This window comes from Rana temporaria, chromosome 7, assembly GCF_905171775.1.
Source record: "Rana temporaria chromosome 7, aRanTem1.1, whole genome shotgun sequence".
NCBI lineage: Eukaryota > Metazoa > Chordata > Amphibia > Anura > Ranidae > Rana > Rana temporaria.
The window spans coordinates 66,390,016-66,462,104 of record NC_053495.1 but is presented as its reverse complement, the minus strand read 5'-3'; the positions used below and the strand labels follow the sequence as shown (position 1 = coordinate 66,462,104).

Sequence of the window (72,089 nt, the reverse complement as noted above, 5' to 3'; positions counted from 1 at the left end):
TCTGATCGTATATATTCATAGTATCATATAGGGTGTGATGTATGCGTTCTGCTAGTTTGATGGACAACATACAATCCATAATTTGAGCCCATGGCACCGTGGCGGAACGCCAGTTGAGAGCTATCGCCCAGTGTATTGATGTGAGCAAGGTGTGTATTAGCCTGGTGTGGGCTATAGGAATGTCAGGAATAGGATAAAAAAGGAGACACATTTTGGGTGAGAGTTCTATTCTTCTACCAGTTATCTGTTCTATTTTGATACTGACTTGTTGCCATGTATTTTTGAGGTGTGTACATTCCCAGAAGGTGTGAATAAGGGAACCCTGTACAGGGCCGCCTCTAAAGCATAGGGGAGAGGTTGCAGGATAGAATTTATTAATTCTGTCAGGGGTGAGGTACCATCTATATTGGAGTTTAATAGCAGATTCCCTAATAGAGGCTGTCTTAGTGCATTTCCGTAGGTTGTTTTTTTTTTTTTTTTTTTATCAGAAAAGTGTTTATTTTGAAAAAGAAAAACAGTAGCAGTACAGAATACCAGGCATGTACCGTACATACAAGTGACCAAAAGGAAACAAGGCCATTCAGGGTACATATTTAGTTGAACACCAAGCCAAGAAGCAATACATAATCTTAGTACAGTACTAAAGCGATTTTTCCATACTTCCGGTATTCCACCTCGTGGCACATTAAACATAAGAGAAATATAAAGACTAAATAATAATAAAAAATGGAGAGAAAAGAAAAAGAAAAAAAAAAAATTGGGAAGGAAAAACAATAAGGGGGGGGGGGGGGGAACCAGCCCAGCCTGATGCCGAAGGTATCACGTTTGTTAGACCATACATCCCATTAGCTGCTCGATCAATAGTCTGGAGAGATGATCCCATCCCACCATTACATTTAACTAGGTCCTCAACCAAGTAACAGCCTATCAAGTACCAACTGTTGAGGGGCCACTTCCGGGGAACCCAGCCATCCCTGCCATATGTTGTCAAATTTTTGTGGCGCCTTTCTATGCAAATAGGTGTTCTTCTCCCTTATAAGGATCCTATTGACCTCCTGTATCCACTGTCGGCTCGACGGAACCCGGGCAGACAACCAGTATCTCGCTATAAGCTTCCGTGCCAAATACAGTAGTCTAAGCAAGGCAGTGTAGACAGGAGGCAGGTACAGGTCCTCATCTACACCCCCCAGCAAACACACCAGTGGGCTTACCGGCAGTTGGACCTGATAGGTAGAATTAATGATCTTAACCACAGCGTTCCAGTACCTCACTAGCTTGGGGCACCTCCACAGCATGTGGATGAGGTCACCCGGGTGGGCCTGGCATTTGGGACATATGGGTGTATCACGCCTACCCCAACGATGCAATTGCACTGGAGTCCGATAGACTCTATGAAGAATAAACAAATGTGACAGTCTTTGGGCCGCTGAGACTGAAACCAAAGGACCTGTACTCAGTATTTGCTCCCATTGCTCCCCATCTATGGGCCCTATGTCACTCTCCCATTTCCCTCTGCATGGAAGAACATCAGGTGCTTGTATGGGTGCCAGTAGCTGTAGGTATGCCCTGGAAATAAACCCCTTTTTCTCAGTGTCATCAAAGACTGAGCCTAAGAAACGAGACTCTTCCCGTCGCAACATGGAACAATGACCCTGGGATCTAATCGCATGTGCCAGCCTAATGTATTGATATTGTGACCCGACCAATAAGGGGAACTCCTCCTTCAATCTTTCAAATGATTTCAGGGCCGCCCCATCAAAGATTTGACTTAAGTATTGAATGCCCGCTGCCTCCCATCTGGAGCAGTCCTGAATTTTAACTAACTCGGTATAAAATCTGTTCCGCCAAATGGGTGTACTAGGTAGGAAGCCCGTGATCCCCATCCTTCTCCTAACAGCATTCCACACTTTCTTTAAGAGGCAAATCGTAGGGCACGTATCCGGGGCCCCAGGGAAACCCATCTCCATGTGAGACATCGCAGAGTATGAAGTGGTCGGGTCAATGAGCAAGGCCCTTGAAGGGTCCGTCACTGCTGGCTGGTTCCAACCTGCAAAGTGCTGTAATTGGGCTGCATAGAAATACGTCTGAGCATGGGGAACCGCCATTCCTCCCTGATCCTTAGGGTATTGTAAAGTGAGGAGTTTTATTCTGGCCACCCGATTGTTCCAGATAAGGGATCGGAATTGGGAGTCTATGCGTTGGAACCAACATTTCGGGATCCACACCGGGGCATTATGCAAGATATACAACAACTGTGGGGCCCAGACCATCTTAATCAGGTTTACCCGTCCTGTTACTGTCAGGTGTAACTTACACCAGGCAGAACATTTAGTTTTGAATTTATGCAGTAAAGGTTTAAGATTTAGGGACACATAGTCTGTTGGGTCTTTAGTCACTGTAATTCCTAGGTATTTAAAGGAGTCTACTATTTGAATTCTGGACGCTATCCCCGGTAATTCCGAAGGCAAGTCATCGAGTGGGAGGAGCACCGACTTATGCCAGTTAATGGCAAAGCCAGATAGATCCCCAAAACGCTCAATGAGTTGCATCACGGCAAGCAGGGACCCCTCCGTGTCCCCCAAATAGAGCAGTGCATCGTCCGCATACAAGGACAGTCTGGTCTCTCCATGCCTGCGCCGAAACCCCACTATGTCGGGGGACGTGCGTATTCTAGCGGCCAAGGGTTCCAATGCTAGGGCAAAAAGCAGGGGCGACAAAGGGCACCCCTGCCTAGTGCCCCGGAACAAAGGGAAGGCCTCCGACATTTCGTCATTTATCCTAATTCTCGCTGACGGGGCTGCATACAAAAGTTTTACCCATTTGATAAAGTCCTCCCCCAGGCCAAATCTGTTCAACACCGACCAGAGATATCTCCACTCGACGCTGTCGAAAGCTTTGGCAGCGTCGAGCGAGAGAATCGCCCTATGCCCCGGATTCTCCACCGGCAACTGCAGGTTCAGGAAGAGTCTCCTAATGTTCAGTGCCGTGGAGCGAGCAGGGATAAAGCCTGACTGGTCCACATGGACCAGCCTAGCTATCACCGTGGAGAGCCTTGTTGCCAGAACTCGTGCCAGAATTTTAACATCTGAGTTTAATAACGATATAGGCCTGTACGAGTCAGGTTGCAAAGGGTCCTTGCCTGGCTTAGGAAGTACCACCACCACAGCTTCTCCCATAGAGGTCGGTAATCGACCCATCTTAAAGGATTCATTGAGTACCTCTAACAGCCCTGGTAATAGCGTTCCTCCATACCTTTTATATGTTTCTACGGGTAACCCATCCGCACCAGGTGCTTTACTGTTTGCCATTTGTGACACAGCCAGTGACAGTTCCTCTAATTTAAGTGGAGCGTTCAGCATCAACACTTCCTGGGCCGAGGCCTTAGGTAAGGTACATTGGTCCAGAAAACTGGAGACCGCTTCCTCGGTGGGATCCACTTTGGATGTATATACCTCTTTAAAGAAGTCTGTAAACACCGAGGCAACATGAGCCTGATCACAGACTGTGTCCCCAAGCGGCGTTTGGATGGCGGCTATATGTGTTTTACCCTGCTGTGCTCTTGCAATCACCGCCAGAAGGTGCCCTGTATTCTCCCCCTCATTAAAATAGGTTTGTTGGATAAAAAAACGTTTGTTTTCGGCTGCATTTAATGTGACTTGTTGATATAACGTTTGGGCCTCCAACCACTTCCTTTCTGTAATATCTGAGGGGTCTTGAATGTATTGTATTTCTGCTTCTCCAGCCATATTCATAACTGTATTTTCCCATTCCTTGGTTTTAGTCTTAATATTGGATATCTGTCTGATAATAAGCCCCCTCATGTGAGCCTTCAGGGCGTCCCATACCACCGTGAGGTTAGCGGTGTCCTTATTGACTGAGAGGAAATCGGAGATTTCGCCAGAAATCGGGTCAGGGGCGGGGAATAGTTCATACCAAAATGGATTTACTTTCCACAATCTAGATTGTGTTTGTTGAGTAAACCTGACACCTATTACCAAGGGGGAATGGTCTGAGATGTTCCTGGGGACATACAGCACTGAATCTGTCTTATCTTGTGCCCCTACATTCCCCAAGCAGAGGTCAATACGTGACAGGCAATGGTAGGTGGCTGAGTAACATGAGTACACCCGTACCTCAGGATTCCTCTCCCTCCAAATGTCCCGTAGGCCCAACTCATTGATCAATTTAGCAAATGGAGTCATACCCCCCACAGCAGCCCCACTCACCGTCCGGGGCGAGAATCTATCTAGACACCTGTTGAGCACATTATTGAAGTCGCCCAGTACCCATAGTGGAACATTAGAATGCAGGGCCATAAACTGAGAAAGCTTAACTAAGCACTCGGGCGTGTATGGAGGGGGTATGTAGATATTAGCAATGATACAACAAACCCCCATTACCTTACAGAGCAAAAACACATATCGACCCTGATCATCAATAACTGACTGTATCAACACAAAGGGAGTAGTATTGGCAATTAAAATGCTAACACCTCTGGAATATGCAGTATGAGTGGAGTGAAACTGGATTTGGTAGGAGCCTCTTTTAAGAGCAGCTAGGGTGTCCGGCTGCAGGTGAGTTTCCTGCAAGCAAACAACCGCCGCCGCATGTTTCTTTAAAGCAGTAAACAGAGCTACTCTCTTCACTCCGTCACTCAGCCCACGCACGTTCCAAGAGACAAAATTCAATACAGATGCCATAATCTAAAATAATAGCATTAATGAGTATGGGGCGTGTCAAATACATGTATTGTAACAATGTAATATATGGCCCGAGGCTCAGAGGCATCCTCCGTACGTGCCACAAAGTCTTATGTCCAGTCCATTTCCGTAGGTTGTTTGTCATGCTGTCCCACTGTTCAGTGGAGAAGGATTCATCTAGATCTGATTCCCATTGCTGCATTTGGTGTGTTTTGTCTGGTAAGTTGTGTTCGTTTAGGGTTCTATAAATTCTAGATATCAAGCCCCTATCTCGGGGTGAAGTAAGACAAATTCGTTCAAAGATCGTGAAGGGGGTTTGGAGGGAGAGAGAGAAGTTTTTTTGATAGAATAGTTTGATATTATTGTAGTCTGAGAGTTCAGTATCTTTAAGTTTATATTCTGTTTGCAGATCTAAGAATGTGCGAAAAGTATTATTTTTAGTGAAAGCTTTTAGGTTAGATAGATTGAGGAGTTTCCAAATAGAATATTGATTGGAGTGTAGGTCGGGGGGGGGGGTAAATAGAGGGTCCCCTATGAAGGAAGCTAGGGGAGGGATCTCTGAGGAGATGTTAAACTTATGTTTATGTCTGTGCCATAATAGTAGGTCTTGATGTACTACTTTATTAAGTTGACCCATTCTTTGAGTTTTAATAGATTTGGACCATAGGAGGCCTTGGAGGTGGAACAGTAGGACAGATTGTTCCTCAAATTCTAGCCAAGGGATATGATTGGAAGGTGCATACCATTGTGCGAGTTGTGTATATCTGGCAGAAAGGTAGTATAGCCATAAGTTGGGCACACTCAACCCTCCCTTCGATTGAGGTCTATACATCAGTGCATATCCAAATCTAGATTTTTTATTTTGCCATATGAACTTGTTTATATCTCTTTGTATAGAATCCAAGGCACTTTTAGGGACCGGGATAGGGAGTGCTCTAAAGAAGAAAAGTAGTTTTGGAAGTATAACCATCTTGGTGGCAACAATCCTACCCATAAAGGACACATGGAATGCTGACCATGATTTAAGTAAATCTCTGATGTTTTGAAGTAATCTAGGGTAGTTTTTGTGGTAAAGGGGCTTGTAGGATGGGGTGATATGGATGCCTAAATATCAGAAGGAATCTGAACTCCATTGAAAGGAAAATTTCTCCTTTAATCTGGCAGTCAGATCAGGGGGGCAGTTAACTGGGAGGGCAGAACATTTAGATAAATTTATGCCTAACCCTGAGAGGTCATGAAACGTATCTAAAGTCTTGATTAGGTTCGGTAGCGAAAGTAAAAGGTCAGTGAGAAACAGGAGGACGTCGTCTGCGTAGAGACTTCGTTTAAAATCTTTCAAACCTTTTGTGTAATCTTTGATGTTGGTATTACTACGGATGGCGCAAGCAAGGGGCTCAATAGCAAGAGCGAACAGAAGAGGGGATAAGGGCAGCCCTGTCTTGTGCCCTTGCTTAATGGGAAAAATTATGGCCGGGGAGCTTAATACGAATATGTGGATCGTGGTATAATGCTTTAAATCCGTGTAGAAATTCATCTCCTATACCATATCTAGGGAGTAGCGAGTCTAAGTAAGACCAACTGACGCTATCAAAAGCTTTATGAATATCTAAACTAAGTAGTAGTGTTGATCTTGCATAAAGGTTGGAGTCTTGGATGATGTTCGATGCTAATCTTATATTATCAGTGATCTGCCTGTCTGGAATAAAACCTGTTTGGTCTGGGTGGATAAGGGGTGAGATGACTGAGGCCAATCTGTCTGCTAGTATTTTACCAAAAATGTTTAGGTCGTTGTCTATTACTGAGATCGGGCGAAAATTCTGTGGGGATGAGTGGTCTTTGTTTGGTTTGGGTAGAAGAGACATATTTGCTAGGAGCATTTCAGAAGGGAATTGATTGCCTTGTAGAACGTGGTTAAATAGTTTCACAAGGTGTGGAATTAATACTGAGGCAAACTTTTTGTAGTATGATGAAGAAAAACCGTCGGGGCCTGGGGCTGTGGAGGTCTTTAGAGAACCTATAATCTTGATTAACTCTAATTCTGTGCAGGGTGCATTCAATGCCTCCCTCTGTTGCGTTGATAAAGTGGGAAGTGGGATTTCATCTAGCCATTGCAACGAGGATTGTTTTGGCGTTTTTTGTGGAGATGATAGAAGCTTCTTATAAAATTTCAAAAAAACCTCCATGACTCCTTTAGGATGAGTGATTAAGTGGCCTGCAGAATTTCTTAGTTTGTAGGTGTGGGGAGGTTTCGTGGATTGGTTCAGTTTTCTGGCAAACATAGTGGATGTAGAATTGCTATGTAATAAGAATCTTGCTTTTGACCATCTAAGTGCTTTTTCTGTATCTGAGGTTAGTAGAGTGTCTAGGGCTGCACGTTTTTCTTGGATTTGTTTAAGTATATCACTGGAAGGGGATTTATTGTGTTTATGATATAATTTGTCCAGGTCTCTAGTTAGTGTTTTTATATCGGTCAGCTTAATCCTGTTTTTAGTGGAAGCCATCCTGATTAGATGGCCCCTCATGACCGCCTTGTGTGCCATCCAAAGATACGTGGGAAGAATATCTGGGGAAGAGTTAAGTGTAAAGTATTCTTCCATGTTGGAAGTTAGCTTTTGGGTGTTCAGATGGTCTACTCTACTACTCTACTCTACTCAGCTACTCTAAATATAGCACTTGTAAAAAAAAGTGTCCTTTAAAAATATTTTTGAAATGTTGGCAACTATGCACTAAGGCACTGCCCAAGGGCACCGGGTCAGAAAGGGGCCCCATGAGAGGCTCCTGAGATCCTGTGATAATAAAGCGGTAGTAAACTTCACTAACATTACTACTATTTAGAGGCCCTGAGGTAGGTTATGCCACAATGTACAAGAATGCACAGCATATTAGCACATTAGGGTACACTTAAATTGTCAGACTGAGCCCTCCAGTGCTTCGATCTGTGATCTGTCCGGTGGGTCCAGGGCGCTTCCATCTTCACCTAGTCTTCCTTCGGTCACTTGCCTTGGCTGGGCTGCGTTGATGTCATTCCCATGCATGCTATGTGCTTCCTCTCTCTCTCTCTCATCCCCCCCTTTCTCTCTCATCCTTCTTCCCTTACCCCTCACCCCTCTCTCATCCTCTCTCTCTCACCCCCCCCTTTCTCTCTCATCCTCCCTCCCTTACCCCTCACCCCTCTCTCATCCTAGCTCTCTCTCTGTAATTAAATTTATTATAACAAAAAATTGTTTGTATATTTATGTATTTATTATTTATAAAAGGCCCACCAAAATCCTCAGCACCAGGCCCATGATGTTCTTAATTTGGCCCAGGCAGGGAGGAGAGACAGAGTAATAAGACACAGCGGATGACAGAGGCACATAAGCTGACCACGATGTCAGGGCTCAGCAGCCATGATAAACCGTGATCAGTTTACGGGGGGGTGGGGGTCATAACCAGGCAGAATCAGCCAGGTATTTTAGGTAATACAAGGGGGAAAATTACACAGCACAAGCACTGTGCTGTATAACATGCTTTAACCCCTTAAGGTCCGCCCCAAGTAGATATACTGCAGGACGGCAGCCCTCCTGTGTAAAATTACGTATAGGGTCTTGTGAGATCCTGCACAGGGTCTTGGGAGTGCGTGCAAGGCGCAGGCAACCCATTACCACTGTGATTGGACACAGCAGGAGCCAATCAGCGCGTCCGGCAGACATGATGTTTCCCGGACCCCACCGATCGTTCTATGGAGAGGCAGAATGGCTGTCTGCCTATGTAAACAAGGCAGACTGTCATTCTGTGAGAGGGGAAGATGGAGATCTTGGGCCAGATTCACGTACCTGGGCGCATCTTTGTGCGGGCGTAGCATATCCTATTTACGCTACGCCGCCGCAACTTAGACAGGCAAGTGCAGTATTCACAAAGCACTTGCTCTGTAAGTTGCGGCGGCGGCGTAGCGTAAATTGGCCGGCGTAAGCCCGCCTAATTCAAAGTAGGCTTGTAGGGGGCGTGTTGTATGGAAATGAATCGTGATCTCACGTAAATGACGCGCTTAACGAACGGCGCATGCATGCGCATGCTCAGTATCACGTCGAATTTTCTCCCTAAGTTACGCCGGCTCAATGCTTAGTCGACATGAACGTAACCTATGCCCATCCCCATTCACGTACGACTTAGGCAAACAACGTAAAATACGACGCTGTTCCGACATTTCCGACGTCCATACCTTAACATGACTTTCCCCTGCTTTATGAGGGGTAAAGTTACGCCGGTCGTACGCCTTACGTAAACAGCGTATATTAATACGCCGGGCTCAAGTACTTTGTGAATCGGCGTATCTAGCTCATTTGCATATTTATAATGGGAACGCCGAATGCGTCCAGCGTAACTATGCTCCCACGATACGCCGGCGTAGGCAAGTTACGTCGGACGGCTGAAGCCATGTTTTTGGATGTATCTCGCTTTGTGAATCGGCGTAAAGATGCGACGGCGCACATTTGAAATTACGGCGGCGTATCTGGAGATACGCCGGCGTACATCGTTTATGAATCTGGCCCCTTATGTTTATGCTAAGCAGGAACATGATCTCTGTCTTCCTCCAGTCAAAGCACCTCCCCCACAGTTATTAAGCACTCCCTAGAAGCACACTTAACCCTTTGATAGCCTCTGATGTTAACCTCTTCCCTGCCAGTGTCATTAGTACAGTGACAGTGTATATTTTTAGCACTGATCACTGTATTAGTGTCACTGGTCCCCAAAAAAGTGTCCGATTTGTCCGCCGCAATATCGCAGTCCCGCTAAAAATCACTGATCGCTGCCATTACTAGTAAAAATAAAATAAAAACTAAAAAAATTCCATAAATATATCCCCTATTTTGTAGACACTATGGCCCGGATTCACAAAGCACTTACGCCGACGTATCTCGAGATACGCCGCGTAAGTGTAAGTATGCGCCGTCGTATCTATGCGCCGTGCCCATAAAGTGAGATACGCCTGAAAATAGGCTTCATCCGACCGACGTAACTTTCCTACGCCGGCGTATCGTGGGCGCATATTTACGCTGGGCGCATTTGCCGCTCCCATTGATATGCAAATGAGGGAGATGCGTTGATTGACGAACGTAGTTGCACCCAGCGCATAATATACGTGGTTTGCGTAAGTCGTACATCCGGCGTAAAGTTATTCCCCATATAGGAGGCACAACTCAGGTATGGACCAGGGAACCAGGGAACACAAGCCGTCGTATCTTTTGTCGTTTACGTTGTACGTGAATATGACTAGGCGTAGGTTACGTTCACGTCGTAGGCAGTGATTCGACGTATCTTAAGCAGTTGTTTCGACATGATTCTGAGCATGCGCACTGGGATGCGGCCACGGGACGGCGCATGCGCCGTTTATTTTAAGTACTTCTTACTCCGCCATGCATCGGGTCACGCCTCATTAGCATGGCTCACGCCCACTTCCACCTACGCTGGCTTACGCCAAGGAAACCCAGCGTATCTTTAAGAGCGAGTGGGAGCAAGTGCTTTGTGAATCCAGTGCTTGCCTCTGTGCGCTGCGTCGGCATAGCGTATATTAGATACGCTACGGCGGCATAAATATGCGCCAATGTATGTGAATCCGGGCCTATAACTTTTGCTCAAACTGATCAATATACGCTTATTGCGATTTTTACCACCACTATGTAGTACATATTGGTGATGAATAAATTAGATTTTTTACATTTTTATTGGGTATGTTTTATAGCATAAAGTAAAAAAATATTGTTTTTTTTTCAAAATTGTCACAATTTTTTTTGATACCACCAAAAGAAAGCTCTATTTGTGGGGAAAAAAAAAGGACACAAATTTTACTGGAGTTTGTGGTTTGGATTTGAATGTAATGGTATGTCATAACATGGTGCTGTAGCATGTAAATCTGATCTCCTGACAAATTAAATTTTAGTTTTAAATATCATGATATAAAATAATGGATGTGGGGGCCTTTTGGTGGGCGTGATTTTTCTTTTGGGGGGGGGGGGGCAGCATTTGATTTTTGGACCCAGGCAGCACAATGTCTTAGGCCAGCCTTGGTCACATCCATGCCCATTTGGTTTCTTCCCAGCGGACACAGGTGGCCCTCTGTCAGTTTTTTTTTTTTATCTTTATTTAACCACTTCCCTACCCGCCCATAGTCATATGACATCCACAGATGGGATCTCCCATCCTGGGTGGCCGTCATATGACGTCCTGGGCTTCCCGGCCATCTAGGGGACGTGCGGCATCGCTCGGCACCCGCGATTGCCTGCAATCACAGCAGGACCATGGATCTGTGTGTGTAAACACACAGATCCACGTCCTGTCAGAGGCGAGGAGACCGATGTGTGTTCCCAGTACAGAGGAACACACATCGATCTCCTCCCCTTGTGAGTCCCCTCCTCCTACAGTTAGAATCACACACTAGGGAACGTATCAACCCCTTCAGCGCCCCCTAGTGTTAACCCCTTACCTGCCAGTCACATTTATACAGTAATTAGTGCAGTTTTATAGCACTAACCGCTGTATAAATGTGAATGGTCCCAAAAATGTGTCAAAAGTGTCCGATATGTCCGTCGCAATGTCACGGTCACAATAAAAATCGCAGATCGCCGCCATTACTATTAAAAAAAGAAGAAAAAGAAAATGCAATAAATCTATCCCCTATTTTGTAGACGCTATAACTTTTGCGCAAACCAATCAATATATGCTTATTGCGATTTATTTATTTTTACCAAAAATATGTAGAAGAATACAGATCGGCTTAACTGAGGAAAAAAATATTTTTTTTTGTAGATTTTTTTGTGGATAGTAAAAAATATTGCATTCTTTTCAAAATTGTCGCTCTATTTTTGTTTAGAACGCAAAAAATAAAAACTGCAGAGGTGATCAAATACCACCAAAAGAAAACTCTATTTGTGGGGAAAAAAGGACGTAAATTTTGTTTGGGAGCCATATCGCATGATTGTCAATTGTGCAATTGTCAATTAAAGCGATACAGTGCCGAATCACAAAAAGTGCTCTGGCAAGGAAGGGGGTAAATTCTTCTGGGGCTGAAGTGGTTAAAGTGGATGTAAACCCACTGTCATCAAATTTATATCATTTATACTGCTGTAATCTATAATGCTATACATGCCTTCTGCATGTAGCTATATATTTTAAATGTCTCACCTGTCAGAAGCCCCGCAAAATTGCAGAATCTGTGGGCGTTTTTTTTCCCCGGCGCTCGGTGGGCGGAGTCGTGACGTCACATGACTCCTCCACCCACCACTACACTCCCACGGCCAGCTAGCGTTGCGAGGATGAGCCTCGCACCTGTTGAGACTGGCGTGCATGTGCAGGAGTGACATCGCGTTCTGTGAAGAAGCAGAGCGCGCTCATGGCCCCTGTCACTTCTGCACACATGTGTATGTCCAGGGACAGTCGGGGATGATCGGTGCAGCATGGACAGCTGTGAACACCGCGATTCCCCATGCATGGTTTTCATCAGCCGCTTCTCCTTCTCTCCCTCCCGCGGCTTTCACTTGAAAAGCCATGTATGGGGGATTGCAGTGTTCACAGCTGTCCCTGCTACACAGATCATCCCTGACTGTCCTCCGAGTCTGCCTCCTCCATCGCCCCCTTATTGTCCTCCTCCCAACAAGCATGGCTTCTGTGCATGTTCTGTGCATTCCGCCCCCCTCCACCCGCTCAACAACCTGGATTAAAGGGTGTCCCGCGGCAGCACCAGGAACCCCCCCCGCTGAACACAACTTGGATTATAGGTGTCCCGTGGCAGCACCCCCCCCCCTAAACAACTTTGATGGAAGATATGCCCTCCACCCCCCCTCTTCCTCGCAGCTGATGGCTTCCCTCTCCCGCGGGCTGGGAGGGGGGGGGGGGGGGTGGTGATAATCTGTCAGGATGGAGAGCGGAGAAAGGGGCCAATTACCGGCCCCTTTCTTTTCTGAATGTGTTACTCTGCTCAGTTTATGAATGGAGGGGAGATGCTGTCTTCTCTCCATTCATCTTCTGTGCAGAGAAAAGGACTGGGGAATCAATGTCCTCTGTCCCTTTCTCTGTCTCAAATGGGAGATGCCAGTGGTCTCTGTTTAGACCCCTGACATGTCACCAATGCCCCCAACAGGGCTGATAAAAAAAAAATCCAAAATTGTAAAAAAATATGAAATTGAAAAAATAAAACAATTGACACCACACCCCCCCCCAATACCGTCACGTTCAAGAGTCCCAAGACCACTGACACCAACCATTACCCCACTGACACTACCCTATTGACATTGTCCACTGACACAGACTACTACCCCACTGACACCGACCACTACCCCACTGACATTGTCCACTGACACCGACTACTACCCCACTGACACCGTCCACTGACACGACCACTTCCCCACTGACACCATCCACTGACACCGACCACTACCCCACTCACACCATCCACTGACACCTACCACTACCCCACTGACACTACCCTATTGACATCGGCCACTGACACCGACTACTACCCCACTGACACTGTCCACTGAGTGGATCTTGGGTGGGAGTTCCCACACTTTTTTCCCCAGGACTTGACCCATTCGTAGCGCTAAAAGTTATTCACTCACTCACTCAGACATTGTCCCGATGCTCGGCTGTAGAGATTGGGAAATGTCTCCCTGAATGTGGTTAGCGCCGTGCAGACTTCCTGGAGGGCTCTGCACGTGGACTGTGCGAACACGCCGGAGCTCATCCCTACTCAACACCATCACAGCGTCTCCCCGCAGGGATGTAGTCCCAAGGGATGGGGAGAGCACGCTGACTAACCCCCAGCCAGAATGGGTCGGATGATGGGGGCAAGCTTACTGAGGAACAGGAAGTGAAAAATTCAGACAAAGAAAAAAAAAACATTTAGAAGGGAAATCGAAGGAAAATGTAAATGAACCAACAATTCACTAGCTTAAAGGAACCTATTTAGAAAATAAAAAACAAACCTTTACAACCCCTTTAAGTTAAATAATCGATATATTTTATAAAATATCAAGTGGATCAATCAACCTTAGTTAAAAATAACCCTCTCTCTCCCAGCGCTCATAGATGTGCACGTTATTCCAAATATTTTAAATACACAAAAAGCAACTACTATAAACCAATATAGAATATTCTACAACATTAGCAGCGCTGCTAATGTTGTAGAATATTCTATATAGCGATTTTAGAGTTATTTTAGAGCATATTGTTTTTGAAATGGATACATTTTATTGGCACATTTAAAGTGGATGTAAACCCACTCTCATCCTTTCTAAACTATTTCCATAGTGGTTATCTATAAGGATATACATGCCTCCTGCCTCCAGGAAGTAGTCGGCCTTTCATTCCACAGAGACAGTCCTGACCACTTCCTCCCACTGGTGACATCATTTCCACTTCTGGTTCAAGCTGACTACTTCCTGGTTTTCCTGAATGTACAGCTATTCAGCACAACATCACACCAGAACCTTTCCCAGGTACCCGGATCATGCGAGAAGCCTGTGGGATGCAGTAGAACTGCCAGGACTACATACTTATGATGAGCATGACTCCCACTTATATCTTGTAAGCAGGGCCGCTGTTAGAAATCATGGGGCCCCGTACAGCCTACCTGATGGGGCCCCCTTTGACCCCGCCCTTGCCACCGCCTCTGACCCTGCCTCAAAAGTTGCGTTTTCGTTTTAAAATGGCGTGGTTAAAGGGGAGTGGTTGAGGGGCTGTAAAAACACAGCTCAGCTGTGTGTATTTACCCCCCCCCCCCCCCCCCCCACAAAACACAAGTGTGCAGTAGCATCTTACAGTTCCTTGTGATCTTTAGGCCCCATACACAGGTGTATTTTTCTGGAAAAAGGCTGCTGCCAAGAGAAGGGGCATTCTTAAAATCTCCTGTGTGCATGAAGCCTTATAGCATTCGGATATTCATTCACACAGCACACAAGGTGCACATGCTGGTGTGTGCTGACTTTGCTGTGGCTGTGCTATAATCTGTGACACACAATACACCCATAAAGTAACAAAGTCAGCACACAACAGCATGTGACACACTGTGATAGAGCCATAGAGCACCTTGTGTGCTGTGTGAATGATTATCATAAGGCACTGTGAGGATATAGATGATTCTGCTGAGATTACAGTGAAAACTTCACTCACTGTGTGCTGCCCGATGGATACCGCGCTACCCTCCGCCGCCGCTAGGATTCGTTTCGCCGTTCTCTCCCTGTCAGCTCTCTCATATAAGTCCTTGAAAGAGCAGAGCAGGTAAATCACTGTATGGATCACTCCGCCAAGCACCAGGGAAGAGCGGCCGGATCTATAGAGCATGTGGCTGGGCACAGGTTTGTGTACCTCCGCCCCGAAAATGGAAAAATAGTCCCTCCCAGTGCCCACCTCCTGAGCCCCTCTGTTCACCTAAAGGGGCCCAGGAAAATATATGTATACACTCCCTAAGCCAGTAGGATGTCAATGTCATTTATTCAGCACTATTTTTGGGGTTTGAATGAAATGCACTATAAAGCTGTCCGGGCCCCCCTGATGAGCTGATAGGGCCGGGGCCCGGTACAACAGGGCTGGCTGTACTGCCCTATCAGCGGCCCTGCTTGTAAGTGTTTTTAATCTTTTGCAATTAATGATACTGTTTTAATACTACACTTGGAGTGGCGTCTTCCCCCCCCCCCCGTTTCTTTTATATGTTTTGCAGAGGATGGCTGCCTCTTTTTAAATCACCCCCTACCGTGGTTCAACTTTGTTTTTACCTAAAAATTGAATAATCAAATGTACATTATTACAAACTAAGGGCATTGCCTCCTGGAGATACCCAATTTACCAGGGGGGCATATTTAAGAGCCACGCTGGGATTGTGGGGGGGGGGGAGGGGGGTGGTTGGCTGAATGAGCTACCCAATACAGGCATGCTGTGGGTCTGCACAGTGTACTGTACCTCTGAATGGCCAGCCAAAGGATGCAAACTGACTACACAATCATAGATGAGCTTCTGTACTTTGTGTGGTCGGTTTAGAGCAAGAATGAATGTGACAGGCAGAATCAACCAGTAGCTTCAGGTGGAAGATGTACATAGAAATGGTAGAGGCTATGATATATAAAATGCACATATGTAAACACACGGATCGCTGAGTCAGCTGCCAGACCAGGCATCTGGGTTGATCCTGACCATATGGACTGTATCGTTTCAGAGCCTGGACTGTCTCTGTGATGTCAGCTGAAAATCATGTCAGAGGAGGGCTCTGGTGACCTACAGGGGAAGTACAGAAAATATAGCATTGGCTATACTTCGCCTTTAAAGCGGCACTTTGCTAGAAGTGAAGTCTGCCACCTAGATGGCTCCCCTCCCCCTATGCCCGTACACTCATACTATGGTGCATGCTTTGATGTACACTATTGTGAAAACATTTTAGGCAGGTGTGAAAAAATGCTGTAAATTAACCGGTTAACGCCCGCCGCATGTATATGTACGTCCACAGAATGGCACGTACAGGCATATGGGCGTACATGTACGTCCCTGCCTTTCCCGGTGTCGGGGGTCTGAACGGCCCCCCCCCCCTTCTGGTACATGCGGCAGTCGGAAACCCGCGGGGAGCGATCCGGGACGAGGGCGTTTCTAGCCGCCCCCTCGCTATCGCTCCCCGGAGCTGAAGAACGGGGAGAGCCGTATGTAAACACGGCTTCCCCGTGGCGGCTGCATCGATCGAGTCATCCCTTTAATAGGGAGACTCGATCGATGACGTCAGACCTACAGCCACACCCCCTACAGTTGTAAACACACACTAGGTGAACCCTAACTCCTTCAGTGCCCCCTGTGGTCAACTCCCAAACTGCAACTGTCATTTTCACAATAAACACTGCAATTGAAAGGCATTTTTTGCTGTGAAAATGACAATGGTCCCAAAAATGTGTCAAAATTGTCCGAAGTGTCCGCCATAATGTCGCAGTCATGAAAAAAATCGCTGATCGCCGACATTAGTAGTAAAAAAAAAAATAATAATAAAACTATCCCCTATTTTGTAAACGCTATAAATTTTGCGCAAACCAATCGATAAACGCTTATTGCGATTTTTTTTTTTTTTACCAAAAATAGGTAGAAGAATACGTATCGGCCTAAACTGAGGGAAAAAAATGTATATATGTTTTTGGGGGATATTTATTATAGCAAAAGGTAAAAAATATTGCATTTTTTTTTCAAAATTGTCGCTCTATTTTTGTTTATAGCGCAAAAAATAAAAACCGCAGATGTGATCAAATACCACCAAAAGAAAGCTCTATTTGTGGAAAAAAAAGGACGTCAATTTTGTTTGGGAGCCACGTCGCACGACTGCACAATTGTCTGTTAAAGCGACGCAGTGCCGAATCGCAAAACCTGGCCTGGGCATTTAGCTGCTTAAAGCGGTGGTTCACCCTTAGAGGGCACTTTTTAGCCTTAGATTCCTGCTCATTTTTACTAGGGGAATCGGCTATTTGTTTTAAAATATGAGCATTACTTACCCGTTTACGAGATGCATCCTCTCCGTCGCTTCCGGGTATGGGCTGCGGGAATGGGCCTTCCTTCTTGATTGACAGTCTTCCGAGAGGCTTCCGACGGTCGCATCCATCGCGTCACGATTTTCCGAAAGAAGCCGAACGTCGGTGCGCAGGCGCAGTATAGAGCCACACCGACGTTCGGCTTCTTTCGGCTACGAGTGACGCGATGGATGCGACCGTCGGAAGCCTCTCGGAAGACTGTCAATCAAGAAGGAACGCCCGCTCCCGAAGACCCATACCCGTAAGCGACGGAAGAAGATGCATCTCGAAAACGGGTAAGTACGGATCATATTTTAATACAAATAGCCGATTCCCCTAGACCGAACGAGCAGGAATCTAAGGGGAAAAGGGGAAATATTTAATAAATGGGCGAACTCCCGCTTTAAGTGGTTAAGAATGCTTTCAGAAATAGAAGTGTGAATAGTTAATTTTTTTTATAAATTAACAAAATTAAAAGTGAATGAACAGAGGAGAAATCCAAATCAAACTCTGGTCTGGAACAATGGATGTTTATTTCAGGTCATCTGTACACTGTAACATGCATCTCAGGACAGTACATCTTATCAGCTCCTTTACATGTGCTCTCTCTAAAATGGCTACTATGCCCCTTGTCATCACTCCTGGGTGGAGCCAGCCTTAAAGTGCCAGTACATGGGGAACCCTTCAGGTATAACACCTTCCATCCATCCCAACAAAAAAACAAAACAATAACAGGCACAAAACATTAACTGATAACTGTCCAATAACAGTCCTCCAAACACAGGAGAATTACAGGACTTCTCCCACATCCAGATGGAAGACCAAGCTTCCAGGGACAGTTGCGGGGTTAATATGTCATCGGATCACTTCCGTCGGCCCCGTCGAAAGTCTCGTAACCGCTCTTGCAACTGAAACCGGTCAGGAGGGCGACAGTGTCGTTGAGGCCGGGCATCCAGCGATTCGGGACCGGAGGAAACAGGGCCGGAATGGGCATCGGCGGGGCCAAGAAGGGATCCACCAGCTCAGAGGGTAAACAGACCTCCGGACCAGAGCTGGAGGGCTCTGTTGGAGCTGAGTTCAAAAGTTCAGAGTCCCCCCAATCTTCAGTCTCCGTGCATCCTGATTCGCTGGGAGCAGATCCTTGAGACACTGGTGGTTCAGCCGGCATCAGGGATTCGGGCAGTTGAGAACGAGGATGCAGTTGGTCCGCATGACGTCTGCAAATGGAACCATCTTCCAGGCAGACCTTGTACATCTTGGGTCACAAAATATCTGCAATGACAGCAGGAAGCCAACGGGTGTTGGAAGCCCCATAAGATCGGGCCCATACCTTTTGTTGGGCATTGTATCGGGGGAGCTCATTGTGTTGACCATCTTGTCTTGGGACTGCGGTACATGTTCCTGGACTGTTTGAGGGCAGAGCATATCCAAAACAGTCCATGGCTGCCGACCCAGAAGGAGTCCCGCTGGCGTTTTCCCAGTGGTTGCATGTGGTGTGTTTCTGTAAGCAGAAAGGAAGGTGTCCAGGTGCTGGGGTGTCAAGGAGTGTTGTTTACTTACAGCCACTGTAGCTTTGAAATAGCGTTTAAAAGTCTGCACAAACCGCTCTGCTGGACCATTTGTAGCTGGGTGGCAAGGTGCGGTCAACTTGTGCTTGATGTTGTGGGCAGTCAGGAAATGCTAAACCTCCTGACGGGTGAATTATGCACCGTTGTCTGTGATGATTTCTCGTTGCCTTAATCGTTGGCTGAGTAACAGGAATGACCTCAGGCCACTTTGAATGGGCATCCACTATGATCAAGAAGGTGTGTCCTCTGATCGGGCCTGCAAAGTCCAAGTGTAGGCGAAACCAAGGAACCGTGGGCCAAGCCCAGGGCTGGACGCACCCCCGAGGAGGGTCTCTTGCCGTTTGTGCACATCCAGCACAAGCATTTACATATGTTGTGATATCTGAGTCTAGGTTTGGCCACCACACATAGCCTCTGTCCTTTTGTTTCATACGTGTGCCCCCGGGATGATCAGTATGTAGCAAGTCCAGAATGTGTCTCTGGAGGGTCTTTGGAATGATCACTCGGTCTTCCCATAAAACACAGTTGCCAGCCACAGTTAAAGAGGATGTCTGCTGAAAAAAAAAATTATTAAAAGTCAGCAGCTACAAATACTGCAGCTGCTGACTTTTAATATCGGCACACTTGCCTGTCCTGGAGTTCAGCGACGTCCGCAGCAGAGGACGAGCGATCGCTCATCACTCTGCTGCCCCCTTGCCATCCTCGGTGAGGGAACCAGGAAGTGAAGCGCTCCGACTTCACTGCCCGGTTCCCTACGGCGCATGCGCAAGTTGCGCTGCGCCTGCTGATTGGCTTCCGCTGTGCTCTGGGAGCTGAGTGTTCCCAAAGCACAACGGGGGGAGGACAGGAGGTGACGTCCTGCCCGCAGACTGTGGCTGGAAGTGGGTGCAAATACCTGTCTTTAGACAGGTATCTGCACCCCCCTGAAAGGTGTCAAATGTGACACCGAAGGGGGGGAGGGTTCCGATCAGCGGGAGTTCCACTTTAGGGTGGAGCTCTGCTTTAATTCCATACACCTACGGAAATAAGGTTCATACTCCTGTGTGACAGTTGCAGGCCAACCGGACCGTACCCAGGAGAGTATTGTTTTCAGAAAGGTATCCTTGGTTGTATGGGCTGCTATCTCCCCAGAAGACAAGAAGGACAGGCTGGTGTAACGACAACTCTTGACAGGTGGAGTAGAGTCCATGGACCTCCCTGTCAGTCGGGACATAGCGTCCGTATGAGCATTGGCATCATGACCAAGATACTGAATTTTGTAGCTGTATGCCCCCAAGAATAGGGCATATCGTTGGAGGCGGGCCGCAGTAGTCTGGGAGATGCCTTTGTCAGGGCTAAAGATCTGAAGGAGTGGTTTATGGTCCGTCAGTATGGTGAATTCCCTACCATACAGGTAAAGATGAAACTTCTTAATTGCCCATATCAGCGCAAGAGCCTCTTTGTCAATGTGTGAGTAATTGCTTTCTGCTTTTGTCAAAGACCTGGAGGCAAATGCCACTGGTTTTTCTAACCCATCTGGTAAGATGTGGAATAGTATGAATTGGCATTTTGCTAAGTTCACTTTCAGACCCTGTTCTTGGAGTCTCGCCAACACAAGCTCCACATTCTGCTTGTGTTCCTGGTCGGTCCGTCCCGTGATGAGCATGTCATTTAGCAGGCACTGCCTGAAAGGAATGTCCGCCAAAATCTCGTCCATTTTTCGTTGCCAAATGGCTGGGGCGGAGGCTCCCCCAAACACCATCCGATTATATTCATACAGTCCTTTGTGGGTGTTGATGGTCAGAAACTTGAAGGGCTCTCTAGCTGGCATGGGTGGAGGGCTGCACTGGCCGGTCGGGGGGTTGGATTTGGAACGAAAAGCCTATGGTGCATGTGCCCCTGGAGTGGCAGTCCAGGGGTATCTGAGAATCACTGTGAGTGAGGGTCACTTTGATTTAAAGATACCACGGTCACTGCACCAACAACGCGTTTTTTTTAGCACCTGCCTCCTGGGCTGGGCCTTTTGGCTAGGACCGGAGGAATTTTTTATTCCTGGCCGGAGGGCCTGGTCATTGTATAATACAATGACCACTTCTTTCACTCCCCTCTCCACTATCCCTTTCCCCCACTTTATTTAATTCATTAGCCTATGTTTGTCACGTTTTTTTCTTTTTTTGTTTGTGCACGTTATTTGTTCACTGTGTGATTAGTAGGGTGCCGTCCTCGGGCCAGCCCTGAACGTCGCCGTTCAAAAAACACGGAGCATGCGCAGAACGTTCGGCGCGGGAACGCGCCTAATTTAAATGGTACACGCCCCATTTGAATTAGGCGGGCTTGCGCCAAAGGCATTTACGTTACACCGCCGCAAGTTTACAGGCAAGTGCTTTGTGAATCAAGCACTTGCGCTGAAAACTTGCGGCGGTGTAACGTATCTAAACGAGATACGTTACGCCGCAGCACAGGTACCTGAATCTGGCCCTATGTAGGGAGATTTGCTTCATCTCTGTGTATCATCTGAGGCTGTTCACGTCACTGAATGTATGGAGGATTTACATTCATTTTAAGATAAAAAGCCTCATGTGTGCATTTGGCTCCCGCTGCTGTCAAAGTCAGTTAGCCAATCAGGAGAGAAGGGCGAACCACAGCTCTGTGAATGGATACACGGAGCTGCAGCCTGGGTGCCAGCTGTTGGGCCACTCAACAGGAGGGATGGGCAAGGGACACAGAAGAGGGACCTGAGAATTGGAGGATCAGGGCTGCTCTGTGCAAATTCCTTGGAAAAGAGCAGATAAGTACACGGAGGGGCGGCACCAGCTCACCGAGGTACATGGATAAGGAGGACATGGGGCTGGGAGGTAGCATCATTGTAAGCAAGAGAACGGCCCCTTAGCAGATGACCCGCCTCCTCCACTCAGTGGCCCTGTTCCAACGGCACCTGTGTGCAGGGGAGGGGACTGGTCTGCCCCCAAAACATACTGGCACCCTCATGCGAGCCCACTGCCCAAGAAGGAGCCGCACAGGCCCCCCAGAAGCATGGGTGGGATCATAGTTGCGACTCCTGTGACCCCCTGACACTACGCCCATGGGTAAGTCTACCGTGTTTATTATTTTTACATAAAAATAAATGAGACTTTACAATCACTTTAACTGATTGGTTTTTCTGCCTATCTGCTCCAGATGTAGTACAGATCAGATTAGTAGTTCCATATTAATAAGAGTAGACTGTCCTCCCTTCCTATTATACACAGAGCTCAGCACTTATCACATGCAGCCCAGAGGATGCACAGCTCAGCATTCTCATGATCCTCAATGACATGTAAACATAGACGGTGTCATGGAAGGCTCGCTCGTCATCTGACACCAATCGCCCCTTTAAAGGCAGGCCACGGAATGACATCACTGTTCCCATCATGTGACAGTCCGGCCCCGCCTCCACCATGACGTCAGTGCATGACTGTGTTTTTATGAATGAAAGGAATCCGTGAGTGAGTAATTCCAGGAAACTGTAACATTACAACTCAGCAGATCTGAGCGCTCGGTGCGGCCAGCGGCACCCGCCATCCCCCCTGGGCCCCCCTACAGCCAGCAAAGCAGGTAAGGGGCCCCTCGGCGCCCATGTGCGTGCCCTTCCTCACCCTGGGTGGGACCGCGATCACTCTGACAACAAGGAAATCGTGCTCAGAGCGCGGATCGCCCGACTGGAGGGAGGGAACGGGGAAGATCTCTCGGCGGAGGACACCTGGTGTACGATCGCAATTGTTATCACAGCCTAAGGGATCGCTGCCACCTGCCCGGGAACGGAGCTGGGCTGTGTGTGGTCTGGGGGTGATCAGAGGGCCCCCCCGGGGGGGAACTTCCTCCTCCGGACTGTGCGATCCGTGTGTGTACATGGGGGGGAGGGGTGTCCATACTCGGTGCTGATTTCTCCCAGATGAAGTCATGTTGTTGGTTTCCTCTCCGAGCGGAGAGTGTGTAACATTCCTTACGTAACATCGCCGCTGTGCCCTGGGTGTTGTCTGCGTACAACTGGAAGTGACAGGAGGGAGGAGGAAGGAGAGGGCTCTATGGTGTGTGTACATGGAGGGCACCACTATGGTGTGTGTATATACATGGAGGGCACCACTATGGTGTGTGTGTATATACATGGAGGGCACCACTATGGTGTGTGTGTATCTACATGGAGGGCACCACTATGGTGTGTGTGTGTATATACATGGAGGGCACCACCATGGTGTGTGTATACATGGAGGGCACCACTATGGTGTGTGTGTGTGTATACATGGAGGGCACCACTATGGTGTGTGTGTATCTACATGGAGGGCACCGCTATGGTGTGTGTGTGTATACATGGAGGGCACCACTATGGTGTATGTGTATACATGGAGGGCACCACTGTGGTGTGTGTATCTACATGGAGGGCACCACTATGGTGTGTGTATCTACATGGAGGGCACCACTATGGTGTGTGTGTGTATCTACATGGAGGGCACCACTATGGTGTGTGTGTGTGTATACATGGAGGGCACCACTATGGTGTGTGTGTGTATACATGGAGGGCACCACTATGGTGTGTATCTACATGGAGGGCACCACTATGGTGTGTATCTACATGGAGGGCACCCACTATGGTGTGTGTGTGTGTGTGTGTGTGTGTGTGTGTGTGTGTGTATCTACATGGAGGGCACCCACTATGGTGTGTGTGTGTGTGTGTGTGTGTATCTACATGGAGGGCACCCACTATGGTGTGTGTGTGTGTGTGTATCTACATGGAGGGCACCCACTATGGTGTGTGTGTGTGTATACATGGAGGGCACCACTATGGTGTGTGTTTGTGTGTGTGTGTATTTACATGGAGGGCACCACTATGGTGTGTGTGTATACATGGAGGGCACCACTATGGTGTGTGTGTGTGTGTGTGTGTGTGTGTGTGTATTTACTTACATGGAGGGCACCACTATGGTGTGTGTGTGTGTGTGTGTGTGTGTGTGTATTTATATGGAGGGCACCACTATGGTGTGTGTGTGTGTGTGTGTGTGTATATACATGGAGGGCACCACTATGGTGTGTGTGTGTGTGTGTGTGTGTGTATTTACATGGAGGGCACCACTATGGTGTGTGTGTATACATGGAGGGCACCACTATGGTGTGTATCTACATGGAGGGCACTACTATGGTCTGTATAGAGTCCTGTGTACACGACACATGGAGGGCTCTTCGGGGCACCACTCTGGTCTGTGTACCGTCCTGTGTACACGACACATGAAGGGCTCTCTGGGTGCCACTCTGGTCTGTGTACACAGCACATGGAGGGCTCTATGGGCACCACTATAGTCTGTGTACACAACACATGGAGGGCTCTTCGGGCACCACTCTGGACTGTGTACACAACACATGACAGGCTTTCTGGGGCACCACTATGGTCTGTATACAGTCTTGTGTACACGGCACATGGAGGGCTCTCCTGGCACCACTCTGGTCTGTGTAAACAGCACATGGTGGACTCTCTGGGGCACCACTCTGGTCTGTGTACACGGCACATGGAGGGAACTATGGGCACCACTATATTCTGTATACAGTCCTGTGTACACGACACACGGTGAGCTCTCGGGGCACAACTCTGATCTGTGTACACGGCACATGGAGGGCTCTATGGGCACCACTCTGGTCTGTGTGCACGCCACATGGAGGGCTCTCTGGGAACCACTGTAGTCTGTATACAGTCCTATGTACACAGCACATGGAGGGCTTTCCGATAGAGCTGCACAATTCTGGAAAAAAATAGAATAACATTTTTTTTTTTGCTTAGATTAAAGATCACGATTCTCTCACAATTCTCGTCGTAATATCTTTTACATTATACAAAAAAAAAAGGGCTAGCTTTACTGTTTATTTTTATTTAAATTTTTTTTAAATTCATTGAAGTGTAATTTTTTTTCCCCCAAAAAATTGCATTTGTAAGAACACTGCGCAAATACAATGTGACATAAAATATTGCAACGACCGTAATTTTATTCTCTAGGGTCTCTGCTAAAAATATACAGTGTGTGTGTGTGTGTGTGTGTGTGTGTGTGTGTGTGTGTGTGTGTGTGTGTGTGTATATATATACTGTTTGGGGGTTCTAAGTGATTTTCTAGCAGAAAATATGTATTGTAACGTGTAAGCAACAAGTGTCAGAAAAAGGTTTAGTCTTTAATTGGTAAACTGACCTCATTTACAGACCGAAGTTCATCCCTTTGATCTAAAACGACAAAATGTTACAATGTTTTCTGTAAAAAAAAAAAAGAAAATGTTACAATAGTTCCTTTTTCACAGCGCTGAGGAATGTTGATAAACATTTTGTGGATGTTTTTGGTTTTGTTTTGTTTTTGACAGCTGTGAGTGAGCAGAGGCTCTGCACTTGTTACATGAATTTTCGAAAGATATCTCCCATGTGACTTTGTTGCAGCGATAGAAATTGCACAATTTTAAATTGGTACAGTGCCTTGCGAAAGTATTCGGCCCCCTTGAACTTTGCGACCTTTTGCCACATTTCAGGCTTCAAACATAAAGATGTAAAACTGTAATTGTTTTTGAAGAATCAACAACAAGTGGGACACAATCATGACAATTCACGTCCTGATCTTGAAACATTCCTACAATGCACATATACTGCAGGAATACATAAAATGATTTAAAATAAACCGCGTATCCACCAATTCAACACAACGCGTTTCAACTTTTACAACATCTTCATCAGGGGAAGCAATCAAAGATATGGACGTGTTCAAATGTCCAGATCGGCAGGAAATGGCTCAGTGGTGCAGACCACATGGGTCTCAACCCAACCCAGACCCACAACCCACCAACCCAACCCACAAAACATCAATGGCTATCAAGGAGAAGGCAACAGAGGCAACTTGCTCACATTCACTAATTTAGGAGTGAGAGGCCACACAATATGTGTCTGAAGCTGGATAGTATGCAATCGCAGCAAGAGGGAAGCAACCTCCTAAAAAGCCATCCAGCATGGGTTGGTTATATGGACTCCACTGGCACCAGTCCGGGCACCACTATGGTCGGCACGCAGTTATGTGTACACGGCACATGGAGGGCTCTCTGGGCTCCAGTTCCAGGCACTGCTTGTAGATATGGAATGATCAGGACTCTGTATTTTGTATTTTTCGTGTGCAGAGTTCATGTCTGCCCCCCCTCTTATATAAAGCACCCATTACTGAGCCATGTGCTACAACATTGTGTCCCATGAATGAGGCCGGACACTGCTAAAAAGGAGCAATACTTGTTTTGGGGACCCCTTCACACTGGTGTGTTGTAAAATGCAATGTGTTTTTTTTTATTTTTTTTTTTTTATTATGCGTGGTTAAAACTTAAAGGGGTTGTAAAGGTATAATTTATTTTTTATTTTTTCCTAAATAGCTTCCTTTACCTTAGTGCAGTCCTCCTTCACTTACCTCATCCTCCGATTTTTGCTTTTAAATGTCCTTATTTCTTCTGAGAAATCCTCACTTCCTGTTTTTCTGTCTGTAACTCCACACAGGCTTTCTCCCTGGTGTGGAGTGTCTTGCTCGCCCCCTTCCTTGGACTACAGGAGAGTCAGGACGCTCTCTACGTTGCAGATAAAGGAGCTGACACTCCACACCAGGGAGAAAGCCTTGCATTACTGTGTGGAGTTACAGACAGAAGAACAGGAGGTGAGGATTTCTCAGAAGAAATAAGGACATTTAAAAGCAAAATGGAAGGATGAGGTAAGTGAAGGAGGACTGCACTAAGGTAAAGGAAGCTATTTAGGGAAAAAAAATATTGTACCTTTACAACCCCTTTAATGCAAACATAATGCCTTGGTGCCGTTCACACTACCGCGACTTGGGATCTGACTTGTGTCTCCCCAAGTTGCGCGACATGAGAAATTACATTAAAGTGAATGAGAGCCGTCTTAAAGCGGAGGTTCACCTGAAATCTTTTTTTTTTTTTTTTTTAAAGCCAGCAGCTACAAATACAGCAGCTGCTGACTTTTAAAAAATGGACGCTTACCTGTCCAGGTTGCCCACGACATCCGCAGGCTGAAGCTCGGCTCTCGGCTTCCCCCGCCGCCATCCTCGGTGAGGGAATTGGGAAGTGAAGCGCTGCGGCTTCACTGCCTGGTTCCCTACTGCGTATGCGCGAGTCGCACTGCGCCATTCCCACTGGTCCCCGCTGTGTTCTGGGAGCCGAGTGTTTCCCAGAACACAAAAGGGGGGGGTGACGCGGAGGGGTTGGACTCCCGCAGGAGTCTATACCAGGAAGTGGTGCAAATACCTGTTTTATACAGGTATCTGCACCCCCTCCCCCCCTGAAAGGTGTCAAATGTGACACCGGAGGGGGGGAGGGTTCCGAAAAGAGGAGGTTCACTTTTGGGTGAACCTCTGCTTTAATGCACAGTTCTGAAGTCGCTCCGACTTCAGAAAAGGTTCCTGTACTACTTAAAGGCGTACCCATTGATTTAAATGGAAGTTGCCTCCAAAGTCAAACCAGTGTCTTAAAGCGGGGGTTCACCCTAAAAAAAAATTCTAACATTACATTGAGCTCACTTCCGACATTGACAGTATGCTGATCTTTTTTTTTTTTTTTTTTTTTTGCCGTACATACCGTTGTATCGTTTTTTTTTTTTTTTTTATTCCCCCCCCCCCCGGCTTCCGGGTAGTGAATCCCGCGGGAGTGGGCGTTCCTATGCACAGGCTAAGTGATTGACGTATGACAAAAGCTTCCCCCCGGCGCATACGGCCGCGTCACGAGTTGCCGAAAGAAGCCGGACTGCGAGTCGGCTCTATACGGCACCTGCGCACTGACGTTCGGCTTTTTTCGGTGACGCGGCCGTATGCGCCCGGGGGGGGAAGCTTTTGTCATACGTCAATCACTTAGCCTGTGCATAGGAACGCCCACTCCCGCGGGATTCACTACCCGGAAGCCGGGGGGGGGGGGGGGGGGAACGATACAACGGTATGTATGGCACAAAAAAAAAAGATTAGCATACTATCAATGTCGGAAGTGAGCTCAATGTAATGTTAGAATTTTTTTTTAGGGTGAACCCCCGCTTTAACTGAAGCAACTTTACAAGAAGAGAAAATGGTTTTCTCAGGCAAACGCCTCCCTCCCACAGAGCTGATTATTGTTTGATTGGACACTGGCAAATTTGCCTGTCCTGGAGGCGACTCGAAGTTGCCTTGCAAAGTTATGCCGACTTTCATGTCGCTGTAGTGTGAACCGGCATGACCTCCAGGCCTATTTCTGTCCCTTTTGTTTACATGTAAAAATCTGTATTTCTTGCAAGAAAATTACTTGAAACCCCCAAACATACCGTAATATATATTTTTTAAAGCGGAGGCCCTATAGAATAAAATGGCGGGTGTTTTTTTTTATGTCACACGGTATTTGCGCAGGAGTTTTTCAAACGCAATTGTTTTAATGCAAAAAAAATTCATAACTCAATTTGTTGGTTGAATATAAAAGATGATGTTACACCGAGTAAATAGATACCAACCATGTCATGCTTTAAAATTGCACACGCCCGTGCTATGGCGAGAAACAATGTACATTTTACTATCCATAATTTTTTTTTTTAAGTATTTACAGATTACCACTTTAGATTTACAGAGGAGATCTGGTGCTAGCATCTAAAGATGCAGCAATCGTTATTTTTCAAAAACGCAGCATGCTGCATAAAACGCAGAGCACAGATGTGAACAGTTAGGATTTAAAAGGACTATTTTTCAATCTCGTTTGTATTAAAGTGGTTGTAAACCCTTACATATACCCAGTGAAGTGACTGGCCTCAGGTGATTCACAGAAATCAAACCAATCCTTCTACTTAAGTTGTACCTGTTTATCTGATGTATTCTCTACTCTACATTTGTTTTAAAGTCTAGAATTTTTAGAGCTTGTCTAAACTGCGAGAAGGAAAAAAAAAGGGAGAGCTAAAATTGCACACTGCAGAGCTCAGTGAGAAAAGCTCTGAGAGCTGATTGGAGGGAAGAGACACGCCCCCTTCACACAGCACATGAAAAAAAGTGCTGCGGTTGTCAATTATCTGGGGATCCCTCTTCTGTCACCTCCATATTATTATTTTTTTTTTTTATTATTTTTTTTGGTTCCAGGAAGACTTGTCAGAAGTGATTCAAGCTGGTAGCAGAGAAACTAAGCAGCAGACAGAAATGACATTAGTGCTCTGGTTTAAAGCTGAGGTTCACCCTAAAAATCATCTATATACCATTATATCCAGCATACTGCTGACATCTACAGAATGCTGGTATTTTTTATTTTTTTTCGCTGTACTTACCGTCTTATAGTTCTTTTCACCCGGCTCCGAGTTCTCACTCCCGCGGGGAGTAGGCGTTCCTATGAAGAGGCGTAGATGATTGACGTGCGGGTAAGGCGCGTCTAGCGATTTGAAAATAGACGAACTAGGACTCGGTGCTATACGGCGCCTGTGCCTGCCGTGTAGAGCTGACTGCGCAGGCGCCGTATAAAGCCGAGTTGGTCTATTTTGGGAATGCGTGACGCGCCTTACCCGCACGTCAATCATCTACGCATCTTCATAGGAACGCCTATTCCCCGGGGCAGTGAGAACCCGGAAGCCGGGTGAAAAGAACTATAGAAAGGTATGTACAGCGGAAAAAAAAAAAAATACCAGCATACTGTAGATGTTGGCAGTATGCTGGATGTAACGGTATATAATTGTTTTAGGGTGAACCTCCGCTTTAAGGCATGATAAGGGATATGCTTTGTTTAGATTTCATGTCTGAGGCGGTGGCAATCGGGTCCCGCGGGCGCGGTCACGGAGCCCAGGACCGGGTTGTGAGCATGCCACCCACGGCTGGGCATCTTAAAGGAGACGTACAGGTTATGTGAATATGCCCAGCCGTGCCGCTCTGCCGACGTATATCGGCGTGAGGCGGTCCTTAAGTGGTTAACAGACAAAACTTTCCAGCAAAAGTGACAGTTAAAGGATTGAGACAACCCATTTAACACTGACTGGAGTGCTTACAAGACCCATTGCTATAACTGCTTGAAAAAGTGTTGGCGTGAGTCCAACTTTAATTAGTTAGTTAGTCAAGTCTATCTGAAGCTTCTAGTGCAGCTAATGCTGACCAATCACTGTTAGGCCCCTTTCACACTGACACATTTTTCAGGTGGTTCAGCGCTAAAAATAGCGCTGCTATACCGCCTGAAAAAATCGTGCCCTCCAGACTTCAATGTGAAAGCCCGAAGGCTTTCATACTGAAGCGGTGTGCTAGCTGGACCGCTCCAAAAGTCCTGCTAGCCACATCTTTGGAGCGGTATAGGAGCGGGGTGTTTACCGCTCCTATACCACTCCTTCCCATTGAAATCAATGGGAAACAGCGGTAATACCGCCCGCAATGCGCCTTTACAGAGGCGCATAGCGGGCGTTATTAACCCTTTTTCGTCCGCTAGCGGGGGTTAAAACCGCATCGCTAGCGGCCGAATATGTCGGTAAATGCGACAGTATAGCGGCGCTAAAAATCGACACTATACCGTCACCGCGCCTCCACTGCCCCGTGTGAAAGGGGCATTAGTATTTTTTTGTTGGGGGGGGGGGGGGTGAATAAATAAAACTATTCTTTCATCTGCATAAACAAAGTGGATGGAGGAATCCCTTCCCCCAACCACACATCAGTACTTTGTAGTCTGACAGGGGTACCTGCAGCTCTCAGGGAAACACTGGTCAGAGGCTGCAGCTGATTGGATGCACCCGCTGATCAACGGAATTTTTTTCAACATGTCCCTTTGACAGAAGATCAACTTCTGTCAAGTGGGGATTGCCACACACTAATCGACATTCAGCCATTATCAATTTTCGATCCACTCTCTCCATACTAACAATGCTGTTGCCCTAAGGTATCTCCATTGCTCCTCCATCCAGAGTGGAGACATCCTAAGTTGCAGTGTTTTGTAGCATGAAGCTTAGGCCTAGTTCTCACTAGTGCAATAGACTTCAAGGGGAGCCCCTCAAAACGTCTGAAAAGGAGTGTTCTTTCTATAAAGAGCAGCCCTAGGTGTCAAATTGCTTAAATATGCTGCATGCTCACCTCAATGTACCAAGAGCTGTAGAATCGTAATTATTGGAAGGGGTTCCCCCAGGACCCCAAAGTTATTTCAAGGGTTCTTCTATGCTAAAAAGGTTGTAGACTGTAAAATGCTGCAGGGTAAGTAAATATGGATTAACAATAATAATTGATGTCCTCTACTATCCACTTGGTATTGCAGTCTGTGTCTAAAAATAATAAACCATACAAAGGGAAATACCCGACACTAAAAAGAAACAGAAATATTGTTGTCGCGCACTGTAGTGCAGTAGAGCTAGCATTTACAAGTCAGCAAAAATACCAAGTGTGAAGCAAGGCTCCGAAGGTTCTCCTTTAGAAAGTTCAAGCTCAGCACTATTTTGTCTGCTGTGTAGCAGTGACCTGTCAAGTCAATCACTAACATAGTAACCCATTGTCAAACTTTTTTTTTTTTCTTTCTTGGATCATAGTTTGAAGTTTGTTTAATGATAGGTTTCAGAAAATCAAGATTTCTTTCTTAAAGCGGATCTCCACCCTCATTTAAACTATAGCTCCATATTACTACCGCTCCTAACTAATCGTGAATCAGCGATTTTTTTTTTTTTTTTCATTAGCAAATATGTACCTTAATTACGAGCCTTGCTTCCGGTCTGACCCCCCCCCCCCCCTCGGGTTTTCGACGGGTTTTTCTGCCGTTTCCTGCGCCGCACTGTGCCTGCTGGGAGCCAGTGTCAGAGCTCTCTAATTGTAATATTCTCCTCTGTTATCAAGCATCGCGCGACTTCATTTTGCAGGAAGTGACGCGGATGTAAACAAAGGAAGGGACGGGCGTTTTAAACTTCTCCATTCATTAGAGCACAGATACTGTTACTGATACGCCGCCAGGGAACATTCGCCAGTGCGCATGCACGAGATCGAGCGGTGGATGCTGGGACAGCATCCACCACAAATAGGAAGTAGCTCCTTGTTGGAATCGAGCGCCCAAAGCCAAGATGGCCACGGGATGCAAACGAGAATAAAAGTTTTTCTTATGGATGAAATGACAGCGGAGGGCCGGTCGGACACCGGAAACGTGAGTTTAGCACAGCAGTGCTAATACACATTTGAATAGGCAGTAAAAAAAAAAAAACGATTAAGCAGTGGGAGATCCGCTTTAAGTTTGTCTTGTTTAGGTTTTTACAAGAAGAGAACCTACCTTGTGTGTAGGGTGTGTGGTTTTTTTTTTTTTTTTTTTTTTTTTTAAGTTTTTATACCCAGGCCAAGTTTAGCAATGTCCAGTATGCAACCATTAAAGTGGAAGTAAATCCACTAATTGTAACCGTTTCCCAAAGCTGTTAATTTCAAGGCATGCCTATGGTGATGACACATGAACTCCTCAAATGACAGGTGTCGCAGCCAATCACTTGTAAAGCACCATGACATCTGCAGATCAAACGGAGGCTAAGATGGTGCCATCCTGGGCTGTAAAGAATATGAGGGTTTAGTTCCACTTTTCTAAATTTCTTATTTATTTAGTTTTTTTTAAATATACATAATAAGGTGGCTAAGAGAAAGGTATAAGGAACAAGGGAATGGGTATTATGTAAAATTGTCTGAGGCCTTGTACACATGGCCAGACATGTCCGATGAAAACGGTCCGCGGACCATTTTCATCGGACATGTCTGCTGGGAGGTTTTGGTCTGATGGTGTGTACACACCATCAGACCAAAATCCCCGTGGACAGATAACGCTGTGACGTATACGACACCGACGTTCTCTGACGCGGAAGTTCAATGCTTCCACGCATGCGTCAAATCAATTCGACGCATGTTCAGCTAAACTCGCACGGTTTCACTCCCGCTGGCAGTCCCGATTTCGGCCGCAATTTCAGAGACATCTGTGCAGGTTTCTGCACAGATGTCAATCGCAGCCCGAAATCGCAAAAAGTAGTACAGGAACTACTTTTTGAAATCGGTGCAGCGCCGCAGATGCGGCGTCGCACCGATTAGGATGGTACAATTGCCAGCAAATGCCGCCGATTTGAGATGCGATTTGACATGTCAAATCGCATCTCAAATTGTACCCAATGTGAACCAGACCTGAAGCACATCATAGTATAGATCTCCAATTCCATCCTCTAGGTGGGGAAGACAGGTAAATGTGGGGCATAGAAATGAAATAAATCTTTACAAGCGGTGTAAAGTCTTGTGCGTTTGTGTGTCGTGTGTGTTTTTTTTTTTTTTTTTTTTTTTTTTTTAGCAAACATGTTATACTTGCCTGCTCTGTTGCAGTGGATTTGCACAGAGCAGCCTGGATCCTCCTCTTCTCGGGTGCCTCTTCACTGGTCATAGCCCCTCCCTCCTGTAGAGTGCCCCCACAGCAAGCCGCGTGCGTGCTGGTTCACCGGTTCAGGTCCGATTGCCGGGGGGCATGTGCATGAACTATTCCTGATGTCGTCATGCTCATAGACCAGCTATGGATGTGAGAACAGCAGGAACAGTCCACTGCTGGACAGAGAGGAGTTCTGTTTTCCAGAGAATGGAAAGCCCTGGTAAATATAGTCTTGCGGTGCGCCCTGGACAAAACAAGCGGTTAAGAATTTTTCTTCTTTTCTCACTTTTCGCTTTTAATAAAAAAATAAAAATAAATCAGGGGGCGTATATTAAGATGCCAATAGTCCGTGATGATGGGGGAGATTTGGATACCCAGGTATCTGAAAGAAGTCACTAAAGGGATGGAGCAGGGAATAGACGCTGTCTGTTCGGGCACATTGTCTAACAGCATTAATGCTGTTTTTTTTTTTTTTTTGTGTCTTTTTATATTTGTTTTCTGCCAGTAAATACCTTTTTTTTTATACAGCCCACTCCCTGTTTCTTTTCTGGTCATTAGCCTAGGCTTATGACATTATGTCTCGTTCTCTCTCATCATAAGAGGGCCAATGAGAGCTGGAGGCGTGCCTCTGTGTAAATCCAGGAAGTGAACAGGCAGCAGCTTTAGCTGCCCACAGTTAAAATGGCTGCAGCCAGACTTGGGAGATGGAGATTTCTGCAGCATATTTGGCAAGTACAGAATCATAGTATATATAAAATAATATGCAAAGTGGCTGGAGGGAAGCTTCAGAATTGTTTTTATTACAAATAATGTGAGCAGACTGCAGTTCCTCTTTAAGCATTGTTTGCTTTTACTTGGTTACTGTTTTTCTACTTCCTGGTTGAGTGAAGACCTGGTAATGTAGCGTTGGCCTCACATTACCGGTGCTTTGCTCTGCAGATGATGTGCGCTGTCACAGAGCTCCACGACGTACAGGGACATGTATTCATGTGGCCTTAGTGAAAAGAGCCATGGTGAGAAAAATGGGGAAAATTAGGCTATGTAATTATCTAGAAGTATCTCTTTTGTACATTGTTATTACTAAAGAATTCTAAAGGTGCTTTTTTGTAATTTTTAAGAAATGCATGTATGCTAAGTCATGTGTAGGTATCACAGCAGTCATTTATTATCATTCACAGAGATCATAGTACTTTACCTGTAAATTTGTCAACAGGCTTTAATTCACTTTAGGCTGGGTTCACACTGCTGCGAATTCTTTTGCGAATTTAAGCCGTTGCAATTGCTCAAATTCGCACGTCATTAAAGCGGTAGTAAACCTGCTGTGTGTGTGTGTGTGTGTGTGTGTGTTTGTTTGTTTTTTTTAAACCTGAAAAGCAAAAGCCATAATGAGCTAGTATGCACTGCATACTAGCTCATTATGAAATACTTACCTCGGAACTCACCTGTTCCACGCCGAGGGAGATGTCATCTTTTCTAGGCGTGTCTTCCGGGTTTCGCCGCTCCAGCGCTGTGATTGGCTGGAGCAGCGATGTCGTCACTCTCCCAGGCAAGGTCCGGCCGCTGCCGGGCCTTTAGCCGAGGATCTCCGCTGCGCATGCGCCGCTGCAGTCAGGGACAGGTTTAGGAGATATTCTTTATACCTACAGGTAAGCCTTATTATAGGCTTACCTGTAGGTTAAAGTGGGGTTCCAACCACAATTAGCATTTTTTAAATGCATGTTTTTTTCATCATGCGTTTTTATAATATAAATCCGGTCACTTACTATTTTACAATCCGCCGCTCCGCATAGTTTTTATAAACTATCTTTTTTGAATAACTATGTCCACACCGTTGTCATTTTGCTTGTGGGCATTGTGAAGCTCACAAGCACTTACTTCCTGGAAGTCTTGGATGGGGAGTGATAATTGGGTAGCGCACTGCATCCTGGGAAATGATGACACACATTTCCCAGGAGCATTAGAGGGAGAGGATGTCAGAATCCTAGGTGGATCCAAAGGCAGATTTTGTGGGATCGCATAGCAACAGGCATTTCCAGATGAGTAAAAACATTTCTTTTTTTCTTTTTTAGGTCTAATGAGCACAATAATGAAAAACATACTACTTTAAAGTGGTAGTACAGAGTTTACTACCACTTTAAAATAACATTGTTTTCCATTAGTGCCATTCACATTAGTGCGTTGCGAATCTAAGCTGCAGGGGAAAAAAGGGTCCTGTGCGAGTTTAATCCGTGTGCGATGCAAATTCAGCTCTATAGACTGTAATTTTCTGAAATCGCGGCCACGAAATCGTGGTAAAATTGTGCGGTTTTTGAATTTGCAGCTGTGTGAACCTAGCCTAATGCAGGTTAAAGCTGAATGGTAGGTATAGCTATTTTTTTGCAGTCACATTGATCCAGCTTGGAGTGTTGTAACTATGCATATGTCATACCTGTCCGATTCCCCTAGAACAGTGGTCTCCAAACTGCGGCCCGGGGGCCAAATGCGGCCCTTTGCTTGCTTTTATCTGGCCCTTGGGGCACTATTTCATCCACTGATACCAACAACGTGGCATAATTTCTCCTACTGACACCAACAATGGGGCACAGTTTCTCTCAATTACACCAACCATGGGGCATCATTTCTCCTACTGACACCAACAATGGCCCAATGACAGCAACGATGGGACACAAATCCTCATAATGACACTAAAAATGGGGCACAAGTCCTTACAATTACACCAATGATAGGGGACAATTCCTTTCAATGACACCAACAATGGGGTACAGTTATTCTCAATGACATCAGTGATGACACCAACAATGGGACCCAATGACGGGGCACAATTACTCCCACTGAAACAAACAATGGGATGTTAATTTTCCCCACTGACATCGGGACCTTTTCGACTTCCACTGACCACTGTCCGGCCCTCGTAAACTCTGAAGGACAGGAAACTGGCCCTTTGCTTAGAAAGTTTGGAGACCCCTGCCCTAGAAGTTGGAAAGCATTGTAATGGGCACAGCCATGACAGTGACTGATGTTGGTATCCAGGTCCCATGCTGAGCAGCAGCCTTGTTGTTTAGTGAACACAGGTGGTCACTGAACTCGGTAAGGGATCTGTGAACAGTTTGGAGCAGAATGTCACTTTTGTGACATCTGTAGGGCCGAAACAACTAATAGATTAACTTCATAATCGATTACTATTTTTATAATCGATTAATCGGCCAGTAAGATAATGGGGTTAAAAAAAAAAATATCCCTTTATAGTACAAAAAGAGCAAATCACTACGGTAAATATTACTTTCACTGTACCACAGTAAAACATTAACCCCTTAGAGTAGCAATTTATTTGCTATTTTTTTTACTCATTTTAGTTTTGTTTTTTTTACCCCGTTATGTTACTAAACATCTCAGGCCGGGGTCACACCTCTGTGTTTTTTGCTGCTTTTTGCAGAAACACACTACAGTTCATTTACATTGTTTCCTATGGGACACGTTTAACATCCATGATATTTTCAGCTGCTGCGTATTTGTAAAAGGCAAGGACTTTTTTTAAATGCACACCTGTGCTATTTTGTTTTTTTTAGTTCAATATACTTTAATGGAGAAGCTGCAGAAAACCATGTAATGCGTTTTTGCAGCAATTTGTGTTTTTTTTTTTTAATCTGCCCTAAAAAAATGCAAAATTAAAAGGTTATTAATCAAAACAATAATCGGCCAACTAATCGATTATGAAAATAATCGTTCGTTGCAGCCCTAGACATCTGTGTCTGTTTTCTTATGCCCTGTACACACGATAGGTTAGTCTGATGAAAACGGCCTGATGGATTATGCCATCAGTTATCCGATGAAGCTGATTGATGATCAGTCGTGCCCACACACCATCAGTTAAAAAAACGATCGTGTCAGAACGCGGTGACGTAAAACACGACGACGTGCTGAAAAAAATGAAGTTCAATGCTTCCAAGCATGCGTCGACTTGATTCTGAGCATGCGTGGATTTTTAACCGATGGACGTACCCACAGACGATCGTTTTTTTCTATCGTTTTTTTATCCATCAGATAATTTAAAAACAAGTTTTTTTTTTTTCTTTTTTAACAGATGGGGCCCACACACGATTGGTTTGGTCTGATGAAAACGGTCCATCAGACCGTTTTCATCAGACTAACCTATCGTGTGTACGCAGCATTACTGCAGGAGCTTTCCGGACCCAAGTTAGATCTATGGGTGGCCCAATGTAAATAGACTTGCATCCGTTTATTTTAGACTACCTCCAATCTGTCGCATATAGGTCTGGAAAAAACAGAAAAACATTTTTTTGTTTTTTATTTCCAAATCCAACCTGGATGGATTTGGAAATAATTGGCTATAAATGGACACATGTCTGTTTACATCTGCCTGCCCAGAGACTAACCTAGAGCTTCGATCCGTTCCACCTGAAAAACTGACAGGCGGACCTAATCAGACTGCGTGTGTGAAAGGGGCTCAAGGCAAAAAAATTTTGATTGACATGCAAGCATTTTATTAAACTGGGCCAAGAGTTCTTTCTTCAGTTTTTAAAACAAATTAGCAATTGTTCTGTAAAAAAAGGTCACTCCCTATCAGGCTGCTGCAGCAACCTCCAAAGAGAACCAGGATCTTTTTGTGGCTCCTGAGGAATTGATTGACGCACCAGTGGGCATAATAATCCATGATGACCAGAAATCCATTTTCGTTATTTTGCTGCTTGTAACTTGATGAAAGCAGATGTAGGCCGCATTCACACCTGAGTGTATCGTTTTCGGTCGTTTTTGCCGGCGTTTTGTCGCGCGTATTCACACGTTTGCATGCAGCATTGTCCGACGGTTTTTGAACTTCGCCGTTTTTTATTTTAGCCAATCGGAAAAATTTATCGTCGCTTTCATCACTTGTTGCTATGTTTGTAGATTTTTTTTTTATCTTCTTCCTGGGTGAATGTTCTATTTCACAGAACCGATTAAAGCGACAAAACGCCCGTAGAAACGCTCGTTGTCGCGCTGGACGCTTGAATCGAGTGTTTCCATTAGTTTCTATGGGAATACAAACGTTCAAAAACGCCCAAATCAGCCCGATTCGCGCGACAGAACTTGTTTGAGCTTCAGGCATTTTGGAGTGGAGATGTGAACCATCTCCATAGAGAATAATGTATTTTTTTCCCCTCTAGCGTTTTATAGCTTCAGGCGACAAAACGCTCAGGTGTGAATGCAGCCTTAGGATTGGTTGGGCTTTAGTGCACATTGTTGTGTGCTCTTTGTAGCGTTTACCAAAATAAAGGACATTTAAATTACAAGTGGCAGAGAACATTTCTTTTTTAAATTGCACTTCCGCATATTCCTGTGTAGAATGTTTATTTCATTTCTTCCTCTGGTCAAGTAACTTCCTTTTGTGAAAGAACCCTGTGACTGCCGTGTGTGAACGTTAATGCTTAACCACGGATAGTTGACCATTGTAAATAATCCTTTATTTTGTTTTGAGAGGAGGCTGTTAATTTAAGTTGCCTATACAGGTAGTAAATGATCTAACTTCAGCATACGTAAGGCCCGGATCACACTTGTGCGATGCCAGATATCGCATGTAATTCGCAGCGCACTGCTGTTCACATTACATGCAATGTCTGGGCGGTGTGATATCAGCCATACAGATAGTACGGCTGATATCGCACTGCATGCGGTCCAAACACGCACATGACACTTTTCTGTTCGGGCCAGAATCGGAACGCATGTGTGTTCACGCATATGCGATCCGATTCATGTCGAAACTGTCAGTTTGCAGTGCAATACGCAAGCTGAAATGGGGGTGTCATTAACATATAGTGATACTCCCCAGCAGTTTGCATATGGCCGTGTGAACTGCCGTGCATGTTGGGTGCGATGCAGAAATCCGCAGTGTATTCGCATCGCACAAATGTGAACCAGGCCTAAAACTGAAGGGACAGAGAGATGTCGGTATAGAAGGGGTACAAATGAGGACATCTCCTATTATGGTGCTGTATTTATACAAACCTTCATGCATGTGTTTGTAGAGTAATGACATCATTATTGTGGTATTTATTAAAACCTTTCCTTAAAGGTAACTGTTAAATAACTTCTATGATAAAGAGCTAGAATTCTGTGATTCTATATAGTTTTTGGAAGCTCCTGATGTATGTGGGACATTGTGAAAAGCAAAACGATATTTCTCACAGAGTGGCCTCATGACTGTATAAGGACATGAAGGCTCAGGAGCAGAGCATTTATACCGTCTGCTGAACTTGGGATTCCCAAATCCTCATTTACTACAGAAGTGAACACAGAATTGTTAATGCATGCAGACACTACTAAGAAAATGCACTGGGAGAGAGAGCATGTGAAAACTGATAAAAAAAAATGCCTTAGATAAAGGGTTTTATGGGTATGCTGCGTACTGATTATTAGTTCATAGCCTGGCTATTGGTCGCTTTGTGCTGTTAAAGTTGAACTCCATGTTTGTTGTGAGGGAGGGGAACTCCGTGTGTGTGTGTGTGTGTGTGTGGGTGTGTGTGTGTGTGTGTGTGTCTGTCTGTGTGTATAATTAGTATCCTCTCAAAATTTAAGATCTGTTGCAAGCACTTCAAGTGGCACTGAACTGAAGATTGTCCTAGAGATGATTTAGAAATATTAATTGTACCCAAGCTGTGTCCAAAAAAAAAAGTACTTTTTGTCTGAAATTCCTTTTGAGAAATGGCAATGTACTTCCTGGTATGTGAGGGTGCCTGGAGCCTCATAGCTGTATACTGTATCTGTAGCGTAAGATTAAGGCCTCGTGCATTTTTACAGCTGCTGGTTTTTTTTTTTTTTTTTTTTCTTTTCTGCAGCCAGTATGTTAATCTATGTGTCCATGCACACATAGGCTGTTATCGGCAGTTTTTGTCAGGAGTGTTTTCTAGCTGGGGGAAAAAAATTGTGTGTTTTAACCACTTAAAGCGGTTGTAAACCGCATAAACTTTTTTTTTTTTAAACCTGCAAGGCAAAACGCATAATCAGCCAGTATGCACCGCATACTGGCTGATTATGAAATACTTACCTCGGAACGAGGTGTGGAACACTTACCTGGTTCACGCCGAGCGAGATGTCATCTTGCTCCGGCGTGTCTTCCGGGTATCGCCGCTCCAGCGCTGTGATTGGCTGGATCGGCGATGATTTAAATTCGGCAAGGTCCGGCGGCTGCCGGTCCTTTAGGCGAGGATCCCCCCCTGCACATGCACCGCTGCAATCTCCTAAACCGTACAGGTTTAGGAGATATTCTTGATACCTACAGGTGAGCCGTATTATAGGCTTACCTGTAGGTAAAAGTGACAAATAAGGGTTTACAACCACTTTAAGGACCAGGCCTATTTTTCTAATTTTGTTTACAAGTTTTTTTTGTGTGTGTGTGTGTGTGTGTGTGTGTGTTTGTTTGTTTGTTTGTTTGTTTGTGTGTGTTTTTTTTTTTTTTTTGCTAGAAAATGTACTTAGAAACCCAAACTTCAAAATTGCACCCGCTCCTGGAACGGCAACAAACTTTGGCACCTATAATTCTCCATAGGCAACGATTATAAATTTCTGCAGGTTACCAGCTTTGAGTAACGCCCCTTTCACACTGGGGTGGGAGGTGCGGTGGCAGTAAAGCGGCGCTTTTCCGTCGGAATTGCGGCGGTATTCGGTCGCTAGCGGTGTGGTTTTACCCCCCCCCCCGCTAGCTGCCGAAAAAGGGTTAATACCACCGGCAATGCGCCTCTGCAGAGGCGCATTGCTGGCGGTATAGCCGTGGTTTTCCATTGCTTTCAATGGGCAGGAGGAGTGCTAAACACACCGCTCCAAAAATGCTGCTAGCAGGACTTTTGGAGCAGTCCTGCTAGCGCACCGCTTCAGTGTGAAAGCCCTTAGGCTACAAGCGCATCAGTGTGAAAGCAGCCTTGGGCTACTTTGTGTCCTACCTCCAATCCGATCCGCTGTAGAGTATAGTGGACTGTGTCCGTGTCTGCTCTGCATATGCAGAACAGACACAGACCTGCCATCTGCCTGCTCAGTTTATTGTGTCCCGCGGCCGGTTACCAAGTCGCTTAAGTGGCCCTCGTGCTTCAAAACGTTGGGCACCCCTGCCATACACGGTTCAAGTCTTGGCTGCTCTTTTTGTATTCATTTTTATTTTTTCTTTTATTTTTTTAACCCCATTATGTTACTAAACATCTCAGGCCGGGTCACACCTTTTTTGGTGCTTTTTGCAGAAACATACTACAGTTCATTTACATGGTTTCCTATGGGACACGTTCACATCCATGATTTTTTCAGCTGCTGCGTATTTGGAAAGGGCAAGGAGTGCGTTTTTGCAGCAATTTGTGTTTTTTTTTTTTTTTTAGGCTCCATGCACACTTAAAGGGTCACTTAAGGATTTTTTTTTTTAGCTAAATAGCTTTCTTTACCTTACTGCAGTCCTGTTTTCATGTCCTCATTGTTCGTTTTTGCTCTGATGTTGCTGTAATCCTTCTCTGTTCTGAACAGTCTGTTTCCTGATGAAAAAAGTAATGGGAGCTTTCTCTCTGTGGCACTAATCAAAGAGGTGTGATTACTGTGTGTCTTAAACCCCTTTAGAACCAATCACTTTCGTTTTACAAACCATCACTGCCCTCTATTGGCTCTGTGTCTCTGTACTTCACAGAAGCATGAAACTAGATGCAAAAACGAAACTGAAACTACAGGTACATTATATGATTGATTTTTATCTATTTTTAATCATTTTTAAAAGGAATCAGTTAACTATTATGTCTCTATATCCTGTAAGGCTCCATTCACACCTTGGCGTATTGTCGCCTGTAGCGCGACGCTATTGCAGCCTGCAATACGCTGGAGGGGTGATTTTACATTGTCGGCTATGGAGATGGTTCACATCTCCACGCCGAATGGCGAAAACGCCTGAAGCTCAAAACAAGTCCCGGACCTTTTTTTCAGGCGGCTTTTGGCGTTCGGCCATAGCCGACAATGTTGATCACCCTCCTGTGTATTTTACCGCGTTTTGTCGTGGCAAATCGCGGGACAAAACGCTGCAATTTGTCGCGGCAAATCACGGTAAAATACTCCGCGTTCAGGTGTGAATGCAGCCTAAACAGTCATTTCAGCAAAAAACATTTTTTCCTTTTACAACTCCTTTAACCACTTAACGACCGCTGCATGTATATGTACGTCCACAGAATGGCACGTACAGGCAGATGGGCGCACATGTACGTCCCTGCCTTTCCGCGGGTCGGGGGTCCGATCGGTATCCCCCCCCCCCCCCCCCCGGTACATGCAGCGGTCGGAAATCGTCGAGGAGCGATCCGGGATGAGGGCGCGGCTATTCGCTTCTAGGCACCCCCTCGCGATCGCTTCCCGGAGCTGAAGAACGGGGAGAGCTGTATGTAAACGCGGCTTCCCCGTGCTGCACTGTGGCGGCTGCATCGATCGCGTGATCCCTTTTTATAGGGAGACACGATCAATGACGTCAGACCTACAGCCACACCCCCTACAGTTGTAAACACACACTAGGTAAAACATAACTCCTTCAGCGCCCCCTGTGGTTAACTCCCAAACTGCAACTGTCATTTTCACAATAAACCATGCAATTTAAATGCATTTTTTGCTGTGAAAATAACAATAGTCCCAAAAATTTGTCAAAATTGTCCGAAGTGTCCGCCATAATGTCGCAGTCACGAAAAAAAACGCTGATCGCCGCCATTGGTAGTAAAAAAAAAAAAAATGCAATAAAACTATCCCCTATTTTGTAAACGCTATAAATTTAGCGCAAACCAATCGATAAACGCTTATTGCAATTTTTTTTTTTTTTTTACCAAAAATAGGAAGAATACGTATCGGCCTAAACTGAGGAAAAAAAAATTATATATGTTTTTGGGGGATATTTATTATAGCAAAAAGTAAAAAATATTGAATATTTTTCAAAATTGTCGCTCTATTTTTGTTTATAGCGCAAAAAATAAATAAATAAATACCACCAAAAGAAAGCTCTATTTGTGGGAAAAAAAGGACGCCAATTTTGTTTGGGAGCCACGTCGCACGACGGCGCAATTGTCAGTTAAAGCGACGCAGTGCCGAATCGCAAAACCTGGCCTGGGCTTTTAGCTGCTTAAAGGTCCGGGGCTTAAGTGGTTAAGCTAAAAAAACGCCAGTAGCTTTGCAGGGAGCTTTTCAAAGTTTTTTTTTTGCGTTTTTGCAATAGCTTTAATCAGCGTTTTTCAGTGTAGCTTTTTTTTTTCTTCAATGGATTAAAAACCGCTGGTGCTGGCGTTTTTCGGCGTAAACTCCAAAGCTTGTTAACACTAAAAAACGCCCATGTGTGCATGGGCACATAGGCTAACATAGAGTTCAGTTGTGTAGACATGTAAAAGTCCTGAGACTGCTGCTGGGAGCTGCCATCTTGGACGTGATGTCAGCAGACCCAGAGCTGTTACTCACTATTTTCCTTACCTCCACCTACAACTTTATCTATTGTATTGTAGCATTTCCTTTTCTTATTTTAGGCGTTTTGGTATGATATGAATGTGTTGATGGAGTTATTTGTTTGCTCTGATCTGCCATCACATGGGTGCATGTACTTCTATGATCACTGAAACGCACGTGTGTGAGTAAATAAATTGTTGCTTGGAGCTGGCCATAGAAACTCCAGCTTTGCATGTGCACCATTTATCTAATACAGCTGCTGAGTATGTTATGTCAGAGGTTTGGAGATGCAGCATAGACAAGTAAAGAAGCCACTACTGAAAGTAGAAAAATCACTTTAGAAATTAAACGCAGGAGATTTTTATGTGACATAATTTGATGCAAAGTTGCTGCTGTGACATGATCTTTTTTTTTCAAATAGTTGTTGTTTTTTAATTTGTGTTTTTACATTTATTTACAGAAAAAGAAGCAATCAGTAAGCAACAATGTCATCAGATGGACTGTCGTCTAAGGCCCTAAAGGTATTTTTATTTGATTTATTTGTTTTCCCCATTCACAAAAGTATTTTACCAGTCTGTGTTTTAAATATTGTTTATCATCTTGCTGACCAGCCGCCGTCATTAACCACTTCAGCCCTGGAAGATTTGGCTGCTCAATGACCAGGCTTTTTTCTGCAATACGGCACTGCGTCACTTTAACTGACAATTGCGCGGTCGTGTGATGCTGTACACAAACAAAATTGAAGTCCTTTATTTTCCCACAAATAGAGCTTTCTTTTGGTGGTATTTGCTTACCTCTGCGGTTTTTATTTTTTGCGCTATAAACAAAAGAAGAGTGACAATTTTGAAAGAAAAACACAGATTCAGATAGGTCAGCGGATCTTTAGATCCGCGTAACCTATCTGATTTACGTTACGCCGCCGCAAGTTTTTGAGGCAAGTGCTTTATTCAGAAAACACTTGCCTGTAAAGTTGCGGCAGCGTATCGTAAATCCCCCGGCGGAATTCAAATTCCGCGGCTAGGGGCGTGTAAAATTTAAATCAGGTGCGTCCCCGCGCCGAACGAACTGCGCATGCGCCGTCCGCTAAATTTCCCAGCGTGCATTACTCCAAATGACGTCGCTAGGACGTCATTGGTTTTCGACGTGAACGTAAATTACCTCCATCCGTATTCGCAAACGACGTAAAAAATTCAAAATTCGACCCGGGAACGACGGCCATACTTAACATAGGATACGCTGCATATAGCAGGGGTAACTATACGCCGGAAAAAGCCGAACGCAAACGACGTAAAAAAAATGCGCCGGGTGGTCGTTCGTTTCTGAATCGGCGTAACTCCTCATTTGCATATTCCTCACGTATACAAACGGAAGCGCCACCTAGCGGCCAGCGTGAGATCCGACGGTGTAAGTCATCTTACACCTGTCGGATCTTAGGGAGATCTATGCGGAACCTGATTCTATGAATCGGGCGCATAGATCCGACCGACGGAACTCAGAGATACGACGGCGTATCAGGAGATACGCCGTCGTATCTCTTTCTGAATCTGCCCCAATATCTTTTACTTTTTGCTATAATAAATATCCCACATTTTTATTTTATTTTTTTTCAAAAAATAAAAATCTTTTTCTCAATTTAGGCCGAATATGTATTCGTCTACATATTTTTGGTTAAAAAAAAAAATCGCAATAAGCGTACAGTGCCTTGCGAAAGTATTCGGCCCCCTTGAACTTTGCGACCTTTTGCCACATTTCAGGCTTCAAACATAAAGATATAAAATTGTAATTTTTCTTGAAGAATCAACAACAAGTGGGACACAATCATGAAGTGGAACGAAATTTATTGGATATTTCAATTTTTTTTTAACAAATAAAAAACTGAAAAATTGGGTGTGCAAAATTATTCAGCCCCCTTAAGTTAATACTTTGTAGCGCCACCTTTTGCTGTGATTACAGCTGTAAGTCGCTTGGGTTATGTCTCTATCAGTTTTGCACATCGAGAGACTGAAATGTTTGCCCATTCCTCCTTGCAAAACAGCTCGAGCTCAGTGAGGTTGGATGGAGAGCGTTTGTGAACAGCAGTTTTCAGTTCTTTCCACAGATTCTCGATTGGAATCAGGTCTGGACTTTGACTTGGCCATTCTAACACCTGGATGTTTATTTGTGAACCATTCCATTGTAGATTTTGCTTTGTTTTGGATCATTGTCTTGTTGGAAGACAAATCTCCGTCCCAGTCTCAGGTCCTTTGCAGGCTCCATCAGGTTTTCTTCCAGAATGGTCCTGTATTTGGCTCCATCCATCTTCCCATCAATTTTAACCATCTTCACTGACCCTGCTGAAGAAAAGCAGGCCCAAACCATGATGCTGCCACCACCATGTTTGACAGTGGGGATGGTGAGTTCTCATTGTGATGAGCTGTGTTGCTTTTACGCCAAACATAACGTTTTGCATTGTTGCCAAAAAGTTTGATTTTGGTTTCATCTGACCAGAGCACCTTCTTCCACATGTTTGGTGTGTCTCCCAGGTGGCTTGTGGCAAACTTTAAACAACACTTTCTCTTAATGTCCATGGACGGACACAGCTCCTTAAGTCTTGACAAGTGGGTTATGTTCCCTGTTTACAGGAGAGGACTGGGCAGAAACATGTTAAATACATGTTACATTAACAGAGTTGAACAGCCCCGCCCGGGGGGCGGTCCCTCCAGACATAACCCTCCTCACTGCAGCATGCAGCCTCAGTTTCGTTCTGCCTAGCAAAGGAGATGGACGTATGGCTCCCTTTGGGCCCAGCGCCTTGAGGAGAAATTTTCTTTTATTTTCTTTTCTTTTAATTTTTTCTTAAAGAATCTTCTTTCAACTGTCGGCTGAGAGACAGGCTGGATATTATAGATCCTTGTAGTCCTTAGAGTCCACCAGCATGCGTGGACACACCTTTGCAAAGAGGCTTGGTCTGCCACGCCATACCTCATGACTCCTGAGGTGGCCGGTGAGCTTTGCTCCGAGGTCCACATATGACTGGGCTGTGGTGTTGTCTCACTCACAGTGGACCGGGCCGACAGCTACCTCCATTGCGGTTGTAGTTCTGTCAGGAATGCGTCAGCGAATGCTCGCTCTGAGGTAAGTACAGTCCCTCCCGCTTAGGTGGGTTGGTACGGCTGGGCATTCCCGGGGTTTGGGGGGCCTTTTCTCCTCCCTCCCCTGCTCCATTTGCCGCTGTCGGGGGGGGGGGGGGGCCTCCCTGAGGGGACTGTGTCTGGCCTGAGTTTTTCTGTGAGGTTTCTGTGTGTATTTTTTTATTTTTTTACACTTTTAAAAGCCTTAGAGGCTTTTGCTGTTTAAATGCTGCGTTTTGCCGCCATTCGGCCGGCTCTGGCGCCATTTTTGGGGTGGTTTTCAATTGCATTGAAAACTCCCATTGGCGGCCATTTTGCCGTAGCCACGCTCCGAGGAAGTTCGGCGGCCATCTTGGCTGACCCCTAGTGCTGAATCCTACGGTACACACAGGTCCCTCGGATGCCGCAGTCTCCTCACAGTATTTTTTCCTCCCCACACGCCGTGTGCTGTGGGCGGATGGCGCGCTGGGCAGTCTCCTCCTCGGTGAGTCCCCTGGGATACCCCCGACCAGCGCAGCGAAGGGTGAGTTGCCCTGCATAGGGCATTGGAGCTTCTGTAAATCAATGGCAATTTATACATACACACTATGTGTATGGGTTGCTCTATTGGAGTCAGTATCTGGTCCTTCCCCACCTGGGATCCCACAGATGATTTTTTACTGTTTGTCCTGGACACCTTGGTGCCAGGGTGAAGGACTGTGGACGGGCAGGGGTCAAAGGAGTGCCCTCCTCTTATCCCCTGGGGAATGCTCTGTCACAGATGGAGCCATAGACCAGATACCTGGGGGTGCAGGATAAGGCACTTAGAGGTGCGCTTCTCACTGCTGTACGGGACTCCCTGTAGCTGGATAGTGCAGCTGGGTTTCCGCTGAGGGCTCGGTCTTTTTTGGGATCACACAAATCAGACCGCTCTGTGTAGGTTTTCCTTCTGTGCCCTTTCTTGCTAATTTTTAAAAAAACGTGGAGTGAGAAAAGCCGCTGAGGGCTTTTGTAGTCCCTCACCGCCTGGCGGCTCGGTGCCCCTTGAGGGGAGCCTTTTAAGAGAGTGGGCTTCTCCTCCGGTGGTGGACCCTCCGGGCGTCATGTATAGGTGACCACCCCCCCTATTGCGGGACACCCCCGCTTGTATGAATTTGACTGAGAAGATCCGAAGTTCTGACCCGTTCCATGTCTATCATGCTGGGGTCTGTCTTGCGGCCTATTGTGGCCACTACTCTGGATCCCAGTCGCTCACTGAGTGAGCATTTTGAACCATACAGTGGAGGAGCGCCGACTCTCTCCCGAAGTTGTTGGGTCCGGTCGGCCCAGAGTCGCTGGACGTGAGTGGACCTACGACCACACAGGCCTATATGCGCCCAATCTCGGTAACTGCCCAAGCTCGGGCCTGGTTAGCACCTGGGTGGGAGTCCGCCTGGAAATACCAGGTGCCGTAGACCTTGTCTACCGTTACTTGCCCTAGTACTGTGGGCGGTACTATGAGAGGCTATGCCTCTCCTCATGGTCGAGGGGGTTGCAAGGTCGTCCAATCTTGATTCAACCTAACAACGCCACGCCGGTGGCTTCGGGCTACCATCAGGTATGCCGGCAGGCGGGCTACTGGAGTCGCCTGATGTTGAATCAGGACAACTGGTCTTGGTACATGGAGTCAACTCCCTGGCAGGAGGTGAGCCTCGCAGGGCATGGATCTCCTAGCCACTCGTCTCAGCCACAGGGGTATCAAGGTTAGTGGCCAGATCTAGCGATCTGGTACAGACGTGCAAGTTGCGCTGGTGGCCCTGTGGGGTCTGTCTCGGCGACTTTTATGCCTTTCCCCCATTGTAGTGGCTTCCCCACAGAGTGGAGGCTGAGGAATCCCGACGATTTTAATAGCTTCAGATCCTGGGTGTGCCGATTTCGGCCGCCTGGTAGCGGAGGTACCCTGGCGGTAGCCAGGGCAGGAGGTCCTCCTGTCTCGAGGTCCCATACTTCCTCCTGTTGTACAGTCACTGACTTGCTCAACAGGGCTATTGGAAGCCAGACTTTAAGGGACCGGGGTCTGTCCGACTCGGTCACCTCAACAATGCTGAGGGCACGGTAGTCTTCTTCCGGTGAACCTACCGTCGTGTCTGGCGGACCTACATCTCTGGGTGCAAAGAGATGAAGTGACGTCCACGGACGTACTCGGGGTCCATCGGCCTGCTGTTTTTACAGCTTGGTGGATCAAAAAATTAGCTTAGAGCACCGTTTGGGGGCAGATTTCAGCCTTGGCTGTGTTCTTTCAGTGGCCTTTCTGCAGCCGTTCCCTGGTGGGTACCTTTTTTTGTGGAGGGGGCTTATCCTATACCTTCCCCCCCCTTGGCCCATCTTTTCCCCCATGAGTTTTGACTCTGGCGCTCTCGGTTCTTCGGGAATCTTCCTTTTGGAAACATCAGAGAGATTTTCTCTTGACACTATCTCAGAAGTGGCCCCTTTAAGTGGCTTTTACCTCTGTTAGAGGGGTTTCTGAGTTGGCGCTCTTGTCTTGCAAGCCGCCATGTTTGATCCTTCATAGCCTTAGGTGGTGGTGCGTCCGCGACCTTCCCTTCTTCCGAAGGTGGTTTCGGCTTTTTCGCCAGAATAAGGACATTGTTTCTCACATCTTTCTGTCCTCGGCCGCCGCGTCCTACGGAGGTTGCCTTTCATACTTTAGGCGGGGTACGCACTTTGCGGGTATACTAGCCTGCTACTGCTCAGTTTCGGAAGATCTGACTTTTTAGTGTCGGTGTCTGGTCCACAAAAGGGGACTGACCATCTCGTTGCCCACCATTTCTCGGTGGATCAGGTAGGCTGTCATACAGGCCTGTGTTCTTAAGGGGCGGGCCCCCCTTTTCCGGTCCGACAACATGCGTCGGTCTCAGGTGTGCGAGGTGGCGACTTGGTCGTCCGTTCACAGCCTTTCCAGAATTTACATGGTTGCTGTGAGTGCATCTTCTGATGCTTTTTTTCGCCCGCTAGTGTTGGCAGGCGGCCGTTTGAAGTTGCATCTCCTCCGTTTGAGGAGCTCTGCTTGTTTTGGGGTGAAGTTAAAATTGGTTTTACTGATATATTTCCCACCCCTCGTTTTTGACACTGCTTGGGGACGTCCCACTTGTCAAGACTTAAGGAGCTGTGTCCGTCCATGGACGATAAGAGAAAATAGGATTTTTTGTACTCACCGTAAAATCCTTTTCTCTGACGTCCATGGACGGACACAGCTCCCACCCCTCCTTTTTAGGTTTGTACTGCTTGTTACGAACTGAGGCTGCATGCTGCAGTGAGGAGGGTTATGTCTGGAGGGACCGCCCCCTGGGCGGGGCTGTTCAACTCTGTTAATGTAACATGTATTTAACCATTTAACATGTTTCTGCCTAGTCCTCTCCTGTAAACAGGGAACATAACCCACTTGTCAAGACTTAAGGAGCTGTGTCCGTCCATGGACGTCAGAGAAAAGGATTTTACGGTGAGTACAAAAAATCCTATTTTTTCATGGATATCTTTAAGAAATGGCTTTCTTCTTGCCACTCTTCCATAAAGGCCAGATTTGTGCAGTATATGACTGATTGTTGTCCTATGGACAGAGTCTCCCACCTCAGCTGTAGATCTCTGCAGTTCATCCAGAGTGATCATGGGCCTCTTGGCTGCATCTCTGATCAGTCTTCTCCTTGTATGAGCTGAAAGTTTAGAGGGACGGCCAGGTCTTCGTAGATTTGCAGTGGTCTGATACTCCTTCCATTTCAATATTATCGCTTGCACAGTGCTCCTTGGGATGTTTAAAGCTTGGGAAATCTTTTTGTATCCAAATCCGGCTTTAAACTTCTCCACAACAGTATCTCGGACCTGCCTGGTGTGTTCCTTGTTCTTCATGATGCTCTCTGCGCTTTAAGGGCTCTTTCACACGTCAGCTCAGTTTTTTAGATCAGTTTTTTTTTCATCAGTTGATCCGTTTTTTCCATCAGTTTTCCGTCCGTTTTCCATCCGTTTTTTCATCCGTTTTTTTGGGGCTTTTTACATATTTTGATGAAAAACGGATGTTAGCGGATCGGATGGTAAACGGATCATCCGCTAATGTCCGTTTTTCGTCCGTTCCGTTTTTTTGACGGAAGAAAAATAAGTTCCGTTTTTTTGGACGGAAGAAAACCCTAACGCAGACGGATGCTAACGGACGACCAAAAAACGGACGAACGGGACGGACGTGTGAAAGAGCCCTAAACGGACCTCTGAGACTATCACAGTGCAGGTGCATTTATACGGAGACTTGATTACACACAGGTGGATTCTATTTATCATCATTTAGGTCAACATTGGATCATTCATAGATCCTCACTGAACTTCTGGAGAGAGTTTGCTGCACTGAAAGTAAAGGGGCTGAATAATTTTGCACGCCCAATTTTTCAGTTTTTTATTTGTTAAAAAAGTTTGAAATATCCAATAAATTTCGTTCCACTTCATGATTGTGTCGCACTTGTTGTTGATAAAAAAAATATAGTTTTATATCTTTGTTTGAAGCCTGAAATGTGGCAAAAGGTTGCAAAGTTCAAGGGGGCCAAATACTTTCGCAAGGCACTGTATATTGATTTGATTTGGTTTGTCTGTCCACCGCAATGTCGCAGTCCTGCTAACGATCACCGCTATTACTAGAAAAAATACATTTACAAAGTTGGGGATAGATTTATGTAATTTTTATTGACGCGATAACTTTTGCGCAAACCAATTGATATACGCTTTTTGCAATTTACCAAAAATATGTAGATTGGCCTAAACTGATGAAATTTTTTTTATTTTTATTGTCACTTTTTTTTTTTTTTTTTTTTTTTATAGCGCAAAAAATAAAAACCGCAGAGGTGATCAAATACCACCAAAAGAAAGCTCTATTTGTGGGGGAAAAAAAAGGACATACATTTTGTTTGGGTACAGTGTCGTACAATTGTCAGTTGTGCGGTATCGCAAAAAATGGCCTGTTCAGGAAATGGGTACATTTTTGTTTTGTATACTCTGATGAGGTCCCTAGGCTTTCACTTACTAAACCCCCTCCTCGATCAACTAAAGCCCCATACACACAAGAGACATCGGCCGGTTCAATAAAAACCGTCCGACATTCGGCCCTGTGTGTATGCCAGCTGGTCCAACACTAGCCAGCCATTCGGCCGACTTCCGATCAGCACTTACAGCGGCTGAGAGTGCTGATCAGAGTGTTCAGGGGGGGGGGGGGCACAGTCTCCCTGTCAGGACACAATGGCTCAGTGCAGTGGGGGAAGTCACTAAACCAACATTGGATCTTTTAGTACAGCGGGTCCCACCAGAGCTGACAGTTGTTTTTTTTTTTTTTTTGTTTTTTTTTTTTTTTTTCCCAACCCGCTGGGGTTAAAAAAAAAAAAAAACAACTGTGTGTACCAGGCTTCCATGCTCTTCTCAAAAAGGGAACATGAAAGAGAACTGTACCCAACAGGTGTTGCACTGATATAAGCTATATTTATTTACTTATTACAGGCACTTATATAGCTTTACATATTTATTCACATTAGTCCCTGCCCTCAAGGAGCTTACAATCTCTAACCTACATACATACATACATACACTAGGGTCAATTTATACAGGAGTCAATTAACCTGTGTTAATGTCTTTAGAGGGTGGGAGGAAACCGGAGTACCTAGAGAAATCCCACGCAGGCACAAGGAGAACATGTGAACTCCAGGCATGTAGTACTGTGGTTCAGATTCAAACCGACAACCCTAGTGCTGCAAGGCAGAGGTGTTAACCATATAGCCACTGTGCTGCCCATATGTGCATTTTGTGGGGGGTGGGAGCCAGGAGTGCCAGTGGCGGACCTGAGAAGAGGAGGATCGGGGTTTCTATGTGCAAAACCATTACTCAGAGCAGGTATGTATAACATGTTTGTTATTTTATTAAAAAAAAGGAAGCTCTACTATCACTTTAAACAAATTAGTGTAGTGTAGTTTAGTAATCTAGAACTGTCTGTTAACCACATTCCCCAAAACAGCCTGTTATCACTGTACAGCCAGGCTGTTCGTTTACCAGCAGATTGTTTTACAGGTGAAACTTGAGATTGTCCCTCTGACAATAATTAAAGGGGCTTGACTCATCTGGGGTGCATAGTGGCTGTGGTTGTGTTTGAGGGCAGATCCCTGCAGATTAGTTTATTTTCAGGAGTTCAGGAGAGCGCTTCACTTCCTGGTTCCCTCACCGAGGATGGCGGTGGGGGCAGCAGAGTGACTAACGATCGCTCGTCCTCTGATGCCAACGGCGCTGGACTCCCAGACAGGTAAGTGTGCTAATATTAAAAGTCAGCAGCTGCAGTATTTGTAGCTGCTGGCTTTTAATTTTTTTTTTTTATTTTTTTTTTTTCGGCGGACATCCGCTTTAATGTCTAATGTAAAAAAAAAAAAAAAAGGGTTAACTTCCTGTGTACTTTTTGGTTTTTGTGGAGAGTAGTGTGGTGGAATTCCCACATATCTGAACCAACAATGCGATTCCAGAATGATTTACATTGGAGACTAAATTCACCACGCTGTAAACTCGCACCAGACCGTTTTTATTATCTCATCGCATTCGTAGAGGAATCCCAACACATAGATGTGAACGACCGTCATTGAAAACAACTTTTTGGGTGACATGCATCGCATTCGTTATCAACTCGCACAAGTGTGAACAGGGCCTAAATCTTCTTCTTAACCTAAACATACCCTTAACCCTCTGAGCGGTATTCCCGAGTCTGACTCGGGGTGAGATTTTTTGGCTACGATCGGTAACCCCGAGTCAGACTCGGGCTCGCCTCGCAGCATCTATAGGCTTGGTTTACTTACCTTGTCCCTGGATCCAGTGATGCCACCGCGCTGTGTGAGCGAGCGGGACCTCGCTCGATTCACACAGTGCCTCTGTGTGCCGCCGATCTCCGTTCCCTGCGACGTTACGACGCATGGGAGCGAAGAACGGCGCCAAATTCAAAAAGGTAAACAAACACAATACATACAGTATACTGGAATCTTATAGATTACAGTACTGTATGTAAAAAAATACACACCCCCCTTGTCCCTAGTGGTCTGCCCAGTGTCCAACATGTACTTTTATATAATAAAAACTGTTCTTTCGGCCTGCAAACTGTAGATTGTCCAAAAGTGTCCCTTTATGTCAAAAATGGTTTTAGAGCAGCTAAAAAACAGCGATAATAAATTATAATCACTTGCAGAATTGTGCGATAGCGATTTGTGGGGAAATTCGTCATAAAAAAATTAAGTGAGTTATTCCTAAGAATTACAGGCCTACAGTATAAAATGCCAAATTTCCTTGCAAATAATGGTACCGCTTTCAGCACCTTTTTTCTGAAATAATCATACCGCCAGGGAGGTTAAACCTAACTCGTAGCCTTAAACCTTAGACAGCTGCTATGTATTTATTTTAACAAATTTTAAGTTATGCTGTTTGGTAAGGCGTTCCACTTTAATGAAGAAGTTCTGCAGGACAGAATTAAACTTGGGACATCCATCGTTCTTGTGAACCTCTGGCTTGGCTGTAAAAGCTGCTGGCTGTTATTCAGTTCTTCTATTTACATAGCACTGACACACCAAGCTGCTCTTTACAGAGTGCATAGAACTATTCTCCGTACCCCCAAAGAAACGACTGATGTCCTTATTACAAAAATAATTTTGTTAGGACCAGTTTTGGAGTAGGCGAGTTAACCTACCAATATTGGATTTTGTGACTAAACGGAAGAGGATATTGGCTGTTGGTTGAACTGGATGGACTTATGTCATGTGTGTGGTGTGGTGTGTGTGTGGGTTTTTTTTTTTTTTTTTTTTTTTCAGAGTCAGTCTGACTCTTCACACCAGCCTTACATAGCAAGGGGTCCCGTCTGTCCCCTCTACACTGAGACAGACGGGTCTGAATTTCTGCCTGAATTCATACCTGATTCGGAGCCAGAGACACACAGGACCCTTCTTCAATGCAGACCACAGCCACTCTGGAGGTGTGTAAACTGGCTTCATTGAGAGCCTATCACACTCTCTCCTGTCGTATGAATTTAATGCGGGGAAACCTGGGGGGATAAATGTGAACCCAGCCTAAGACTATCTAAGGATATTCGCACAAACTCCATGTAGATGGTGGCATGCATTCGACTCATACACAGGACCAAGCGCTGCAAGGCAAGTGCAAACCATTCTGTTGTCGACATGTTATGGAAGTGCTGCCAAATATATATATATATATATATATATATATATATATATATATATATATATATATACTGTTTAGTTAGTGGGCTGGATGCGAGAGATGACTTAGAAAGCAGCATCCATTTTTCAGTCACCGATCAGATGGATGAGTATTGCTGTGATTTCAGGGAGAGATTTTTTTTGAACTGTTGCAGCTATACTTGTGAGGTAGGACATATATTATCTGGGGCATAAAATTGAGTTCCTTAGATTTTCGCCTGAAGTTCTGTTTTTAAATAGGCTTCCAGCCACAAGCTTAAGCAAATGATCATATGCACTGTCAGCACCCTAGCTGAGGACAGCAAGTCTCACACATGACAGAGGGGGAAGAAGAAGCTTGTGTTCTCTCCTCATTACTCCTCACTTTATTGCAGTCTCCGGATCAGCTGATCATGCAGCCACTGAAGTTTTTCCCTCTTTAACTGAGGACCTGCATAATTATATAGTTGGTCTTGATTAACCAAGAAATCCTTCTTGGTTAATCAATATAAATAAATGAATAGAACACTTTTTACAGAACCCTATATGAACAGTTGATCTGAAGGAAGGCAAAAAAAAACTATATAACCAAGATCTGATTCCTTCCTCCAGAAGGAATCTGATATGCCTGCATCAACAATCCCTGGTGGTAGTACAGTAAATTAACTACTTGCCGACCTGCCGCCGTCATTCTACGGCGGCAGGTTGGCTCTCCTGCGCGAGAGCCCGTAGCTCTACGTCGGCTCTCTCGCAGGCGACTAGGGGCGCGCGCCCCCCGCTCGCTCCCGTGCCTGCCGGGCGTGATCGCCGCCGGGCACACGCGATTGCTCGTTACAGAGCGGGGACCGGGAGCTGTGTGTGTAAACACACAGCTCTCGGTCCTGTCAGCGGGGGAAATGCTGATCTTCTGTTCATACAATGTATGAACAGAAGATCAGTGATTTCCCCTAGTGAGACCACCCCCCCCCCCCCCCCCCACAGTAAGAACACACCCAGGGACATACTTCACCCCTTCCCCGCCCCCTAGTGTTAACCCCTTCACTGCCAGTGGCATTTTTATAGTAATCCAATGCATTTTTATAGCACTGATCGCTATAAAAATGCCAATGGTCCCAAAAATGTGTCAAAAGTGTCCGAAGTGTCTGCCATAATGTCGCAGTACCGAAAAAAATCGCTAATCTCCACCATTACTAGTAAAAAAAAAAATATGAATAAAAATACTTTGTAAATATTTTGTAAACGCTATAACTTTTGCGCAAACCAATCAATAAACGCTTATTGCGATTTTTATTTTTTTACGAAAAATATGTAGAAGAATCGGCCTAAACTGAGGAAATTTTTTTTATATATATTTTTGGGGGATATTTATTACAACAAAAAGTAAAAAATTATAATTTTTTTTTCAAAATTGTCGCTCTATTTTTGTTTATAGCGCAAAAAATAAAAACCGCAGAGGTGATCAAATACCACCAAAAGAAAGCTCTATTTGTGGGGAAAAAAGACGCCAATTTTGTTTGGGAGCCACGTCGCACGACCGCGCAATTGTCAGTTAAAGCGACGCAGTGCCGAATCGCAAAAAGTACTCTGGTCTTTGACCAGCAATATGGTCCGGGGGTTAAGTGGTTAAGATGAGGAATATCCAATATCCAGGGGCGCGCATCTCAGTCTGACTCTTTACCACGTGATCAGCCGTGTCCAATCACGGCTGATCACGAGGTAAACAAGAGCAACCGCAATCAGCTTTTCCCTACTCGCGCCTGTCAGACGGCTGACCGATCGGCTGCTCCTCTGACGGGGGGTTTGTGCTGATCAAATATCAGCGCAGCCCCCCGAGGATGCCCACACCAGACCACCAGGGATGCCACCAGACCACCAGGGATGCCAATCGGTGCCCACAATGGATGCCAATCAGTGCCCACAATGGGCATCACTGATTGGCAGGCATTGTTTGGCACTGATTGGCATCCATCAGTACAAAATAATACAGTACATCTGTGCCGCCCATCCGTGTCGCCTCATCTGTGCCCATCCGTGCCGCCCCAACTGTGAAGGATAAAACGTACTTATTTACAAAGTTTTGTAACGGAAACAAAAAAAAATTTGGTCTTTATTTTTTTTAGCAGAAAATAAAATCCGAGAGGTGATCAAATACCACCAAAAGAAAGCTCTATTTGTGGGAACATAAAAATGTAGTTTGGGTACAGTGTAGCATGACCACGTAATTGTCATTCAAAGTGCAACAGCGCTGAAAATTGGTCTGGGCAGGAAGGTGTATAAGTGCCCAGTATGGAAATGGTTAAAGTGAATAACACTACACCAAGTTCACTGTATAAACCACTTGTGTATTTATACATGGTGATCATATCCCCCTTAATCTCCTTCTCAAGAGAATACAGCTAATCTTTCCTCATAGTAGAGTTCCTCCATTCCTCAAATCCATGACTTTCTATACAAGGGATTCACATGTTCTGGTAATGCCTCGTACACACAGCCGGACTTTCCGAGGGGGAAAAAATGTCAGACTGGCTTTTTTTCTCGGAAAGTCCAGCCGTGTGTAGCCCCCATCTGACTTTTTTTGTCTAAAGTCTGATGGACCTTTAGATGGAGAACCTGTAATCTTTTTGTCTGACGGGGTCATGGCAGACTTTTGCACGGTCAAAAGTCAGACCGTGTGTACGCGGCATTAGAGTCCCTTTTGTCTGTGGTGGAGGTTCAGTGCCTTGAAAAAGTGTTCGTACCACTTGAAATTTTCCACATTTGTCATGTTGCAACCAAAAATGTCAATGTATTTTATGTGATAGACCAACACGAAGTGGAAGGAAAATTATAAATGTTTTTTAAAATGAATTACAAATTTCTGAAAAGTGTAGCATGCATTTGTATTTAGCCCCCTTTATTCTGATACACCTAACAAATCTAGTGGAACAGTTGCCTTCAGAAGTCGCCTAATTAGTAAATAGAGTCCACCTGTGTTTAATGTAATCTCAATATAAATACAGCTGTTCTGTGAAGCCCTCAGAGATTTGTTGGAGAACCTTAGTGAACAAACGGCATCATGAAGGCCAAGGAACACACCAGATAAAGTTGTGGTGAAGGTTAAAGTGGGGTTAGATTATATATAAAAAAAAAAATATTCCAATCTTTGAAGACATGGCCATCCACCTAAACGGGCAGGCTGGGCAAGAAGCGCATTAATCAGAGAAGCAGCCAAGAGGCCCATGGTAACTCTGGAGGAGCTGCAGAGATGCACAGCTCAGGTGGCAGAATCTGTCCACAGGACAACTATTAGTCGTGCACTCCACAAATATGGCCTTTATGGAAGAGAGGCAAGAAGAAAGCCATTGTTGTTAAAAAATAAAGCGATAAGTCGATTCTTGCAAATTGCAAGAATCCATGTTGGGGACACACAAATGTGGAAGAAGGTGTTCTGGTCAGATGAGACCAAAATTGAACTCTTTGGCCTAAAAGCAAAACGCTGTGTGTAGCGGAAAACTCGCACTGCACATCACCCTGAACACCCCATCCCCACCGTGAAACATGGTGGTGGTGGCAGCATCATGTTGTGGTAATGCTTTACTTCAAAATGGACAGGGAAGCTGATCAGAGTTAATGGGAAGCTGTATGGAGCCACAAATACAGGGCAATCTTAGCAGAAAACCTGTAAGAGTCTGGGAAAAGACTTGAGACTGGGGCGGAAGTTCACCTTCCAACAGGACAATAACCCTAAACATACAGCCAGATTAGATCAAAGCATATTCATGTGTTATGGCCCAGTCATAGTCTATACCTAAATCAAATTAAGAATCTGTGACAAGACTTGAAAATTGCCGTTCAGACACTCTCCATCCAATCTGACAAAGCTGGAGCTATTTTGCAAAGAAGAATGGGCAAAAATGTCACTCTCTAGGTGTACAAAGCTGGTAGAGACATCCTCAAAAAGACTTGCAGCTGTAATTTCAGTGAAAGGTGGTTCTACAATTATGTGCCACTTTGTGTTGGTCTATCACATAAAATCCCCCCAAAAAATCCCTTGAGTTTTTGGTTGTAACATGACAAAATGTGGAAAATTTCAAGGGGTATGAATACTTTTTCAAGGCACTGAACACCTGGGTGTCGTGCACTACTACATCCTATTTCTTCACAAATTTTGGAGCGATTATTTTTTCTTTTTAATTGCACACTTTCCTTCTCTTTAATTTACGATGTTGCACTTGTTTTGAACAACACTGGTCACCTTCTAGAACCGCGAGATTGTTCACAGGAAACTGTGAATGAATGACATGGCCGTGTTGGAGGAGCCTCGCACGCCTGTGCTCTTTTTAAAAAGTGACAGTGGGTGCGGGGAGAAAATTCCACACCTACTGTCACACTGAGGGGGAGGGGGGGTGGGGGCGGAGAAACTTCTCAGTAGCTGGAACATGATTCATATGCCACCCTAAATGCAGATTCCTGTGAAGGAATGATGTGACTGTGCGTGCAGAGCCCCACACAGCTGCGCAGTGTTTAAGTTGTGTGTAGGGGGAAAAATGTATACTATATGCACAGCAACCCCTTTTGTCTAAGTTTTTGCTTGCTTCCTTATTTTATACTTCCTAATTTAGCAGATTCATTTGAGAACTTTGATCTTTCATGAAACTATACTATCTATTGCTTAAAATATTGTTTTCCAGCCAAACCTCTTGTATGTGGTCTCTTATCAAAACTCTAACATAAGTATCTTCCCAACAATACAGGTTAAACTAACGAGTCTGTAGTTACTAGTTTATTTTACTTTATTTTATATTGGGCACCACACCAGCTTGTACCAATTTTTGTTCACCATGCCAGACATTAAATAGTTTATAAGGACTTGTTCACACTTGACTAAATTTCTGACGTTCAACAAACGCTCCTATAGCGTTTGTATGGCGTTGGTATGGGTGGCAGACAGGCGTCAATGAGCTTTAGTATGGGCATTAGACAGGCGTTTTACAAGCATTTTTGAGGAATTAAAAATGCTCCCCAAACACTCTATGGGCAGTTTTAAAGCGTTTGAGGGGCATTAAAACTGCTCCACAAATGCCTATTTCATTATAGTAAATGAATGAATCTGGATCTTAACTCTCCACAACAGCCTGCCATTGAGTATGTGCGAGGCGTTGCCATAGACTTCAATGGGAAGCATTGAAAGGCTATAAACGCCTCACAACTCAACATGAGGCTTCCATTTTGAAGTGACACGATGCTAACGCTTGGTGTGGACATGTGCTGTCTATTGTATCTTGTGCATAGGCATTTGAGGGGCCTTTTTAACACCTCTCTAATGCCTGCTCTTAATGCCAAAGTGAACTCAGCCTAAAAAATGTTCTAACAAAAAATGTTGAAGTAACACTGCTCAGCTCTTCAAGGGCCCAAGGGTGTAAATAGTCTGGTCCAGGTGCTTTATCCACCTTTTTATTTAGCTAACACTTATTAAGCAGTTACAGCAATGTGTTTTTTTTTCTGTTACATAAATTTAAATGTTATTGAACTGCTACTTCTGCTGGGCAGCTTGGTCTGTTAAAGGAAGCTGAATAATTAATTAATAATTGCAGACTTACTGGTCAAATTACCAGGTCATAAACTATGCTAGAGGGGGGGGGGACTCCAATAAACAAAGACTGTTGTGTTGCTACTACTGTGTTATATACATGGGCATAGGCAACATGGATATCTAAAATGTGCGAATTCCCAGTGCAGCTACCAACCATTGGAAGGAATGGATAAAAAGATGCAGAAAAACAAAAAGCAGCACTCAATAGGAATAGCATAGAAAACTTATCAGTCTTTTAGGTAAATAAAAATGTATTTTATTGCACTAGAACAGCGGTGTCAAACTCCATTTCATCGTGGGCCACATCAGTATTATGATTGTTCTCAAAAGGGCCGGTTGTATCTGTAAGTCCAGCGCATCCCCTCCCCTTACATTAGATGTCAAGAGCCACCCCACCATCAGAAGTTGAGTCCCCCACTCTCCCTTATATCAGTGCACCCCCCCTTTCCTTATGCTGCTGCTGGGAAGAAGCTGAAAGCAGAAAGTAGGGGTCTGGAGGAGCGCTGAAGCTCTCCTGCAGCTGCAGGAGCGTGCGAGGGCCACATGAAATGGCCTGGAGGGCTGGATTCGACCTGCGGACCTTGTGTTTGACACTTGTGCTCTAGAAGTAAAAACTGTAGCAACAGTTAAAAATGGTTAAATACTTTCTGATGGTTGCAACATCAGTCATAGGTAAGATGCTGGTATAGGATAGTCAACGATGCCACCAAGTCTAGATGAGAGGGGGTTAACATCGACCAATCGGCTAGGAGATGGAATGTAGAGAGGGCTGTCACAACTCCTGTATGGCAGTAATGGAATCCCGTTGAGGAGAAGGTGATGTCTCGCAGCCCTTGTGTCTTGCAGAAGGTAATATTCTGCTGGTCTGCATACCAGTGGAATACTACCTTCTGCAAGACACAAGGGCTGCGAGACATCACCTTCTCCTCTCTTACACCGGCATTCCATTACCGCCATACAGGAGTTGTGACAGCCCTCTCTACATTCCATATCCTAGCCGATTGGTCGATGTTAACTCCCTCTCATCAGTGGTATCTATGACTGATGTTGCAACCATCAAAGTATTTTACCGTTATTGACTATAGCTGCAGTATTTACTTCTAATGCAATAAATTTATTTTTATTTATCTAAAAGACTGATAAGTTTTCTATGCTATTCCCATTGAGCACTGCTTTGTTTTGTTTTTTAGTACTGACAGACTGCATCATTTTTTTTTTTTTTTTTTTACTTTGACCACTTTAGGGTAGCCGATTCCTATTATTGCCCATATTTGCAAGAGACAAATGGTTCTATCACAGTTGCTTCTTGCTGCCAACTATATTGACCAGGTCACCATTGAACCTATCCTGCTATTTAGTACCGTGGATTTTAACCATGGTATAAGAACTTGGCTTTTACCTGACGTCCTCAGTTGAGTTTCCTTTGTTAAACAGTGCAATATGTTGAATTCCAAGTACAATGGGAGTAGTCTAGCTGAACTGGGCCTTTCCAGCTCATGATCCGCTAATGGTTCTGGGCAGTGGTGTATCTAGGGCAGTGTTTCCCAACTCCAGTCCTCAAGGCACACCAACAGGTTATGTTTTCAGGATTTCCCTCAGATGAAACGGCTGTGGTAATTACTAAGGCAGTGAAACTGATCAAATCACCTGTGCAAAATAATGGAAAGTTGGTGTGCCTTGAGGACTGGAGTTGGGAAACACTGATCTAGGGTATGGCAGCCATGGGAAGGGGGCGGCAAAAAGCCACCCCCGCATGAAAAACCCCCACCTGTCCTCCTGCGGCCTCCTTCCACACTAATCTCCCAGCGCCGCGGCCGCCCTGCTGGAGCGCTGCTCCGGGACAGCAATTGCTAATATTTCTCCTTCTGCCTGGGGAGGGGAGTGACAGGTGCCCCCATGATGGCCGATGATTGGCCAGACCGGAACCATGTAGGGTAGTGTAACAGTGGCGGAGGCGGAGCCTAATGCTCCACCTACCCTATCATCTTATCCCCAGAGCGAGGAATGGGACGTGAGGTGTTGTTTTAAAGCGGATGTCCGCCGAAAAAAATAAGCCAGCAGCTACAAATACTGCAGCTGCTGACTTTTAATATCAGCACACTTGCCTGTCCTGGAGTCCAGCGCCGTCCGCAGCAGAGGACGAGCAATCGCTCGTCACTCTGCTGCTCCCACCGCCATCCTCGATGAGGGAACCAGGAAGTGATGCGCTCCGGCTTCACTGCCCGGTTCCCGACTGCGCATGCGGCACGAGTCGTGCTGCGCCGTGTTGACTGGTTCCTGCTGTGTTCTGGGAGCCGAGTGTTTCCCAGAACACAACGGGGGGGGGGGCGGGATCTGATGTCCTGCCCGCAGTCTACCCGCAGACTGTGTGGCCGGAAGTGGGTGCAAATACCTGTCTTTAGACAGGTATCTGCACCCTCCTCTCCCTGAAAGGTGTCAAATGTGACACCGGAGGGGGGGGGGGGTTCCGATGAGCGGAAGTTCCACTTTAGGGTGGAGCTCCGCTTTAATATGGTGTATGCCCCTTAAAATTAGAATAACCTTTAGCGGTTGCTAGTCTGGGATCCCTGAAAGGCCCCTAGACTATGAAAACTTTTCTGGCACACTCCTTACTTTTGAACCTGTTGCATATGGTGACTGGAAAACTCCTAATACATTGTAAACTATTCACTCCTCCTAATCGCTTTGCAAACCTCTTAAGAAGGCATTTTTCAAGAAATGTGGTGTTCCCACTGTAGAACCAGTGATTCCCCACCTTAAGAAAATACTGATCATACCTGTTGATGCAGCAGTATTTTAAGGATTCCATTACAAATGTTTGGAAACCCTTTGTAAAGCATGGTTTTCATTTGCAGGTCCTGCTGTGCAAACTGCCACAGATTTAAAGGAGAAGTAGGCCAAAACTTTTGATTTCCTTCTCCTATGGATCACAGGAGTGCAGTTTGTTCTGCACCCCTGTCATCCATTTTCTGCTGCCAGTGGGCGGAATCTCACTGCTGGCTGAAGTCATAGAGCCGGTCCAGGCTCTGATAATATCCCAACCATATGATCGGTATCCGCTCAGAAGCCTGGATGGGGTATGTGGCTCAGCCTCTTGGTGACCCGCTGAGAGCCTGAGCCGGCCCTTCCACAGCTAAGTGCTACAGTGAGTGCCAGAGAAGAGAGCCACTGACTGATAGTCACGGCTCTCTGCTCAGAGCAGTAAGGGAGAACTGAGCGATCAGCACTGTTTTATCACCGAGTTCTTACTACAGAGCCAGCGGTGAGTGTAAATGTTTGGTTTTTATTTTATTAAAACCCAGAACTTTTATTTTTTAATGACTGTTTTTCAAAACCTGGGGGAATGGACTAAACTGATGTCCATACATCCTTGCTACTATCCTTGCTGATCCAACGCAATGCTTGTAGAGCTTATACCTACAGCCCTACACCAAATTGCATTGATCTAGATTGGTCTAGGTTTTATCTGCAATGTAAAAAGTTCTTGTTATGCATGCCCTTTATGGTAAATGTCTTTCTTTCCTGAGTCCCAGGGCACCCTCATTAAAGACGTGACATTATTGGTGGTAAAAGTGCTAATTTTCCCCAGCAAAAGAAGTCCAAACTATAAAGACTGATTACCCCTCTGAGGCTAAGAAGGGTTCCATTTGTTACACCCAGGCTTCAACCTGTAAAATCAGACCCAAGCAAGGGGTACAGTTTCATCAGAAACCCTGGCTCCCTAAATCTCCCAAATCTTCAGACAAAATGAAGGAAGGTCAGCTGGCCTTTGCAGACAGATGACAACCCCCGCCCCCATTCCCCTCCTGCTTTGTCAAGTGCATGCTATCCACCCTGTCTCTGTACCCACACAGACTAGCAGACCTCATGCATAGTTGTGGTGTTTGCCAGTGATTGAAGTCCAGTATTGATGTAATGTGCAGAGAGAAGCATGTTTACAATGCATGCAATCTTTGTTTTGGTAAAAAGCACTACACGGCTACTCTTCTCTTTTTTTTTTTTTTTAGAAAATCTGTTCCGTAGTTTAGGGTTAAAAAAGGCCATCTAGTTCAATCTGTAAGTGTTGCGCAAATTCAGACTTGTAAATTTAATTAAATTCTGCGAATATGTATGACTTTTCCCACTGACAAACTCTAATTCTTATTTTGTAGGTGAAAAGAGAGACCGGGGAGAACACTCCAGTCCTCTCAGATGATGAATTAATGTCAATGTCTGTGCGGGAGCTTAACCACCACTTGCGTGGTTTGTCAAAGGAAGAAGTGGTGCGGCTCAAACAAAGGAGAAGGACCCTAAAGAACAGGGGCTATGCAGCCAGCTGCCGTGTAAAGCGTGTTTCCCAAAAGGAAGAACTAGAGAAACAGAAGAATGACCTCCAGCACGAAGTGGATAAGCTAGCACAGGAGAATTCTACCATAAAACTGGAGCTGGATGCCCTGAGGGCAAAGTATGAGGCTCTGCAGAACTTTGCGCACTCAGTGTCCTTAGGGCCCATCACTCCAGCAAAAGTTGCTGCCACCAGTGTGATCACCATTGTGAAATCCTCTGGGAACTCTTACTCTTAACAAATGTAAAATGTCTTTCCTTGTGCATCCAGTCCCATCTCACACCACCAACAGCTATCAGCCACACTTCAGACTGCAGCTTTCAAAAGATGTGGCTAGCAACCAGTATAAGACTTCCATAATTGGTCATCAATTCTTTTTCCTTTACATTTCCCCTAGGCTTACCCCTATATGCATTGTGTTATGAAATACAGTAATTTACAGGGTACATCCATGTTTTCAGTTTTGGGTGAAAGCCAATGGCTTGAATGGCCCGCCAGCTTTTTATAATGCAAAGAGAGCTCTTGCCGTAAGATCTCATCGCCTGTGTCAGTAGTTCTATTCTCCGTCTGCAGCCATTGAGGGGATCCCTCACTCTTCCTTGTGGATTCTTTGTTATCTTGACCTGATGATGAACATGTCAAAAGGAGACATTACAGTGCCTACTGTGGGGAAACGAAAGCTTTTGGGGGAAAATCTGGCAAAGGGATACAAAAATACAAATTCAAGACACCAGTGCCAATCCAAACCTACAAATCAGTTTTAGGTGGGCTCAGCCTCATATCTAAACTACAAAATTCCATTCACAGCACATTGTGGCTGTGGAACTCAGAACTAGTATGCTTCTACATGTTGGGCAGTGCTTTAGAAAAGCATTGGATTTTCTTAAAGTAAGCCTGTCACAAAATATTATAGTCCTTATATCAAAGTTTATTTTTATGCTGTTTTGGCGCTTATGCCATCACACAATGTATCCTTCCTATGTTATAATAGTGCTAGAAGTAAAAATAATCTTCACTCATTGTTTGGGAAAAGTCAAAATGCAGAGATTGAAATCCATATGGATATCTATTTTGTTATTTCACATTTTATTATTTTTAATATATTTTATTTATTTTAACAATATTTATTGTGATGGGCAAAAAATTGCATACCTGGCAGGTTCACTTAAAAAAAAAAGTGTTTGCGTGTTATCTTTTGTAGAGGAACATTCTACCATTTGCTAGAGATGACCCATACCATGCAGTGCTGGGACAGTGTATATGTTTGTACTAGCTTCAATGCAGCCTCATGTGGGTTGGTTTCATTTTGTCTGGTTCATAGGATTTTGGTCCAGAAAAATGTATGCAGTGTGGGGGACAAGTTAATATATTCAACAGATATGAAAGTAATCGGTCATGTGAAGATGAGGAAATAGGAAGTTGACGACTAAGGTGGAGAACGAGAGGTTGTTGGTGGAGTAGAGCTTTAAGAAAGAGTAAGTGATTTAGAAGAGATATATTTACATATATAATATTCGCTTCAGTACAAGGCAGCCACATTAGACCTTTTTTGGCAGTTTAAAACATTTCCTGGCTGCAGATCAAAAAGAAAAGGTCTTTTTATAAAAACATGTAATTTCAAAATGGCCAATGTGGATTGTCGGCTCAATTATTGTCTTGGGAATTAGATTTGTGGGTGCTGTCTACAGCTAGTAAGTGCTTCAGGTAGGAAGTTCCTCCTTCTAAGGCTCAGTTCACACTGGGGCGATCTGTCAGGCGTTTATCCGCCTGACAAGTCGCGCTCCATTCAGTGTAATGGGACTGTTCTAATCAGTCGCTCCGACTTAGAAACGTTTTCCTGTACTATTTGGGGGAGAGTTCGGAGCGGCTTGTAGTGACTTCTATCACAAAAGTTGTTTGCAAGCCACGCTGTGTGGGGCGGCTTGCAGAGTCGGACGACTTTGAAGCTTCCCCAGTGTGAACCGAGAAGGGCTCAACTGTACGAGTTTTGTTGCAAATATATAACTTATTTGTTGCCATTTGAAATATTTTTTGCAAATGAGGCACTGTTCCAAAATGGATTAATTTTCCTGGTCCCAAGCAATTTTACCTCTCATACAGAGCTGCACCCTTAGCCTTATAAGAGACTAACTTGATGCATATATATAAATACATATATAATAAAAAATACTGCTGTAGAAGTCACATTACTAATGTGAAATGAGCATACTGAAGCTGGCAATGAAATTGTTGAACAGTGCAAGGATGAAGAGAAATGTGTATGCATATTATTTTATGCAGATTTAAAGAAAGACTAGCATGTATAAAAGATAGAAGGTAGACCTTGATTCCTTCTGGACACAAAGAATGGACATCAACCTTCATGAGGTGCCCTAGATTGATAATACCAAGTGCTTGATTGGGTATGGGTAGCTGCCAGTGTCCTGGCACAAGAAAGTCCTCTTGTTGTACACTGATACTGGTGCGCGGTACTTTAATGTGTCCTTGAGACATCACTATATAATATTACTGTAACTTTAAAGCTGAAGTGGCCAGTTAGGGCATATGACAAGTACCCCACTCCCTTGTATACCATTACTTATGGTGAGCTGGGTCCGCTCCTTCTTTGTGGAGACACTCTAAAATAACTTTATTAGCTGCTTTAGGAAGAATCAATTTGACAAGCCATGGGACAGAGAATTCTCACTGCTGTGGGGTGTGATGTCGCTGACCTCAATATTCCAGGCCATTTCTCTCTGATTATCTCTGTTGCCATTATGTGCTTTCTTATTTATGTTTGAGACGTTTATTTTTCTGTATATTTATATATTTTTATTTTAAAAATAATAGGGTTAAGGGTGGGAAAGTCTTATTTTAATTGTTGTGTTTTTTTTTTTGTTTTTTTTTGTTTTTTTTAATGGTTATTGACAAAAAAGCATTATTACTTGAGATTAGAGTTAGCTGCATTCAGGAATTCTAATTACAGATGAAAAATTTGAAACATCAAAAATATATAATGATAACTCTTATTTATAAATATATATTATATTATTTAGTCTCTATACCTGGTTTTTGGATTGGGCAACTGGTTATGTTGGGATAGTCATATAGACCAGCAACAGCCAAAGAACCTGACATTGCCCCAGCATTCTGTTTCTTTACTTTTAAAAGGGGGTTTCCACCTTCAGAAATGTTGCATTTGTATGTCTAATGGCAGAGTCAGCATTTACTAAGTAAAATAATGCTGTGATTTTTGAGCCTCTTCTGTATTTCCCATATGTCCCATAAGTCGTATCTTTATGGCTGCTTGACAGAGTTGCTTACTCTTTGCCTTTTGATATACCACAGCTTAGCTTGGCCTTGTGCCTGTGTATACAGCGTTATACACATATATAGACCACAGCTGCCTTATTACAGAGCAACATAGACAACTTACCTGGACAAATGAAATAACATCTTTGGGGGAGAGCTCGGAGAGATATTGAAAAATTAAAATGCAGATCAGTGTGCTGTGCTTAAGTAAATGGTATTCATCTACAATCCTAAATGTGGATTTATATATTAGGCCTGGTTTACACTGGTGCGATTTCAAATGCTACTTGAGTTGCACTGAATCGCATGACAATGAAAATCACATTGTTTTCAATGGTGTCCTTTTACATCAATGCAATGAAACTTTGGGGAAGGGTCCTGTGCTACTTTGGTGCGATGCAGTGCAATTTTTTTTTTTTTGTGCCCTATAGACTTCAGTTGAAACGCATCAAAAAAACACATCACTTGTGTTTGATGCGATTCCTGTGCGTCCCCCCACCTCCAGAAGGCATAGTAGTAGGCAAATAGTGTCAAAAAGACACTAGGTAGTACTGCAGTTGTACTACCTGATCACATTGGAAATTGGATGAAATCGCAGGGGCACTAGTGTGAACCACGTCTTAAGGTAAATTCTAGAAGTATTCTGTTACAACCTGTACATACACTGTTTATGTATTACTGTTATTTTTGCAATACAAGCTTAAACACTCACACTGATATTTAAATGAAGAAAGAATACAAGCGCATCTGTCTTTAAGGCTTGGTTCACACTTGCAGGCCCGACAGACCATTCATTTGAAAAGGCTGCTGTGCCCATGCAAATTGCTGCCTCCAAAAAATGCATGGGTGTGAACCTAACGTAACTGAGTTTTAAAGATGGACATATTGCTATGGCTCTTCTAAACATCTTTGATAAAAAGCTGACACTTTTGTGCTTGGACAAAGCTTTTCTTTCCAGTTTTTTTTTTTTAGCTTGCTATTTGCTGGAAGTGGAAACCCTCTAAAGAAGAATTTACTTAATTCGTAGAGTTAGTATAGCTCTTTCAGAGTATGATCCTGCTGCTTTACGTCTGCCAATTAGAAAGATCCATTTCTGATTTGATTGTGTGTTTTAGGCTTCAGATTTACCCTATTTTATTTTAGACCAATTCACCAAAAAAAAATGAAAGGACATAGAGGTCCATAGCAGTCCTTTTGCTGTGGTCTAACTTCCCAGTATTTGCACTTTTTATATGGCAGTTTATAAATGGAATTTTATGTACAACCCACTATAACAAGACTGGCAAACCTGCTAATCAGCATCTTGTAAACATCCAAAACCATGTTATGGTCCTGCTCTAAATGATTTAATTAAAAAAACTTTTTGTTCCTTTTTATCTTGATGGCCAAATTTATACATCTAGAACATACTGCTCATTCAGATGGAAGGTGTTAATCTTCCCGTCCTTCCACTTAAGTCCAATGTGTATTAATTTCCCAATGCTGAAGCTTGGGAGTACAATGAGGGCTTTTTTTGAAACGCAACATGCGCTATGACATATTACAATTCATTTTGCAGCAATGCTTTCATACTGTGGCTTCCACTAGTGGTGACTTCATTGACAGAAGGAAGGTTACATTTTAATCATTATCTTTATTTATTCCCCTAACCTTTTTTCTGGCAGTGAACCATCACCCTCTCTGCTGCAGTGCAGACTATGGCTTATAATGCCAGCTGGGGTGTGAGTCCTATTTCAGGTGTAGTATCTGTGTGTTCATCAGACACAAGTGCACAGTACTTATTCTGCATTAAAATCTCATGTATTGAACATTTTTCATCTAATATATATGTGTGTAAATAAATATAGTGAATGGTATTTATTTTTCTGAACATTTTAAAGTCCTTTCTAAGTGTATTTTATATTGTTTGAATAAAGCATTTTCATGTAAATGGTGTATTGGTTTCCTAACTAGAACAATGAATGTGTGTGTGTGTGTGTGTGTGTGTGTGTGTGTGTCCACCAAAATCTTTTGTTTTCAGTTTTGAATAGAGCGGGGAGGATGGGATGGAACACCAATGGGGTTTTTACTGCTATTTGGAACTGTTGGAGATTTTAAAGTGGAAGTAAAGTCTTATTTTTTTACTTGCATAGTTTAGGATATATTCAGAGTGCATGCAGCTGGTGACGTCATCGGCGCATGTGCTCTAAAGGTCTGGCTTACCATGCTGGACCTTCAGAGCCTGTGCCACAAACTCCAGGTCATGCGCGGAAGTGACATCACAGCTTCGGCCACTCACGGCGCCAGAGCTCGCGAACCCGGAAGAAACACCTAAAAAGATGTCAGCAGTGTGCGGGCACTGCTGGAGGTCATCCATTCCTAAAGTATTACATAATAAGCTAGTATGCCATGCTTGTTGTATGCCCATTGAGGGAACCAGGAGGTAATGGCGCGCAGTTAAGTCACCTGATAATATTTCACTAGGTCGGGGAACGCCAGCCCCCAATCAGAGCGGGAAGCTATCAAGACCGAGCGGGGTATTCTATGTCTCCTATAGTTCCAGACAAAGCGCACCAGGTCTGCCTGGAGTTTTCGTAGTTGCACATAGGGAACTGGGATGGGCAGAGTCTGGAATAGATACAGGAGTTTGGGGGGAATGGTCATCTTCACAGACGCCACTCTACCCAAAAGGGAAATGTGGTGGGCTTTCCACTTCTTCTCGTATTTGGCGAAAAAGGGGGGAAATTAGCCTGGTACAAAGATGCATAGGACGGCGTGATATGGACACCCAAGTATTTCAGGGCTGTGGTCTTCCAGTGATAAGGGAAGCATTGCTGTAGGTGTTGTACTTCTGCAGCCGCAATGTTAATTGGGAGTGCCTCTGATTTGGTCGCATTGATTTTATAGCCAGATAGAGATTTGTAGGTGTCAAGTTCGGCATTTAAGTTGCGCAGTGATATCCTGGGTTGAGTGAGCATGATGTCGTCCGTGAATAGTGCAAGTTTGAATTCCCTTTCCCGGACCAAGTGCCCGCATATCCGGGTTTCCACAAATGGAGGCCGCCAGGGGCTCAACACACAGTGCAAACAGTGGGAAGAGCGGACATCCCTGGCAGTTTCCATTCGCAATCAAGAAGGTGGGGGAAGGAGCGAAGAGTCCTGACCTGGGATGTCCTGTATAAGTGTTGGATGGCCTGCAGAAAAGGGCCCCGAAACCCCATGTAACGGAGTGTGGCAAACGGGAACGGCCAGCCAAGGCGGTCAAAGGCCTTTTCTGTGTCCAGCCTCAGTAACCGGGACTCCTGTCCTGTCCTTCCCTGTTTGCCACGTCAATCAAGTCAATAACCCATCTCCTATTATCTCCTGCTTGGCGGAGAGGGACAAAGCCCATCTGGTCTTTGTGTATTAAGGACAGCAGGGATCGCATTTAGGCGTATTGACAAAAGCTTAGTAAAAAATTTCAGGTCAGGGTTTAAAAGCGCAATTGGCCTTTAGCTAGCACACAAGGAGGGGTCCTTGTCGGGTTTTGGGATCAATTTGAGGAATGACCTCTGCATATCCGAGGGTATAGGTGCTTGTTGGAGGAAGGCATTGAAGAATTTGCACATGTGTGGCAGGAGGATAGGAATGAAGGATTTATAGTATTTGTAGGGGAGACCGTCTGGACCCTCGGATTTACACGTTGGCAAAGATTTGATGGTGGAAGTTCCTCATCGGAGATGGGTGCGTTAAAGTGGGTCTCCTGAACCATGACAATATCCGCCCCGGAATGCCTGACCTCCCTAAGCGCCAGATGTCTCTTCCTATTTGAGTTCAACCCATGTACATTCAGTGACAATACATTGGCCATGGTGGTGGGTATGTGCATACATAAAGATACTTATCTAATCCAGCTGCTGGGGTGCCAGAGTAGGGAGGGCACCAAGAGCCTAAGGAGTCCGGATGATTGCCAAAAACGTAGATCGAGCCAGGGAAGGGGCAAGAGAGAGAAAGAAAGGCAGGTTAATATCACACATGGTAAACATCTTCAACATTACATTCAAGCTCTGCATGCCTGCGAGACGC

At 45.0% G+C, this 72,089-nt stretch overlaps 1 protein-coding gene across 3 annotated transcripts; it reads left to right on the top strand.

Annotated features, from left to right (window-relative positions):
- The first annotated feature begins 14,045 nt into the window (after window positions 1–14,045).
- On the top strand, window positions 14,046–69,976 carry MAFF (MAF bZIP transcription factor F). Of its 3 annotated transcripts, none has more exons than XM_040359534.1 (3): window positions 14,046–14,261; window positions 44,006–44,066; window positions 64,583–69,976. In XM_040359534.1, exons 2-3 carry the CDS (start codon window positions 44,031–44,033, stop codon window positions 64,991–64,993), a joined length of 447 nt encoding a protein of 148 aa, XP_040215468.1. In that variant the 5' UTR covers window positions 14,046–14,261; window positions 44,006–44,030; the 3' UTR covers window positions 64,994–69,976. The 3 variants fall into 3 exon arrangements, with proteins under 3 accessions (XP_040215468.1, XP_040215466.1, XP_040215467.1); XM_040359532.1 differs by lacking the exon at window positions 14,046–14,261 and adding an exon at window positions 22,181–22,347; XM_040359533.1 differs by lacking the exon at window positions 14,046–14,261 and adding an exon at window positions 22,388–22,820.
- The last annotated feature ends 2,113 nt before the right edge of the window (window positions 69,977–72,089 follow it).

Excerpts from the sequence above, each read along its gene's own strand:
- MAFF (XM_040359534.1), top strand. The coding sequence starts at position 44,031 with ATGTCATCAGATGGACTGTCGTCTAAGGCCCTAAAG. Across the intron at positions 44,067-64,582 it reads TGTCGTCTAAGGCCCTAAAG|GTGAAAAGAGAGACCGGGGA; the intron begins GTATTTTTATTT and ends CTTATTTTGTAG.